Genomic DNA, 72,089 nt, shown 5'->3' on the forward strand with positions numbered 1-72,089 from the left:
TTAATGTCATCCATCAGTTTTCCAGTCCCATCTGTTATACAAGTTATTCGATTTGTCACCCTCCTTGTTTGTACAGTTTTGAAAAAATAGCTTGTGTTATTATCCCCCAAGACTATTGTCTGATCCCTCGACTTCTGCCTTTGGAATCCCTCTTCAGATTTTGCAGCTTACACATAATGTGTAAAAGCTACTTTTTCCGATCTGATTATGTTTGCATTCAAAGGGTCTGTTTGTAACCTTGTTTGCAGCTCATCCAATTCCCGTTTAGATTCCACAACCCTTGTAGTAACATTCCCCACCTTCTCTTTATTCCAATCTATAAGTCTTTGCCTTCACATGTTTTAATTTCTTCATAAAACTATACATCAGATTTCCCATTGCGCCTCTTCCCATGCTTTCTCTACTACTTTCATGAACCCTTCCTCCTTAACCCGAAATTAAAAAACTTGAACCCTTTTCTTTTTGATTCCCTCGCTTAAGCGAGTACACTAGCATGGTGAATGATCGATGTAGCTTTTGGGTTTTGAAATTGACCTCATAGTCACTAAATTCTCGAATCCATTCATCATTTCCCATTACCCTATCCAAACTTCATTGCATATTCTATTTCCTTGCCTATTTGACCATGTCATAAAATTACCTGTATTTTATATCCACCAAACTTAGCGCTCATAGCGATTTCTTTTAATCGACAAAGTGTAGAGGTCTCACATCAGCCCCACCCACTCTTTCTTGAGAATTCAAGATTGAGTTATAATCTCCAAGCAGAATCCATGATTTGTTTATAGTACAGGATAAATCTATAATTTTGTTCCATAAGTTCCTTCTGGTTATTCTATCAGTACTTGCATAGATAATGGTAACCATGAACTCCTTACCAGCCGTAGTTAGTACCTCCATGGTGATGCACTGCTCTTCAACTTGAACATTTGTCACAGAACACCTTTGAGGATCCCAGCATACCCAAATCCTCCCCGATTCACTAAACCCGATAGTTATTCACACTTTGCCACTGGTAACAACACTTATTCACTATTTCTTCCATCCTACTTTGTTTCACTCTTGTCTCAATCAATCCCATAAGACTAATGTCATACTTGCGAATTAAATCCCTAACCTCCACTTGCTTGAATGCTTGGTTCAACCCGCGCATGTTCCAGCATGCTAGATTTATCATTTAAATCTATGTATGTGCGTTAAGGAACCACTTTTGGTACCTTTTTTTCTTTGCCGTCTTTCTTTGCGGCGGATGTGGTGGTCGCCTCATGTCTCCCCTTGAAGTATCGGTTCCTATTGCCGGATTCTTTCATTTTCTCAGCGCCTCTTGGCCAAGCTTTTGGTGCTTTCTTTCATTGCCATCTTATTTGCATCGGTTGTTCCTTTAGCTACTTCAGTTTTCCCCACGAAGCATCATTTTCTATTGCGGTTTCTTTCCTTCTGGCCGACCTCTTGCCCACATGCGTGTTTAGCCTCTGTAAGTGCTGTTTTCCACTCTCTGCCAATTCTGAATTACTCTTTTGCTCTACAGTTCCACTCATTAGTCCCTTCTCCTTACTTTCAGTAATCACTGCATTAGCCTCTGTAATCGATACCTTGTTTCTTGCTCTGCAAGTATGTTTACGACTTGGAGATTCCCATCCTTTTTCGTCGTCAACTAGTAAAACTTCCTGTACATCTTTCTCTTTGGTAACTCCTGCTGTCATACTTCCTTTTTGTTTACCCCTGTCCTCAACCTTCTTATTTTCCTCTTCCACATTCTCTTTCTTCATCGACACTTCTGCCATGCTCTTCTTCAAATTATCTGACATGTTCTTCAGTGAATTCTCTGACATACTCTTTTGTTCTGTGCTGCCCATTTCAGCAATTTTACTTCCTACACTTTCACCTTCTTCTTGTTTCTTGAGCCACACTTGCTTAATATTTATCTCTGTCTGTGGCTTCTTTGGGCAGCTAAGTTCCGTGTGCCCAAATACCTTACACATTCTGCAACACGGAGGCTTCCAGTTATACTCAAAACCAACCTTGTACGCTCTTCTCTGATCTAGGACCACTGGGATGTCTTCTGGATATGAACATTCTGAATCGATTTCAATGCACACCCTTTCATATGAAGTCCTCGCCATGTTCTCTGTAAGCCTATCTCGTAAACATTGGGACTCTATGGCACTTGAAGCCCCCACTTGCAATCCTTTTACAATGAAGCCATTTTTTATTCCACATCTCCATAGGCAATCCTTTTACAATCACCCATATTGGGATTGTTTTTAACTCTCTTGTTTCCGCTTCAACAAATCGTCTCCAAGGCCTAACCACAAACAGCTTTACCCTTGCTTGCGATATGAAACGAACCAAGATCCAAAACTGCTTTCCGATCATCCTCCTTCTCAAACCTGAAGGTATACATGGTATCTCCATAAGGTTTCATCACGAAATTCTTTACCCTCCATGCTCTACTCACAATCTCCTTTACATAATTGTAGTTTTAGTCGTTTCCCCACAAAGCGACCCAATCACCAAGTTTTCAAACTTTTTATTATGCAGCTGAAAATTGAGAGCTTTGGACATGTATTCTTGGCTTACCATTTACAATGGTGGGAGGTACATAACACGACAAAATGGTTCTTCCTTTCCAGCAGCCCCTCTCCCTATCCAAACGGGTTTGAATTTGGCCCTAACTTCGCCCATGTACTTTTTGGTTTTGAATCGCCATTACTCTGTTTCTGCTTCTCAAGGAGTTTCATGGTAATTAGAAAACCCGCCTTAATGGACAAAACCGATCAAATCGGAAATTTCAGGAAAAACCCGCATTCTCAAGTGCTGTTTTTGCACCGCTAACCTCTTGTTTGGACTGAGAATCTTCTCCTTCCTCATGTTCTTTTTCACTTCCTAGGGCGTTATGATCCTTGTTAACATGACTTTCACCTAAACTTTCAGTGGTCAATACAGCTTCCACCCCTACAACCCTCGTTGCTTTAGAGTAACTTTCTACATCGTTCTGAAGCTTCTCCAGAGTTTCTTTTTTGTACTGCACTGTTGACGTTGTGGAGTTTCATGGACAAAAATGGATTATTATGTACTTTATTCTATATGATTGTTCCTTTGTTTCAATGGAAAAGCGCATCGAGTGAGTTAGGGATTGTTGGAAGCAGTTTGCTTTTGTGTACAAGGAATTCTTTTTGGTCTCTCATACTAACAATTTTGAAAATTATTTTTCCTGTTACTCTTAATTTGGAACCCCATATAGAATTATCAAGGGAATGGACTCCAGTGCTGTTGCAGGACTGCAGTAGGATCTGTGCGGTGATCTTCTTGTTTTTGCTGGTCCATAGTCAAATTAGAAATCCACTGTGTCAGTGGGTAAACTAGTTTGTTCAGTAGTAGCGTCTAATGGTTCTGCACACAAAGGGGTAGCTCGCTGGCATTCCTCTGATAAACGTTAGGTCGTTAGCCCTCATTCATTCTGTAGTAGTTAGTAACTTCCTTTGAATGACTCAAACTTTTCAATCTACCAAATGCATAATAACGACTTAACATTGAACTCATTGTGAAGCTCCAACTCAAATAAACTTTGTGCGAGAAAAACCAAGACCAAAATTAAACTTAACAACCTCCCATTAGAAAAGTGACTATCAATTCAACCCAAATTGTATAACGAGTGTCTTCCAAAAGACACAACATAGCTAACATTATTTAGTTCCTTCCAACTCTCATGAAAAAAAACCCCAAGTTTCCACAAGAGACACTAATCTATCACCAATCCAAACTGCAGTTCTTGCTATTCTGATCTAACATCTTTCACTGGCCTGAAACACAGTTGTAATATCAAGATTAGGGACAAAGAACTGCATTAAAGAGATAAATCAATGTGATCCCACAAGGAAAGCAACATAGAATCTGAAGCAAAGACTTTCCAATAAGCAATGAAAATTATTTCCAATACACTATAGACTTATTCACCATCTTAGATGCGGAGTGGACATGCTGACAAATAACTTTGCATATTGCATTAAGTCTTGTGACAAAGAGTTGAACTCCTAGCAGTCAGAAGGATTAATTGTGTAATCTTTCTATAATCTCAAGCCTGTTATTATTTGTGTTTCACCAGTTATACAGCCAGAATTTTCTTCCAGGGGGCAAAATAAACAGTAACGGTAAAAAAATGGTCAACGTTCACTCGTTCAGTTACCTGGTAAAATGGACTGCTTACTTATAATGTCCGATAAAATATTGATAATAATGGTCATTTAACAAGCATTAAAAATCCTATAAGTAGTTCAGCTTGATTAATCTTATCATTCAAAATATGGGGGTATCAACAGCGATCTATGACACTATTGGCTTAAAGAGACCAACATCAGAAAAGTTTCGCTACTCACCATAGGAAGTTCGGCAATTACGTACCTAGCAGGGAAAATAAAAGAAAAAAAGAAGGAAATATATTATAAATATTGCACTTGGAATGGAAAAAAAAAGGTACAGTTTAATAAAATACACATTTATAAAAATTGATTGGTTTGTCATAGTCCATACCATTTATCTTTATTAGCAAACAGTTTAGACAACAACTAAGATGGCAACAACAACTTATAGGATTAAAATAAGAGAAGGTATTAAAATAATAAATGAAACACATTTTTCTAACATGTTACTTCCAAGTAAACATAGTGCTTATAGCTCTAGACACAAAACAAGGCTAAATAATTAGAGTACAGTTGTCTACAAACGTATAAAATAGAGCACCAGACCCTATCTATAACTGCAACTAAGATGAAGTCCTTATTCTCTTGATTTAATTGAAAAACTAGAAGCTTTATAGATGAAAAAAGAAACTAAAATACATGTAGGATAAAGCATCCCACTTGATAGTGAGCAAAGAAAATAGGATGGTAGAAAAGATAAGAGAAAAATACAAACCTTCAGAAATAAAAAAAAGAAAACCAAGCAAAGTCTCTAATTTTAACTATGTTGGGTTGTCTGCTTGAAGCAAAATAATATAAATTTGGAGACAGCCTTCCGTCTCTTGAACAGGTATTATACAAATAAACCTCCGTCTTCCGTCTTTGGACCACAAGCAAGGCATGCCTGGGCTTAGATATAAAGCCTTTTGTTTTGAGTCAAGTTCCTGTGTTTTATGTTATCTGGTCCCCCAAAACTGATGCTCTTCCAGCATTTAATGGAATTCCCAGTTTTCTAGATAAAAGAAAACTCCAATTGCGCTGTGAAATTCAACAATATTTCTCCCCATCACTTCTTCCTTTCTCATTCTCCCATTCTACCTCTCTTTCTTGGCTTAATGTTCAAAGTTGTTTTTTGAAACACACAGAACAGTTAAATAAAAATATTTCATTGACTAATGACTACATGAGTTTATTCTTCTTCTTTTCTTCCATGTTTGTACTCAATGGGAACTAAAGCTTATACGGATTAGGATTAGGAAGCAATTAAGCAAGAGAGTGAAATATGAACTCTCTACAAGTACTTTATTCTTCTTCTTTCGTTTTTCCCTAGAAGTGGATAAGCTACAAGAAGTATTTTTGCGAAGGGTCCTTCCATTCTTAGAATGTATTCATGTAAAAAAAAACTTGCTTGCACATACATACAGACACACATACAGCGCACAAGTACCCAAAAATAAGAGATATCAGAAAAAATCTGCATTATTATTGATTTAATCAACGGTCAAAAATATTTGCTACTCACCGCAGGAAGTTGGCGGATTACGAACCTAGCAGAAAGAAAGGAAAAGAAAAAAGGAAAGATATTACATTTATGCTTGTCTATAGTAGATAAGGAAAAACACATTCGTAATAATGTCCATTTTAACCAATTGCTTTGTAGCAGCCCATTCTACATTGAATTGCATATACGGACCATAACAAATCAGTAACAAGTAATCAAAATCAACAGTTCATTTAATTGACAGCACTACAGCAGTGATCACGAAGTAAAAATATATTGTAAACGTTTTGTGATGAATAATTATTATAATTTGCACGAACACCTCCTCATGTCAATCCCCTTTCTTTAATATATAAATTTCTTCACATTTCAATTCATGTGGTTTACTACATTAGTGTATTTATGATGTATATATTATTACAAAGGGAACACAAGTTTAAAAAAAAAAAAAAAAAAATGAACTGTACAATGCAGCATATAAAAAAAGTCCACACACCAAATGTTGGATGATAAATTGCCAGCAAGCAACAGCCTTCATCACCCATCTTTTCCATTATTCCCTATATATAAATCTCAACCAATTTTATTTCTTATTATATTAATTCTAAAACACAATCTAATAAACCCTAAAAAAAAAAAAAAAAAAAAAAAAAAAGACTCACAAATGAAAGAAATATTAGCGATCTTGACAAGAACGGAAGAAGGTACCCTGAGAAAGCTCACAACAGGAGCGGGCGTTAACAGTGAGGTGTGAAGTAAGTCTAGCTGCAGCAACAACGCTGTGCAACGGCATAAGTGATTGAGCACAACCCAATTCTCCAAATGTCCTGTTTTTTCACAATAATCATTCATTCATTCATACTCAAATATCACATTTTTAAAAATAATGTATAAATAGATAAATAAAAGGATGTACCTTGAAATGGAGAAACGACGGTGTTGTTGTTGACGAAGTGGAGTTGGTATTGGTGGTGGGCGTAATCGAGGGTGTGATTGTGATTGTGATGACCGTAGTGAAGATCTTGCGTTATTCAGTAGTGACCTCGAAAATGACCCGGAACGAAAAGCCATTTTTTTCCCTGTGCGGATTGTGTAAAATGTGTTTTCGAGGTTTAAGCTCGTTTTTTAGGTTCGGTAATGGGCTATAATACATTTGGGCCTTAATCCACGGCCCAATATCAGGCCCAGTTCGTGTAATTCGTAGTCGCAACAATTTATCATGCATTTTTTGCGTGAGTATTAAATCTGTACATCCTAATTTAAAGTTCTAAGAGATTGTTCACTGTGAACTAAGAACTTACAGAAATCATTTCTATGAAGAAGAATTAAACTACAACAGCTATAGCTAAAAGCATTTTCTTACAAGTTAAGGCAGCAATTTTGCAGCTGTGTTGATGCACCGTGATCAGAATATGATATGGAAAAACTTTAATTACATTTTGAAATCCATGACACAAACGGTGTTGTTGGCAAAACAAGCAGCGATTTTGTCACCTTCCTTGTTCCAACAGACTTCAAATATACCACCATCGCCGGTATACGTTTTTACCAGCTTCCCTTCCTTAACTGACCAAATGTGCATGCTTTTATCCAGAGACCCACTTGCCAAGTATTCCCCATTTGGACTAAATGCAACAGAATATACAGGTTCCCTGTATTTACAAATAGAAATATTCAAATGGTTAGAAATTCTATTCCAATTTTTTATTAGCCTAAAGTAAGAAATACCTTCCGGACTTTCAATAAACCCTAAGGTGGGTTCACTGAGTAAATTCTTTCACGAACTTTTATTATTTTATGCACATAACGCACAAGCACAATAATATGGCATTGCCTCTTGATATATACTATGAACATAACAAAAGACAACTAAATGATCGCATCCATCAACTTGTTTTCTTACAGTCTCGAAAAATGCACTCAGAATTCATGGACGTGCAGTTTATTAACACATCAGCATCAGGGCTCCCAACAGATTAACAGAATAAGAAGACAGAAGTACGAAAAAATCTCATAAATAAATGAAGATTATTATGGTTTGTACCTGTGACCAGTAAAAGTGTGGAGAATGCTCCCGGTATCCACATCCCATAGCTTTATGGTTGAATCAAAGGATGCACTGCAAAATGGTAACATCATATGAATAACATAACAAAAACACGAGTCCAAAATACAAGGCAAGAGAGAAAAAATTAGAACAGTATTGCAGAAAACTCTTCAGGTTTTATGCCATCAGAGCGGAACATAGAGGGCTAGTATAGATCCTCACCGCATATGATGTGTCTGTCCTTCAACTCTCTATCATCCTCAAAAGATGGAATAGGCCTAATTATGTCTTGGAATTGCTTGGGGTGTGGAAACCCTAGCAACCAACATCCTTCTGTTCTGATAAACCGAAAACTGACTCGAACCAAACCGATATAAAGTGGGTTCGGGTCTTGTGATTCAGTTTCGGTTCAGTAATGGGTTTGATTTTTAAGTTCCGATTAGATATTGGTTTCGTTCTGGACTTGCCATCCACCAAACCGATATGCACCTGAATTTTAGTAATACTTATGATCACTTTTGTATAGATTTTATAAATTGTGAGGTTGAAATTAATTGATACAATACAAAATTTGATTAAATTCATAGTTCAGTTCGAGTCTGCTCGGTTTCAGTTGGTAATATACCTTATTGGTTTGGTTTATAATTAGGATGAACTATAATATTATTGGTTCGGGTACACCATTATCTTATCGGTTCGGTAATGGAATTTTCCAAATCCGACCAAAACTGGTCCATTGACAGCCCTATCTACACAAGACCAATGTCTTTCAAGGGTAATCCCCCTTGCAATCCCCAAGGTCTCTTTCTCTCCTGCAGAATCTTAAGATTATGAATTTATGACCCAGAAACTGAGTGAATAGCGAGTCGTTCCTAGTATATGGCGACCAATTATAAAAAAAAATAGAAAATTTTTCATCAAAGAAAGATCTTCCTCTGGGGGGATAAAAATATATATTTATGTTGTAAAAATCCATTAAAAAAAACATGAGGATGACTAATATGTCAAGAAATTCTTCTATCCATGATAATTTCAGCCAAGGATGCTACGGGTTTGCTCGGTGAGTGTCTTGAGGGTCACAGGGGTATTCTATCAGATATGTATTTAAATGTATAGAAATAATGTCAGAGTGGGATGGTGGTATTAATTTGGTGGGGTCTTTTGGTAGTGTATGGCGCTTAGCTATTGTGTAATCCTTAGTCTATTCCAATACACACACAAGATGTAGCACAGATTGTTAAATCAAAGTCAATGGAAACATCAGGATTTCAAAGAGTCATCCTGCAGTACCTTGCCAAAACTAATTGTTGATTGGGATTAATTGAACCTGGGCCAGTAGGACTCCATCTAATAGTATATATCTCCTGCAAAATATACAAGCCTTCTGGTGATCAGTGATCCAGAAAGAGAAGTAACCATAGAAAAATGAAATTGTTTATAGAACCTTGACATGCTCCTTCAAATCATGCACATATTTGTCCTGCTTTATACTCCATATCTGCAATACCTTATACTTGTTATTCAAAAATACATTACAAAAAATTCTCATTAATATCCACATGACAGAAGGATATCCAAACAGAACACCACGTCCTTCCTCCCCATTTGGAATGGAATGAATTACCTTTGCAGTCCCATCATCCGAGCAAGAAGCCAACAATGACCCTGTTGGATCCCATTTGATAGCATTGACTTCACCCTGTAATAGCAAAATCAAGATTAGAGTGTCTAACATCAGCAGTCAGAATCACTATCAATTGGGGGGGAAAAAGTACAAACAAACAAAAGAGTAAATCTTTAAATGTATTTCAAAAGTGAAACGCCACGAATAAATGAATTAGAGTTACACTGTTGCAGAGACCACCCAGTAAAAATCAATATTCTGTCTTGGACATCACTACATGTATTTCAAAAGCAAAGTTGAGGATAGATTCCTCAAATTCACTATGCAACTCGCAAACAGCTTCTTGGTATTTACTGGGGTGGTTTCTATGCAACTCGCAAAGAGCTGCTTATTACTCATTCTATACAATACAGTACAATGCCTCATCTATAATATATTAGCTTCAAGTAGGGGTGGTCATCGAGTTGAGCGAGCCGAGTATTGGCATACTCAGATTCGGCTCGTGGGTTTTCGAGTCGAGCTCGAGCCGAGCTCAAACTCAAAGTCGAGCTCCACTTTGCGCTCAAACTCGGCTCGTTTCTAATTACACATAGCTCGAGTGCAGCTCAAGCTCGAGACTCGTAGCTCGTGAACTAGATCTGGAAATAATGGCATAAACTCCATTTTTGAACGAATTAAGTTCAAAAAATCCAAAACACATTACATTTCAGTTTTAGGAAAGTAAGAAGCACATCCAAACTGCAATCAACATACAAATTTACAACGAGCTATATATTACATACCATCACTTTCAAAAAATGAAAGCCAAAAATATAACAAAATCAGTATTCTCATATCTCTATCTTCCAACTTTCTTAGCTGCAATGCCCTTGTTTGGATCAATTGCTTCTACAATAACAGCAAGTCTGCAACACTTTAACTTCTCACTATCACCTTGAGTATCAATGATGGGCAAAAAAAAAAAAAAAAAAAAAAAAAAAAAAAAGTGAAATTTACTCCATGAAAACAAATATGAAAATGAAGGAATTGAAGTTCAATGATGGAGGTGTCAATAAGTTGATTAGCTTTGAGATGGTGGTGTGGGTGTAATGGGGTTTGAGAGCCGCCTGTAAGTTTTGGCCTTTTGGGATAAAATGTGTTTTGACTTTTGACATTAGAGACGTGGCTATTGTTTAGGGCTTTTCCTTGTGGGCTTATGGGTTCATGTGTTTGTGGGCCTGGGTATTTTTCTCTTTTCTCTGTATATATATAAAGAGATAAAAGAAAACTATTTGATGACGTCGACTCGAACTCGAAACGAGCCTAAAACTAAGCTCATATTTGACTCATATTTTTTCATGAGCGAGCACAAGCCGATCCCAAAACGAGCCGAGCACCGAGTTGCTCACAAGCACCGAGCCTGATGACCAGCCCTAGCTTCAAGTTTCACAGGTTTTCACAATCACACTAGCCATTTTGTTACGCCTTTACTATAGAAAGGTAAAAGAGTAAGTAAACTTGATAAATGATAGATATAACTACCAACATATAAATAAGAAGAGACTGGTTTGTTATTTTGAAAAGAAAAAAAAGGCGTATCAAGATTTAAAAAGTCAATATAAATACTTGGGAACTCCCTCAAATATAACACTAACCCTTTCCACACTCTACCAAGAAACTCAAACCCCAGGCATCATTGGAAAAATGAAAGTTTCAGTACTCAATTGTTCATCTGTATATTTTCTAATCAGTGAAACAAATTTCATTCATGATTATCTCCTTAGTAAGCACTAAGGTGGGTGTAACTCCAAGTGCAAAGATAGCGCCACCAAGTACAAAAGAAGTAGAGCCAACCTTTATCCAACCCGAAAATGAGTCCTGTAGACTTAAGTCTTCTCAACCTACCTACTATCACTCCATGCACAAACCCATAGAACCATTTTTAATCATCAATAGATGAAGAGTTTTCTTCCAGGTATAAGGACCAGCAACAAAACATGTAGTACCATCTTTAAAAGGGCTTACTAGGTAATGGCAACTTGCAACAAGCAAGCACAAAAGGTGTCAAAGAGCTAACCGTAAAAGGTATCGCAGATTCTAAAGCTGATCAAAAGTAATCTTAATCTGCTTTGGTGAAAATATACAGTCCCTAAAGAGATGACAAATGCTCTCTTCAGGGGTAATGCATAACTCCACACAATTGCTAAAAGTACAAAGGCTCGCACTCACACTCAACTGACCCCCAAAATAGGTCAATGCTATTTAGACTACCAGCCCATATTAGCAAAAGATTGCTACTACTTTACCAGTAAAAGGTCCCCACAAAGCACCATTTTTTATTACTGAAGTTGGCAAAAGCAAACATGCATGCCGCATAAAGAAACAAATTACTGATGATTAGGTGACACATGTCCCCTAAAACATAATGTAAAGCCAGAGGAAGCCCAATATTGTTCTAGAAGGATGTAAACAGTACTGTATTGCTTCAGGCGGATGAACCACAAGTACATGGCATCCTGAACAGGTCTTAATACGAGTCTCCTGACTGGTAACTCAGGGTCTCTAGAACTCACGAGCCATTAAACTACTACCAGTCACAACAATCACAACTCTAAGCCAAATATAGTAGCTTAAGGAACACATGGAAGTGACCAATCTGTTAAGAATCATCTCTATTCAACGAAAGGTTGCTTATCAACAGCTTATCAAATAAATTTAACAAAAAAAAAGAAAGAGGAACCATTGGTACACTTGCAAGCACAAACCTGGTGCCCTGAAAAGGTTTTGATAGGACGATTTTCACCAATCTTGCAAACATAGATCATTGCATCAGTTGAGCACGTTGCAAAGGAATTATTGTTTCGCCAATCAACATCAAGAGTTGGAGCTGCAAAGTAACATAGAATACACGAAACTGTATTAATCTAAGGTTACTGAATTGACGAGATGTGATCAATTCCTACAAATTTAAGTAAATGTAGGGGAGTTTGGTCACCAAATATTCATTACATGAGTTCAGTGACACCCAACTCGTGGGCAAGAAATAAAATGTGAAATGCACTAGCTACATGTTGTTCTGACTTTTGACTCCCATAGGTAAATATAAATAAAGACATAAATAACACCGAATATATAGTAGGAAAAAGTTTTTTTTTCTTAAATATATATATGCTAATGTGAAATTATTTTATATCCTAATATTTTTCTTATTAGTCCCCGTAGATAGAGATTTATAAAATAATAAAATGCGAAAATGGAGATTAAAACCTATTGAAAGAGTGTGTAAGCTAGAGATTATGACAATGAGAGAAACTAACTGAAAGTATATAATAAGCTTTTATTCTTTTAGTTTTTATCAAGGAAACTACAATGGCATATCCTTTAAATGATATTATGTAAACGATTATGAAAAGAAGCTCGCAGTTTTTCTTACTTGAATCTTTACTTTACATTACTAAAGATGGAAAACTTTGAAAACACACTAATGATGCAATGTGTTTCACCAAAATACATAAACTATAGTCTATAGATAATTAAAAATAAAACAAAACAAAAAATAATGAACCTTAGAAATACTTTAATTGCTATGTTACATTAGACATGCCATATTTTAAAAACAATCCGTGTTGGATACATATCCACGTGTCCATGTCGGACACATTGTATATGATATACCTCAATTTCTGATATTTTGATGTGTCCAACACTTAGTATCCGTGTCGGATACGGATACACCTATCCTTGTCAATGTACTTTAGTCTAATTGCATCAACCTTTGTTTTAGATAGTGTGTTTTCATTTATTAAAGGTCCGAAATTGTAGGAAATAAATGTAATTTTTGCTTGTATCAACATAAGATATATATTAGGAATACTTTAAGAAAGATATGATTTATCATATATATTTGCAAGTTCAAAAAGACACATTTCTTTTCTAATTTTATAATATCATGTGTAAAAAACTGTAGAGATATCAAGCAATACAAATATAGTCACCCACACGCACATAAAAGAAGAAGCAATTATTCGTTACCTGTGTGAAATTCAAATTGTTGTTTCCACTCTCCTGTCCTAACGTCCCACACGATGGCAGTTTTATCCACACTTCCACTAAGAAGATAATCACCTTTCTTGTTCCACTTCAGAGAGAAAACAGGTCCTTTATGTTTGTTTAAAGTACTCTTTAGCTCTCCTAATTAAGAAGAACAATCAAAATTTTAAAAATGTAAGAACAACGTGAGGTCAGTTAAGAACATGGCTATTGATCAGATATAGAATACCCTTAAAATTAAATCCAGTAGCACATTAGACAGAAATATACAGTCTTCACATACCATCTCTACCCCAGATTCTTGCTTGCCCATCATATGAACCCGTAGCAAGATGTGTGCCTTCCCCCTGTATAACACAAACAAAGATAAATATACTTGAGATTGAGGCAAAGCAGTGCATGAATCAGACCTCACAAAAGCAGAACATGAAATGTTGGAAATGATGGAAAATAAATAAATAATGCATATATTGATAGCTCAAGCACTTGAACCAAACCTAGAAGGACAATACTCACATTCCAATCAATTGTTGTGACATCCTTGCTCTTCTCGTTCGTTCTACCCTTGAAATGTTTCAAAACCAGTACGTTTGGAGGTCCATTTTGCACACTGGAACTACAAGCTCCAGGAGCAACAGTCCAAATCCGTGCTGTGGAATCCCCAGACCTAGCGACAAAAGCAACACAAAATAACTTAAAGATTTACTGGCACAAAATACGGAAAAAAAAAATTCGGAGAATAAGTTATGGTAATGTTAGGTGCTACAAACAAAAGACCTGGAACCATGCTAAATGAGATATATAAAAATGGAACAAATGGATGAATCCCAAGTTAAACCTGGATCCATGTGAAGGATAAAAGGTTATAAAACATCTACTTCGCAGAGGAGTTACACAAACGGAATTGTTTCTGTACCAAATAGATTCATAGACGTACTCACCCTGATGCTAAGAGTGACCCTGTAGGACTCCATGCACAAGCAAAAACCTGTAGAAAGAAGTTATAGTAAAAATAAATGAAAGACATCGTACAAGAAGCACACTGGAAGATTAGTGGAATAGAAAGGAATGAAACAAGTGTCATGCATCCTTATCCAAAAAAAAAAACAAATGTCATGCATTACGGAGACTAGTAACAAACCTCAGAAGTATGACCTTCCAATATAGTTACATCAGAATCAGGAATCTGACAAGGTAAAGAGGGCAAGCTTGTACAAATATCCATTGGTTCAGGACCTATGAAGCATAGAAAGTGAGATTTAAGCAATACTGTGACAAACTTTCAGATTAATCCTAACACAGAGCATGTAAGACCATTAGCCTCTTTTGAATGATCTAAGACCATCTGTTGTATTTTTCATCCTATTATTAAAATAAAACAAGCATCTTATTACTATCAAACAGGAAGAACCACAAGCCCACCATTTTGAACAAAATTTTCTTGCTAGTTATTGGATGCATCTTTGAAAGACACATCCTAAAAGGCTAAAGGAGTAGTTAGCACCTCTACGAAAAAGATAGCCTCCCTCTGCGGCTCCGCCAGTCATTACCAAATTGTTTTCTTATTGTTTTTTTTAGTATAACAGCACAGGATTAGAAACATCTAAAACAGCATGAAACCATTCACTCATAAACGACAACCTATGAATACCGTAACATTCTTTTCCCCAATAAAGGTATACCAATCTACTAAGAATATTTGTGCACAAATGAGAGAACGATTATTAGAAGGCGTAAGCTCTGACATCTTAGAATATTGGCGATATCAAATTGCTCAACTAGATTTCGCCTGATATGCCAATTTAGTATATCTATAAATATATCAAACTCTAAAGTTGCAAAATATACGTTGATTTACCTCCACAAACATCACTGTCCTCATGTTTGACATCAACCTTATCTTCGCGATCTCTAATTGGGTCTCTATCAATGGTCTCCTCGTGCTGCTTCTCTTTATCTTTTTCCTTTTCTCGCAGTTTTTCCTTTTCTATTCTCTCCCTATCCCGTTCTTGTTCCCTCTCTTTCTCTTTCTCTTGTCTATCTTTCTCTCTTTCTCTACCACGTTCCCGTTCCCGCTCACGCTCACGTTCCCGTTCCCTTTCTCGGTTACTTTCCTTTTCTTTTTCTTTTTCCTTTTCTTTCTCCTTTTCTTTGTCCTTTTCTCTCTCCTTTTCTTTATCCTTTTCTCTCTCCTTCTCCTTTTCCTTTTGGAGATTCTCTTTCTTCTCTTTTATCATCCGTTGCAATTCATACACATCCTTTGTAATAAGATCCAGAGGTTGAACAAATGCAAAGTCATCATCTACATCTGCATCACCCTGCAATACAAAAAAGCACCGATTAGAACAAAACCCAATGCACAGAGCTCAACATAATAGGAAATTCAAGACAAAGTTAATCAAATAAAGTAAAGAAAACTCACAGTACTCAAGTTTGCTTCTAGCTCAAGATATTGAAGTCCCTTTTGTACAAAGGTAATTAGAGCACCAGGAGGAACTAAATTTCCATCAATGGGACTTTTGTTGATCGCTGCCTCATATCCCAAAGCAAATGCTGCATGTGTAAAACCTGAAAGATGAATAACAGAAAAGCAGATTAACAATATGCAGAACGTGTCAGAACAGAAACAATCACATGAGAATTTAGAGCACGAAAAAACAAAAACTTTTGTTCAACTTAACTCAGGTCTCAGAAACTTAACTTGGTTAGCTACCTAAAATATGAATGAGACCTACTTACGGTTAGTACCCCGGAGAGAAAAATCATTCAACTGGTGTACTGAACTTAACACAGACGCAACAGTAAAAAATGTAACGGTTGAAGGAACATGATCCAAAACTACCCTACCTCAAAATTCAGTAATTTATTTTTCCTACAATGCATAATCTCATATCTTTTTCCCACCCAATATGTAGGTAATAAGTTGTTGCCGAACATAAAAGTTGTGCGACATTGGCTTCCTTCTCAATTTCCGTCAATGAGCATCAAGTAGGTATGGAAACGAGAATTGGTATGACATCTCGGTTGTTGGAAAAGGTATGGAAACTTGGTATAAAGTGTTGCCAAATAATTTATGTTTAAGAAATCTTTTGTCTTGTTTTTGAAGCGGTATCTGGATTAGGAGGGGCTACAAAACATTTGGGTGTCCGCAACAAAAAGAAAGTGTCTGTCACATTTCTATTTGGCCTTCATCTTCCTAGTAAAACAAACCCTAGATAACGAAATTCTTTTCGAAAGCATCTAATTGCCAACCCTAGACAACTTCTAGTATACCTAGAGCACCTATTTAGGTTCATGAGATATATTGTCTATAAGTTAACATCTCCTTGGTCGGGGCAGTATTAGTATGAATTAATCTCAAATCATACACAATCACGAGACAAAAAAAAAAAAAAAAAAAAGTGAAGAGAACCTGATTCTTGAAGGTAGCGAAAGACGAGGTAATTCAATTCAACAGAAGTAATGGAAGCCATTGGTTGTTATAAGTAACAGTAGAAAAATTATCATGGAGTCTTCTCCTTCTTCTTCTTCTTCTTCTTCTTCAAACCCGGTTTGCCCGAGATTTGAGTACTGGCCTCAAAACTGTTTCTATTTTTAATTAATCACCACACTTTTGCTTTCTATGCCTTGTTTTGTCTCTATTTGGAGAGTTGCTTATTGCAAATATAAATAGTTTGCTTAGGTGCTACTCTTCGATGATTGGTTCAGCTTTATGACACGGCCCATAATCAAGTGCTGATTAGCGTTTTTCTATACTTATTGGCCAGTCAAAACCAATGAGGTCAACTAGCAAAAAGTTAAATGAGCAAGCTAATTGGCGAACACGATAGACATTCAAAACAGTTTAATAGCTTTGTACAGATTAGATAACATAGACGTACACAAGCAATTAACTAGTCAATATTGAGACACTAACGCCTACGCCTTCTGCACGACCGAATATCATCTTGATTTTTGACAGAAAAATTAAGCAGAAGCAGCAACAGACACTAACGATTGTGAAGAGGGTCAGACAAGTTGGGAACGCTTCTGCTGCTTGAGAAGAAAACCATATCAGATGGATCAACGGAACCTTCTGCTGCTTGCTGCCTCACTTGGACCCTTAAAGACTGCTCCCTACTAGTGACAACATGAGTCATTCCGCTCTTTTCCCCTATGATCAACACTGAAATGTAGAACAAAACCAACAATTTCTGCAACAACCCAAGTTGTAAAAATGGTTGAAACTGCATGTTCTTAAAAGTTTACAGATCAAACTAGAGAACTAGAGACTAGAGAGTTGCGTATTTGATTTTGAGCTATATTGGTTGATTTTCTAAGGTCCTGGCATGAAGAACAAGAGATTATATAAGAAATTAAGAAGTAGGTGCATAGCCATAAGACTAGTGGTCTAGTGTAATTGAGTGAACCCTATAAACAAGGGACGCAGATCCGTACTCTGCATTTAGTTCCGGAATAATGCGCGCACTTTCCATACACTTTTTTTTGGGCGCTAGCTAATGTCTTTTCTGTGTTGTGTGCTCTCAACTTTGGAAACTGGGAAAAAAATATTCTTTATGGCAATGTCTTAGGTCATATTCAATTTGCAGAAAATGGAATATGAGCTCATCTCAAAACAGACCTTGGTACATCTAACTATCTAAGATTAGTGACCTTTGTACAATTAGGGTCATCCCCAAAAAAAATTATTGGTCATCTCAATTCTCAAAACAGACCTTGGTACATCTAAAATGATTGTGTAACTCTGGACAGACCTTTGTACAACTACGGTCATTCATATGGGGAATTACGGATAAAACACAGGGATGTGATAATATTCACCTCTAAATGGTCGAAAAAAATTTGGCCCAATATAAAAGTGAATATTAATGTGACTAATTTTCCAAATCAAAACGAAAATGAAATTTTCAACCGAGATAGTGGTTGAGTTGTGAACTTCGGACGGAATGTTGGATTCCGTCTGGATTACAAAACTCATAAGACGGAATCCAATATCCCGTCTCGCTATATTTCTTTTTTTCCATACGGAATCAAACATCCCGTCTGGAGTCCTAATGGCTAGTTCACCAACGGTCAAAAAGTTAAAACGGTAAAAAATAAAAACTTTAGTATATATATAACATTTGTTCCATTTCAACTCACACTTCCAACAATCATATTTCTTCTTCTTCAAAATTAGTTATTAAAAAAAAAAAATATCAAATGGCATCTCAAGCATCTCAAACAACTCAAACAAGTGGTAACACTAATGCAAAAGCAAATACTCACTTTAGCATGTCCGAAGATCAAGCTCTATGTCTTGCTTGGATAAGAATTAGTGAAGACTCAATTGTTAGTGTTTTCCAAAATGCAAAAGGATTTTGGAATCGTGCAACAAACGAGTTCAATGAAACACGTGAGTCGGATAGGTCTTCCAATTCAATTTGCGGTAGATGGAAATATATTTCGAAAATAATGAACAAGTTTGTTTGCAATTGTGAATGTGGTGGAGGCTCGAAATGCAAGTGGTACTACAATACAAAGCCGGATAATTACAATTTCGTCAATTTATAAATTTCATTTATGATTATCTTAATCAAATTATTGTTTTTTTTTAGTTGTCCGAGGTAAAGGATGACGTACCAACAACAAGAAAAAGCGTATTTTTCACTTGATCATTGTTATGTTATACTCAAAGATAATCCAAAGTGGAGTAGCATTTTTGAGACAAGATCAAGCCGCCCCACAAAGAGAAAAAGCCGCAAAAGTGATGGTGAAGATTCAACTTCTAATTCACCAATGCAAGTGTTGGTGGAGTTGAATTACAGGGTTCTAAAAAAATTGAGCGTCTTCTTGAATTGAAAAAGCCAAGTCCAAGAGGAACCAAGAAAAATCAGTTGGTATGTTGGAGATTTTTTTACACGTTTAGAAGATACATTTGCAAATGATGCAAATGAAACACAAAAGTGCATAGAACTTAGGGAAATAGAGATTGCACATAGTCAAAGAACTGTGATGGAAAGAGAATAAAAAATCGAGTTCAAATGGAAAAAAACCAGCTTCAAAAGATGCAATATGAAGCTAAAATTTTAGCTACCGATATAAGTATCATCCATCCTGATACCGCTTTTATAATCAAGCAACAACAAGCTGAAATTCGTGCTGAATGGACAAGTAATGGCGCACAGTTATTACAAACAATAAAAATTTAACTACAAATAACTATTGTACCCTCCTCTCCCTATTGAGGTTGAGCTTGAGGTGTGACACTTCCTAACATAGCAGCGTTCTCCAACTCTTGCACACGTCTTTGAAGCTGCAACGTTTGAAGCTGCGAGGTCTAGCACTACAACAGAAAGGGTTTTTTGCAACGCACCCTTTTTGAAAATTGTTGCTTCTGGTCACCTATTTGCATTTACGGGGTTGTTAAAAGTTTTCGATGCTATCGGGTTTTGAGTACATTGATTTATCTGTTATGACACCTCTTGCGTGGCAAATGGTTTTAATTATAATTTTGAGAAAAAAAAAGATGCAATTATTTTATAAGGGCTTTATTATTTACAACGCTATGTCACGGCTAAAGTTAAATTTATTATTTGCGGCGCAGCATTCGATGCAACAAGTTTTTATGAATGCAAATTCTCTATTTGGTATTAGTTTTCTTGCGACCATAGTGGTGTTGCTAACCATAAAGAGTTTTTTATCGGGTTTTTTATTTGTTGACGCTTAACCTTAAAACTGAAAAATTGAAAAACCCGAAAACAAACTTTCCTTTTTACGCAAAAAGAACAAGGGCTTTCTTTTCTCGGGTCTTGTTTTTTTCAATCGCCGCTCCCATACCCACCTGCAGCGCAACGAGTCTAAACCCTCCTCATGTTCATCGACAGCTAACACACAAACAACTCTCTCTCTCTCTAACCCATTTCTTACTTTGATTTTGGGTTTCAGGAAAAGATAATTTTTACTTTTGGTTACTCCTACACAACTGGCCAAGCTTTGATTTTTTAGGTTGGTTCTCTTTATTGGGCTTAGTTTATTTTGAATCTCTTTGGGTTTTTTAAGGTTGACTTGCTTAATTAATTTTATAGGTTGATTAGCAAATGAGATTACGACTAGAGAAAAAAGTTTGAATCTTCAATTTTTCAGGTTGGGTATTCTTTGCTTTAGTATGCCTTCACATTTTAGTTTGTTTCAATTGTTTATAGTAATTTGGTTTCTCTAAATTAAAGTTTTGGTTATGGTGTTGGGTTAATCTAAGCTTCAACTTTTGGTTTGTCTAGCTCCCCCCTCATTTTGTTTCTCATGGGGATTAATTTCATTAATTGACTTTTCTTTATTCTATATTGTTCGCCCATCTAATTCTTATGTAGTTTTGTCTATGACCACGACTTAGCTATATTTCAATTGCACTTAATTACTCATATGGATAGAAATGATGCTACTAAGCCAAATTCACTTTTCAATTTGGGAATGTTAGCAAATATTTCTTAATTGTGTGTTTGGTGATAGTTCTCATAAAATATTCATATTATTGCAGAAAGTTAGTGAGCTATAATAATCGACAAAAGCTCCCAATGAACAATTGTGGTGGTTGTGAACTATCCAATGGGCTAGGATGGAGGCTTGGAGGCTGCATATTGTTCAATGCCGTTTTTCATGGTGCGTAGTTTGTCGGGGCGATAGCAAATTGGTTATGTATAGCATCTGTTTGCTAAGTCCAAAATCTAATTTCTAAGCCTTGCTTCTCTATTTTTTATGAAATTGCTAAGAGTTGAAATTCTTAGCTAAGCAGTAAGATGGTATATTGATTATTTCATTGTATCATACCATGCCGTGTTAGAAGCTATATCTCATTTTATGTTTGACTCTTCATTTATGTGTATGGAGTTGTCCTCTAAGTTGCGAATCTAGAGTTCAAAAATAATATCGCCTCATAGACTTGGGATTGTAATTCACACACTCTGACTTGTGTTCAAATTGGGACATCAGGATGATTAACTATTACATTCTGCTCTAGCTATAAATCTATTACAGATGAGTACTAATGGGTTAATTAAGAGTGTCTTGTAGAATAGTCTAAAATATTGGCTGCAAAGAAATATTAGTTCACCTGAAGGACTCAATGTGTACAATCTCGATGTAGGTTGAGACACCACTTTTCAAAACAAGTTTAAATACCCCTCTAGAGACACCACTTTTCGCTTAGCGAATTTAAATACCCCTCTAGCTTTGAATCATCCGGACAAATAAATCCATATATATTAGATTCGGTAATTTCCTATTTATTGCACTAAACTTCAATACTTCATTATTTGTGTCTTTGTTATTGATTCAAGGCAACTTTTAATGCAACTCTTTCAGAGTGAGGTTTTTATTATTGAAATTGAATTGGATTTACAAACTATGATTTGAGGATTTGAACATAATATATTTTGTATCTGTATGCATGTTTTTGTCCGTTTTGAACACATATAGATATGGACCATCAATCGTCCAAATTTGTGATGGTTCTAACTTCTAAAATTTAGCACACCTAAGATCTGCTCATCCATGTCTTTTTATCCTAGTTCAAAATAGAACTCAATAATCCATATGTACATCTGCTAGTATCAAATACTATACTAAAATTACATGAAGTTAGTTAGCTACCATAAGGCAGAAGCTAGAAGTGGAATGCAATGTAAGTTGTTCAGCCCCCTTCATGCTCGTGAATAAGTTTATAGTTTTAAAGCATAATCTAGCTAGGATAGGTTGTTTGGGTGCCATCACATTAAGTGATAGTTTCATTGTTGGATCCCTTTTTCTTTGGCACTGCATGCTTTCAGGTTGTACAATCTATTTACACTTATCTTGGTGACTGGTATTTTACGTGGATCTTGATCCTTATGGTTTACCTTTTATGTTCATGGACTCTATAGTGCAATCTGTTGTCGATGGAGGCATATTGATGTGCATAGCCACTGATTTGGCGATGTGTGAAATGGGGAGGTTTGCTACTTCCATGTAAGCATATTTTCTTTTCACCTTGAAATACGTTAAGTGTTTGCCAGTTTTTATTTTTCTAATTAATATTAAATTGTGAAATTAGAATTCCTGTAATTGGAAAAAGCTCCCAACGAACAATTGTGGTGGTTGTGAACTATCCAACAAGCTAGGATCTAGGCTTGGATCTTTGTTTGAGTGTCCATCCTTGGAGCAAGTAGCACCCACTTTTACATTTAGCATTATTGCACGAAAATTTTATTTGGTTCTCTCTTCTACTCTCACTTGACCATTTTCCAATATATTCGTTCTTCCTTGAGTAACTTTTTTTGTCATCCTTACCACCCTTTACTCCATGCCTCTCGACCATTTTTCCACCCCTTGGTTCTTCATGGTAAAGTGAAGGATCTTTTCTTTCAATCTCCTCCACGTTCCTTGAGTTCTTAATTGGACACAATTCTTCCGATCATTGACCGAACCGGATACCTTGATTTTACCTTTATCTAAATCATGCCGAACTTTTATGCTTGTCTTTGGACCTCAACGAAGAACCCTTTCCGGACTTTTCGAAAAGAGAACCATTAGAACCATGATGTTTGTCTACTCTTTTCGTTATCATGACCATGCTCCTTACCGGAAGTTCCAATAAGCCGGACACGGTGGTCAAAGGTTTCAAAGATACCATTCATGCAATGATGGTTTCCAACCTCAACGCGATGGTATGTGCTTTGGCTTTGTCAACGGTGTGCAATGGACTTCCCTATCCGATAATCAAATGGACTCCATAGATCCACGATGAACAAAAGGTGAGCTTTCTCCTTCCTCCCGACCCGGAAAGACCGCTCCCACCATCCCCTTCACCATGGAGCATCTTCCGGGCTACCCGTGAATGATAAAACCAACATTTGGTGCATCATCTTTATGAGAATCCTCCCGCCGATGTACCTTTTTCAGAAGTTCTCAAAGGAGATGATGAAACCCGACTCAACAGGGGAAAAGAAAACAAACTTTTGAAGAGCTCGAATTAGGCAACCGTATGCTAAAATTGGATCCACACTATCAAACATCTGTTGAGACACCATGTTTCCACCTTCACATTGTTACGGTTGGTGGTCCTTATCAACATAACTTTTTCCCTCTTCCATATCATCCGCCACAAAATCTCTATTCGGAATCAAGGATCCGGGATGATCTATATCTCTGCCCATACTAATAGCACCCACGCTTTTGCTAGATTCCTTCCCCTCGAATTTGATACCTTGGCCTTCTTTCCCTTCTTGAAAGCATGATCTTGAATCCCCTCCAAAGAAAGTTGACCTCAAGAAGAAGATGAATCTGCAAGAGCCTCGATGGAAAAACTGACTCTCACGATACTCATTTGCTTTCCTTTTTCTTGCGCCCATATCTCTTGTATCCAATTTCCTCGTATCCATGCAACATCCAATGAAACCCGATCTAGGTCTTTCGGCTTCTTAGTAGAACACGGTAGGTTGTCCTTTGTATCTAATTTTGCTTCCTTTGAAGACAAACATTCACCATGTTTCTTCATACTTACCCTTCATAGATGCTTTGATGAAAGACTAGCCGAGGTGGGACTCGAGTTTCCCATTACCACACCATGCATAGGATTCCATTCCTCTTGACATTATTAAAATTTTTCGACTTGAATTTCTTAGAAGCTCTAAGTTCATCTTGGTTGGCGGTCTTTCGTTTTAATTTTTTGAGTTATTAACAACACTGTAGCAATCGTTTACAAAAGTGAAAAACTGCGTGCTCAATAAAAAGGCGGTGGAATTGTTAATAAATTTTAACATCAAAAATGTTACCTCCATCCCGAGCGGTTTGCTCTTATCTTTTTTTTATGTCAAAGATGAGAATCACTAGATTTGCTTGAATGCCGAACTTTTTTAGCGGGGGTTAGAGTTCGAAGGGGATGATTCACATCATTTATGCTTCTACTCTTCATAGATGCCTGTTGACTCTTATTTGTGGAATTAGAGAAATGCATGGGACCCATAAAACTAGTTGAATGAAATTGTCTCTTTCAACCCATGTCGCTTTTCCCACCATCCTTCGCGAGCAAATTGTGGTCTTCTTTGTTTTAAGTCGAGATGATGTGCTTACGCCACAATTACCCCATCTGCGCCATTAGTCCGACTCAGTAAATTTTGACTCTCGGGGGCCGAATATGGTACAATTGCATTCAGAGCTTTTGTTGTCTCTTCCTCATTTGAAACTACCGGTTCATTCAGATCGGTTTGAACACCAAGCTACTCGGTCTTTAAAGAGTAAGCAAAAAAAGCAACATAAATTGTGTTAATCTTTGCTCTGGATCACTCATTGCTAGAGGTATACTAGTCCACTACCATTAGTATAGAAAATAGATTTGCGAAGGAAGGAACTTACGACCAATCAAGCATGCTACACAACCACTTTTTTGTGAGGTCATCGGATTTTTACCAAATGGCGGGATTTTTACCAAATGGCAAGCGGTAAGTTTTTGTAAGCGACTAAAGGTGCGTGTCAACCTTGTCTTTTGTATTCAATTTCTTTTCAAGTTGATTATTATATATTGACTTTGTATTTAATGTTGATCGTCGAGTTAAACGGACAGGGACGAACAGATCCCTCCATATCGAGATCTATAAGCTGAATACATACTAAATAATCAAGGCGAAACCTTAAAAGGAGCGTCTTGGAATCATATGGGTTGTTAAGTGACCTTAATATTTGTTACAAGTAGTGGCTTCCTATTTCGTATATTATATTGATTATTTGTACATAAATTAAGCTTGTTTTGCATGACTTTAATTTATATATGATGTCATGGAGGGTTGTGCATATATGTGAAAGACCGATCCGGGGTATGAGATTGGTTTGGTGCATTGACTACTTGATTTAACGGCATTTGTCGAGATGGTTAAGTAGCGGTTCTAATCAATATCTTTAGTAGTTGGGTTTACGGTTGAGGTTTTAATATGATATATGGAAGTGTTTTATTTGATTTTCAAGTTATGACAGGTTTTAGGTATATGAAATGTTGAAAATCAGAGGAAACTCTGCCAGATTTTTTGTAGAAAAAAAATATATGATGGTTTATCGTTGATTTTAAATTAGTATATTGAATGTGGTATTTTAAGCCTCGTAATATTTATTTAAGATTTTCGTTACAAGAGTGGTTCTCGACATTGAATGAAGTTCATCGAAGAGATGATAAGGTACATGACCTGTAATTCATCATTTGAATTGGTTAGGCACTGCGAGGTATATCCGATGGTTAACAATGGCATACCGATAGTCCACAAAGATGGGCATAGTCGTCGGAAAAAGTTTACTAATGTTTATTAATGTTTCTAATAAATTTACTTAAGTGATTTTTATTGAGTGTATATTAGGTTTATTAATGTTTCTAATAAATTTATTTAAGTGATTTTTTTTTTTTTTAATTTGTTGTGTGCATTGGTCGATTGGTGCCGTAGTAGTAGAATCAAGAAGAAGCTCGAAAGTGGATCTTTGCTCAAATTAGCATGCTATAGACATTATTTCGCGGAATTTTAGTTTTGAATAATTTGTCTAAATTTAGTTGAATGTTGTTAAGATTATGTGAGATGATGTTTTTCAAAAAAATAGTTATGTGATTTCTTTAAGATCTTTTGTATTGATGATTTAGTAATGAAATTCATTTTGTTATGATTTGTGGTGAATTGTTATAGGGTTCTTGTGTTCTATAAAAATTGTTTTGGGAAGGGATTATGTAAATGAAAATGTATAGGTATATGTATGAATTGCACCATTTGTAATGCTAAATCGTCCCAAATAAAGCGTGTGTTTTTTTGGAATTTATATCATTTGCAATAATTTGGTGTAGCTAAAAGATTTGATTCTCTGACGGTAACGACACCTTTTGCCACACTTGGTGTTCGCTAAATTTATGGACGCGTCTGTTGCCTAAAATATCTGACTAAAAATTCAAACTTTTCTCAAGAATGGAAATAGTGTAGCAAAAGGTTGCCTTTTGCGGCGCCTAGTTTGCAAACTAAAGGTATCACTTTTGCAACGCCATCCTAGTTGTTACAAGCTCTCTTTTTGCGCCAAGCGCCGCAAATAGTTTGAAATAAATTTGTAATTAATTTAATTTTCATAAATGAAGTAGCAACGGAATTAGTGTATTAGTAAAGCACCCATAGGCGCATGAACAAACTAGGAACATTTGCCACGCCACTTTTGGCGTTGCATTTGAGTTTTGAGGCGACTTTTTTTTTGCGCCCAACGCCCACGACAGATCTTTTGCCACGCTCAAAGGCACCTTTAGCGATGGGGTATGGCGCTGCTAAAAACATGTTATGTTGTAGTGTAGCCAACGGTAAAGGTACGCTAAAATCGATTGACCCCAGTCATAATCCCACATCCTCTCTATGTCTAAGATAGTGGTCATCCACCCGATACGTAAGAAACTATCAGAGTATCCAAATAGTACCGCAGCAACAAAGTAAAAGAGGAAGGCATGTACATATTATTCGATCGAGTCAATGCCAATATGATAGTCTATCATCGACTTCTCCTTTAGCCTATTCAAGTATCTCGAAGTAAACCAACTTATATTTATAGCTCTTCCCTTAAAGTGTTTAGTCGATAATCTCAATAACCCGTTATTCTCATCATCTTCTAAGCTACCAAATCAAAACTTTCAAAGAAACTCATTGCAGTAGTAAAAACCTCCAAATTTTCATAAAAAAAAACGACATCTCCATAACCAATTATGATACCCGTAAGCATTGTGAAATCAAGAGGGGTAATCCCAAGCTCACCCCATGAAAAATGGAATGTACGTGTGGGTATATTTTCACACTACACCATAACTGAAATTTTGTGACAGAGGCTTTTGAGGCTTTGTGACACCAAATTGGCGTTACAAATTTTGTGACAGCAATTAGGCGTCAGTATTCGGTTTTTAGCGTCACAATAAATCAAAAGGTAATTTTTTTTTAAAAGAAAATTCTGAAAAAATTAGTGACGGCATATAGGCGTGGAAGTTATAAAGATTTTAGCTAATAAAAATTTGAAACCAACACACGTGTTTGCATGTGCAGGCGTCAAACTTGAAAGCCATCGGGTTCAATTCTTCTCGATCTCAACTCTCTGAAAGAGTGGAACGAGAACTATTTCGTAGTTTCTCCTTCTCATATCTTCAAACCCCATTTCTATAGCTCTTGCCATTTCGATGGAGTTTTACTAATTATTTCAACATAAAATAGCTCGATCTATTGAAGAAAACATGCTTTAACCAAGGTAACAAATAATCTGGGTTTCAATTTTTTGATATTGGGGTTTTGTGTAAGCATAAAAGTTCGGTTATGTATTATTAGTTATGTGAACCATTGGCAGTATTCAACGACTCCATCTATTTCCATACATAACACCAAGCCAATTTAAGCTCACCTTTACCTCGCTATCCCCAGAATCAATTGTTGGATGCGAGGTTCACTCCGATACAAATTATAAGTGACCAGCAGAGTCGAGAATCATAATAGTAATAGTTGTTTCTATGTTCAGCTTAATATATTTGGGATACCTTTTACTTGATCTACACTATTTTTTGTTGGATGAAATTTCATTTCTAGCCTGCTGAGAAGTTTCCAAAGATAGTATCTGAAGGTTCTCTATTTGGAAGGTCAGGAACACCATCTGCATTATTTTGTATTCATTTCCTCGTGTTCATTTTGTAGTTGTTCTAAGTAAATGATATTCATGTAAGTATTTCTTCTGTAGGTTTCCCTACTTCTTACCCTGCCTCTGCATATATTGGTGGGTTCTGGCGCCACTTTCATGTCTATTTACCAATATTTGAGATCTTCCATTTTTCGGATTGTAAGAAACTTTGCACTTGAACCATGCATGGAGATAACAGAGAAGGAGACATCTCATTTTAGTCATTGGAGAACGCAGGAATTCAAGAGAAGGGGACAAATAAAAGTTTGTTTAGGAACTGGCCTCTAATGTCAGTAGTTATTTTATATTGTATATTTTCTACTACCTTTTACATGGCCTACCAGAGGCAAGTTGATAAAGTGCAATTTTTATTTTTATTTATTTATTTTTCTTATTACTATTTTTTTTGTTTTGTTATATCCACAATTTTTATAAGATATAAATCCGTTGTATTTGCTGAACTTTCTTTCACAAGTATTTTCTCTGTGGGCTGTCAGTCCATAAACCTTTGGATTAGGCTTTTCGACTAATAAGGTTGGCGTTGTTATCACAATCTTTGGTAAGTTGGATACTTATCATCATAGTTTTAATTCTTATAACTTATAATTAGAAGTGCTTCTGAAATTAGAAAATTCTCCAACCTCTTTTCAGAACCTATTTACTCAATTAGATAAAGTATTGCTTAAGAATTTCTTTGTGAATAGTATCAATAATGTTTACTGCAATAATATATTATATGTACAGATACTCTAAAGTCTAATCTCTTCCTTCAACTTCTACTGGAAAATCAAATTTGTCTGGTTAGAAACGCAATGCTAGCAGTTTGTGATCTAGGAGTATTAAAAAGAAATTCACCAACTTTACTTTGTATATGTACATATAATGCTGTGAAGTAGTTTAATGACTTTGTTTGTTCTTGGGATTAAATTACTAACTTATTCAAGTATAGGTGGGGGCCTTTTAGTCTTTCAAACTTTTCTATATCCATTGATAGAGAGAATTCTCGGTCCAGTCATGGTTTCTCGCGTTGCAGCGGTAGGTGTCAAGATTTTCCATGATTTAAAGTTTATCTTTAAGATTCAGCTCAGATTATTGATTGAATGTGCTCCCTTTAAGTTATACGTGTAGGTTTTATGACTTTATCCGTACCGGTGTTACAAAGTTACCCCTTCATAGCTATGTTATCTGGGTTCAGCTTTTTAATTTTGCTAAATTGTGCATCTATGCTGATGAATGTTTTAACAGTAAGTATGAACTTCATGATGGTCATTTTTTCTCTATTTTCTTTTTGCCTACAAGAAAAAATGAACTTAATGATGGTCTGTTTAATATTGTTTTTCTCTCTTTAACAGATAGTCATTGCCACTAGACTATATGTACTACACAACAATGCGGTGGTAACTTTTCACTCTCATATTTGCATTGATATCTATTGGCTTGTTTGTGCCATTTTCACCAGAACGATTGACATTTATTACCATACGAACAGGACCAGAAGCAAAAAGGAGCTGCAAATGGAATTGATATGACTGAGATGTCTCTCTTCAGAGGTCTTGGACCGGCCATAGGAGGTTTTCTATAAGTACTCTTAAGAAGTATTTTGTTACGACAATGACATGTACTTGCACATGAATACAACAATTTCTCAATATATAACCATTTATATTATCTTCCAGCTTCAAAAACGATGACATTATAGTTTTATTTTCCCTGGCGAGCTGACTACGTTTAGCTGTTCTTGAAGACCAAGTGAAACCCATAGAGCCCTCACAAAAATGGAGTTGTTTTAATATAGGCCAATAGAACAACTTTCTGTTTTGTGCTTCCTGTAGGATGTTTGACCTAGACAAATACAAATTTAGAGTCATCTTCCTAGCTCATACAACATGATGCAACCTCGCTAGTGTAATCCAAGATCATATCAGTGATATCTAAGATCATTCGTTTAACATACCAGTTCTTTCTTATGATATATAATGAGCATTCAAACATGTGACACCATTACATTATTTAAGTCACACCTTAGAATGACTAGTCCAAAGGAAATGGCGGAAGGTTGACCACAGTTTCAATGTCAATCTTGTTTAATGTACTTGTTGCCATCTGTGGAGTTTGTGTGTACAACTATACAATTGTTCTCCCTGATTTCCATATTTCATTCATACCATCATTATTTTGTCTTCAAAGCAAATCCAATATTTCATTGAATATTTAAGGTGATCTGGTAGAATAAAGAAAAATCAAATTCCAATCTTGTTCCTTAATTACTTGTGTCTTTGTTATATGTTGGGTTTCTTGGACACAAAAGCGCTAGGATACTTCTTTCCTCCCAGGTACGCAGCACTAGACTCTGAGTAGATTGTTCTATTCATAACCTATAACAACATTTATGGTAATAGTTACTTGGAACCTCTTGTACATGTTCTCATCATGAAAATAAGGTTGTTGGAATTCTTGAATCATTTATCTTTGCATAATTGTTAGAATTTTTTGGCATGTCTTGTTCCATTTTTCTAGATAATGATGAAATTTATAGCAGTGTAACTGGTACCGATATGTTTGCAGATCATTTCAAGTTGGAAGGGAGAAATTTCTTATTCCCTAGCTTCTCCTTATAAATAGGAAAAGCTCTGAAGTGCCAATGATTGATGTACATTTGGTAGGATTGCTCTCCACTTTAATAAAATTTTCTTTTTAGACGAGTACTTAAACAAGACATTGTGACCTATTACGTGAATTAAGTGATTTATTGTGTTGGAGGTCTATTTGATCATGATATTGTTGTTCAGCCATTGAATCTCAATTTATAATGGAGCCTTATATAGAATCTGTATATTCTGCAGAGGTACTCAGGAAGTGATTTACACGGGGTCACAGCTAAAGTTATAGACATGCTCTACCACTGTATGTGATACTTCCCTTCCATCCCTTTTGTATCATTCCTTCTTGCCCTTTTGTTCTTTATAATGGAATAACTCATCTTTCTGTAAGGTAATCTTGTTGTTTTAAGTGGCCCTTTGGCCATGTTCAGTTATTCATTTACCATTTCCTTGAGCATGCAGGTTGTCTGTCACCTTGGTCCATGCAACTACGAAGTAACAAACAATCGCTTGGTTGGGCATGTGGAGTCTTGAAGCACTCCTGTACAACAGTTTTTGTCTATGTAACATCTAAATTCTCACTATTTACCTTTATTAATGACACCGCACAATTCGTAGGAACAATGTGTAAGTTTAGTGGCACAAGTATGTTATTTTTATTAGAATTGAAGGACTTATTAATTGGCTGAGCATATGATTAATTTATATAGAGTTTGTAAGATATAGGATAGGGGTATGTCTAAAAACTTATTTGATTATGACTGTTGAACAAATTATGTGTTTCTTTAGGCCTATTATATTCTTGACCCCTTTAATCTATTTTGCTCTATTTCGAGAGTGTGTGCTCTACTTTGCGTAAACTCCAAATGTAGAACCCCGTATATTTTGATTAGGAAGTAAACATCTTATGGGCTTTGAGGGGCCTTAAGTTGGTTTTAGTTTAAAGACCCCCATTAGCATAGAATGTTGAGTGATGGACAACCCAACTAATTGGGATTGACTTGATCCTTCAAACCCAATCCGGAGTACAAAACGGATAAGGTAAGAAACCCCTAGACCCATCTCATTATCTATCTTCTTCTTCTAGAAGATAGACCCATTTCAGTTCATTTAGGGGGTGAAAACCATGTGATAACCCCGTCAGTATTAAGACAGGACCAATATTAGGACATGACGAGTTTTGGAGCTTTTGGATGCTATAATATACCTTTTCTTGCTGTAAATCTCAGGCAAATCTCCTCTACTCGTTAGTCCCATTCTTCTTTGTCTTGTAAATTTGTAGTAGTAATTATTTCGTTAATTTTTATACGCTCTTGAGATACTTTGTTGAATTAGATTTCCTTGGTTTAAGTAACATTTTTATTGGTTGAATTATTAACTATCTTAAGTTGTTGTACTGAATTATGAATTCATCATACTATCTTAGGTCCTATTTCTAGGTATGGCAAAATCTACTAGAAAGCAACCAAGAGCAGTTTGGAAAAAGGTTCTGACTATACCAAGAAAGAGATGGAGCGTACTCAGCACATTCTTGAAAAGGTGACATTCCAAATCTTTGTGTTTTTTAAAACTTTCAAGAAACGTTCAACCTCTTGAACAACCCCTAGACTTTAACCTTTTTTTCTTTTTATTGGTACTGTCAATCAACTCTGCCAATGCAGATCAGTTCACTCTCAACACTATGCGGTCAAGCTTATGTGGCACAACAATACCAAAAGCTTGGGAATTATATGTACAAAGCTGTTATCTATCTCTTTTCTTGAGCCGACGCATTATGGTATACGCGTACAATAATGAGGAGGAGGTGGCAGATTATGTCATAGCAATGGTTCTTTTAGTTTGTATCTAAGTTATTATGAATAGCCTACAAGGAACTCTTTCAGGTTAGATACAAGTCCTAGAGTTTAGTGTTTAACCATCTTTTCTTTTTCCAAGAAAGTTTTGAATTGACGGGACCTGTGTAATGTGCAAGTATTGCTAGAGGAACTAGCTGGTAGCATATGGGTGCCTATGTCAACCTCCGAGCATTTTTTCTGTTATTGTGCACAAGAATATCAGCCACAATTCCTTGACCGAGCCAATTGGCGCTATATGTTCACTAGTTTGCAGAATACAAAACAAATGTATGATGATTTTTTTTGTATTACTTTTTGCTCATAGATAAACTTGATTACTTAATATGTGATCTTGAGTTGTAGTCGAGTGATTACATTAATTGAAATGGTATGTTGGTAGATTTTTTGATATATTTTTTGTGTTACATGCTTTGTCAAATTTTGGTGTTTGGGGTTTTTGTGGTTGTATTTATGCAGGTGATTTAAGGGGGAGAAAAAAGAAAAACAGGATGGCAACCAAAAACGAAAGTTATTTTTTTTCAATTAAATAATATTTTGTGACGCCTGTCAGGCGTCACTAATTGCAAAGGGCTGTCATAAATAACTGAACGCCAACAAGCCGTCACAAATATTTGTAACGCTAGAATGCCGTCACAAACCAAAAGTGACACCACAGTGCTGTTACAAATTGTGACGCCATAGTGTTGTCACAAAAAAAAGTGACACAAAATTTTTGTCACCAAAATGGCGTCACAAAAAATAATTGTGACGCCAAATAGCTGTCACAAATTTGCTGTTTTGGTGTAGTGTCACCACCGCTTAACTATCCCAAACAATGATACTTAATCATTTTGTTCCAAATTTGAATTTAAAAAGTCCTCAAATGGTGTGGTGGCTATAATGTTGGTAACCGTGACAAAATTATGATCCGTTTTTTATTTCAAACAACGCTACCATGACACAACATTTGAAAGTGCAAAACGCACTTTCCATAGGTGTATTACCTACATTCATATTACACGCAATACAACAAACTATTCAATACGATATAATTTCAACTCAAATTTTTTAACATGATGTAACAAATTCAAACTAATTACACAACAACAAACTTGACATAAACTAATATAAATAATAATAATTAACATAAAAAAAAAATTAAAACTTACTTGAGACTTCGCCACTCTAATTTGCTACGTGTTGGACCGATGTTGACGTTAATGGTGGGTGTTCGTCGATTTCACAATGCGGTGGAAAGTTAAACCCAAGTTCAATTTCGTCATCCTCGCCCACATTTTAAGTTCTTGATGACTGTCAATACCCTCCACTCTCAACCACTCGTGGCAGACTCACGTGTCCAGACTACAACAGGTCGTGCATACGACCTAAGGTCAGGTCGTCCAAATGACCTAGGAAACATAACCGTTGCAAGCTGGTCAACAACATCATTAATGACAAATCATTACTTCGTAACGGAAGGAGTAAAATCAATCATCAAGACAGCACAAAAGGGGGATCTACGCTTATAAAAGGAGGCGTCTTCTCCATTCTCAAGGGGAGGCTGCCATTGTCTTCATCTCCCACTCAATCACTCAACATGAACTACGTCTGACTTGATTCCAGTTCATCAGAGAACTGGATACGTAGGCAACTCAGAGCACCGACCTGAGTTCAGTCAAACATCTTATACAAATTCTATTCTCCGAGATTGTAAGGTCATGCCTAAACTGTACCTCCACAATGACGATCTTTTTTGCCCTTTTTTTTTTGATATTTTGTAACTTCCAAACCATCTACTATATTTTTCATGTGGTGAGGTTGGTGGGGAATTGGGGAGCGGGGAGAAGTCATTAAGAATTGAAGAAATTGAATTTTTTTTGGCAATGACAACAAAAAAATCGTAATGGAGGCGCTGGAAGAAAGTGAAAGTGGGCTGTTTCGCGTCTGTTATATTTGACTCACAAGACGGGATGTTTCATTCCGTTTCGTTATAAAATACCAGACGGGATGTTACATTCCGTTTTGGGCAAAATATCAGACCGATCAAAATGTCTCTAGACGGAATCCAACATCTCGTCGAGATTAATTTTCATCTTTGCATTGGATAGCCTCATCTTACTTTTCACCAAAACGGTGGAAAAGAGAATAAATAGAACTGACGTGGAAGTGAATAAGAGTGGCTTGCATTGGGAATGCTCTTATAGGCTATAGCCAACTACCGAAGTAGTCACTTAACCCAGTCAGATTATTTAACTGTAGTGATGATTATCCAATAATTTAAGTTAAATGTATGCCCAAGGGTCATAGAAATTGTGCTGATAACTTGGAAATATGAAAATCATATGTGCATAATTTAGATTATTTTTAAGCCTCGGAGAAAATGAATATGAACAGCAAGTTATCAATAATGAGAGTAGTAGATCGACATGCTTAGCACTGCATCATCACTTAACTTGGAGAAAGCTAATGTACAATGTCTTTGTATCAGAACTGAAGGAAGAACAAGATCGACTGCTTAGCGCTGCATCATCAGCTAACTTGGAAAGCTAATGTGTACAATATACTGTCTTATCTATTAGAAAGAAATATAAGGCTCGCTCAACCCTGAACAGGTTTACGCATTTAAGAATAGGTCTTGTAATACAACTAACAACATTTACTTGTTCACAAGGACTGAACAAATCTTATATTCTTATTCCTCCATGAAGTACGACTAGGACGACACCTATTTACACCAATATTGTAATACATTTATTTCCCCGGAATTAGAGGCAAATCAACCTCGTCACACCAATCAACACACCTTGTCTCAAAGTGATTACTCTTCACATCATTAGGCCAATAACTTAACCAAACCTTACCTCCTAATCTCCACTTCAGTACACTCCCTTCCATCTCTTTACTCATTCTCCAACTCACCCAATCTCCATACTCATCCCCAGCCAACACAAGCCCACCTGATTTATTAAAAACTCTACTCCCACCAGAGTACCTCTTTCTCAAACCACTTTTTGGATTTCCACCATCCATAGGCTTCCACGTGGCTACCTCCATGCCACTTGCATCATCATGTAGAATAGCTTCAAAAACCACAGCATTTCCCTCAGCATCCTGCTCCCACTTCCAATTCCTGGATCTTCTCTTTGCTGATGTCATTGCGGTAGCTTTGATAAGTGGAACTTTTAATTTTCCAAAACTACCCCTGACAATCTTTTGTGTTTCCACTTCTTTTTCTGGGTTTTCTGTAGACCTACTCAAGCTCAACCCACCCACATAAGTGGACCCAACTTCAGGCCCAATCCAAATTTGGATTCTCGATGGGAAGTAAGTCTCGTCAACATACTCCCCATCCTCGTTCTTGTTGAATCCCAACTTGACGACATGGACGCGTAAATTATCAACGCGTGCATTTACTTGAATAAAACTTTCGCAAAAGCTAACCGAATACTCCAATTGGATCACAGTCTCAAGCTGTTGATGCGCCAAGGCGTAACGTAACACGGACTCTTTTGCTTCAAGAGCCCGGTATTTATCCAAAGCATTGGACCGGGTTTGGGTCATAGATAGAATTGGAGCATACCCTTTTAAGATCCATAACCCAAATGATTCCATAGCATAAGAAAAGCCATTAGATAGAAGTGTTGGAGTTAATAACTGTAGTCCTACACCCATGTCTCTTAACATGCAACATTTTGCTAGCATATACCCAAGCGTGCGCATAAAACACAACTCTGCATCAACTCCAATAGAAATTAAGAAATTCCTTACCACGTGTCGGCAAGATAAAAGATTAAAGTTTTGAGCTAGTAATGTACTGAAGTAAAGCTGACCAACCTCGAAATGCGAGTCACAAACGCATAACCAAAACAGCCTACACAAAAAAATCAAGTTAAAGAAATGGGAAAACGACTCAGGCGAGTGAGAATCAACAATCCAACAAATCGGTTCAGGTTTGAGTTTCTGCAATTGTGAACGTGGACAAATGCTGTCGTGGGTATTAGGAGCACGAGAAATGATTTCTTGAAGAAGTTGCATGAGAAGTGGAAGAAATGGTTTAGTAGAAGAAAGAGGACACGTGTCAGAAACCCAAAGTGTCTTGCATGGTGAGTTGAAGTTAAAGCCATGTAACAAGATTGAAAAGGTGACTAGAGTTTCAGTGTTGGAACCAGAAGTGCGTTCTGCTTTGAGGAGAATCGATTTCTCGTCGTGTTGCGATGGAGTGAGTTGGTAAGTGAGTTGTGAGTTTGACTCGGGCCAATCAGCTGAGTTAGGAAGGTCAGATATCCATGACCAGATATCCATGGTTCGTTGTAAACTTGCAATTGCGTTGGGCTTATTATGTGGGGTTTATTGGATTATTTGAAGAAGATACGAGTGGTGGAAACGTAAGCTAAGGTGGAGAGGAGATTGGCCAGTGATGTGTGAAGTGAAATTGGTGGTTGTAAGTGGGCCTCGTCTTGATTTAAATGGGCCTAATTAATGCTTACAAAGATTGGCTTTATGGATGTATCAAGTATCTCCAATTGGGGGTGTAAAATTACACCTCCATGTAAGTGCTATTAGGATTTTATAGCTCTAATTGCATACTATTCTATAGCTTATAAATATTCATACTCCATACTCTCCAATAGAAAAGTGTAAAAAAAATGAATTTTAAACTTGGACGGACGCCATTTAAAGTGATGTCTCTCTTTTATTTAAACTGGGACGTCAATTTTAGAAAGAGACGTGACTTAAAGTGACATGGATTTTTTTTTGTTCGAACGTTGGTTAAAACGTTGCTCAAACTATTTATCAACTGATAGCGAGATGAGGAATTTCTCACCTCCTCTATCAACTAATATATAGTCTATTATCTACGGTATACCACTCTCATTGGAAAGAGTTTTTTGACACTTCGAATGTAAATTTTACACTTTATACGGTTTACACCCCTTATTAGAAATGCCCTAAAAAACCATTAATATTAACTAGGGGAAAATGCTCCCAATAATAAGCTACATCATCACCCATTTTTTCTCAAATCATGACACGTCAATTTTTGGGGGCAAAAAACCATAGTCACAAATTTGGAATTTGAGATTAATTCATCAAGGATGAAATTGTTAATTCATATAAATTCGTTAAAAAAATCGGGAAAACCATAAATAATTAAAACATAAAATAGTATGTGTAATTATGCATCATGTCAGGGTTACTTCAAACATATATCAAATTCAAAATTTGCAAATATATATGTAAAGTCTTGTTAAATATATCTTATGATATCCTACAAATATTTGCAATTCAAAAAACAAAATATTAAAATAAATGAATAGAAAGTTATCCATTATAATAAAAAAAAATCACTAAAAATCGATAAACATCGAGAATTAGGAGACTTTTACCTTTTATATTTATTTTTTACTGTTTATTCATTTAGAAATTCGGTAACTAGTAAATTCGGAGACTTTTTACATTTTTTTTGAAAAAATCAGAGATTTTTGTAACTATGGGCAAAAAACAATCATTCAGCAAAACAAAAGCAAAAACACGCCTTTTTTTTTTTTTCCAATCCAACCTTCTTAACCTGAAAAAACAAACAAACACCGTCACCCATTTGGGAAGATTGCAACTAAAAAAACCCCCAAAACTCTCGAGAGCAAAACCACCCAGTAAGTTCTCCCTCCATTCTTCCAAAATAAAATGGCAACAAAACTATTCGTCAAACCTACCAAACCTTATAACCAAAAAAGAAAAAAGAAAAGCATTCAATTCTGATTTGTGATAATGAATATCAATTAGAAGGATAAACAATTATAAGGAGGCCTAGGACCCAACAACAACAAAAGAAATAATGAATATTAGGTATGTGCGTTTGCTATCGAGAAATTTGAAACCTTTATTTTTCTAATATACAACAATCGATTTGTTTCTTCTTCATCTGTTTTTAAATCTTTTTAGTGGTATGGATGACTACATTTGTTATGCAATTTCGCATTCGAGGCGCGTTTTGTCTCTTCTTTTATGTCTTTGAATACACCTTTCTTAATAGTTAGCGATCCTCATACTTTTATTTAACTAATATTACATTAGGCGGGAAAAAAAAATGGAGAAAGAAAAATCCCTTAACTTAAATTATCTAAGATTGTCACTGGTTTGAACTTTGACTTCCACTAGCATTATGCATGAGGGAATTGCTATGTCTTCCAAAATTTACCGTTTCGACTAACCAAAATGTTGATTAAAAAACAAGCAGGATCATCATCCCTTTAATGTCATTTTAGTTTCCACTTTTAGGTTATTGTTTTCATTGATATCGAAAGCGAAATATATCTTGCTTTTTCAGTCTCAAGTCTCAAGTGTAAAGGAATGAGGAGTGTAGTGGTGGTATATATCACAGTGTTGTATGAATGATTATTTAAAGTGCTTTATTGTATATGACATTAAACCAGCTACTGTGATAGGTAATGACAACACTTTTATTTCCAGTCTTACCTTATTCTAATATTTTAATTAGTTATGTCTAACATGTAATATACATATTTCAAATTCTTCAAATTGTACATGAACTAAGAACAAAGAATAAGATTTTCCACAGTGAGGCAGAAGAGGTATACCAACAAAAAAAAAAGGCACAAGAGGTATGAGGCTATCCGATTGTTTATTTTTCTTAATTAAATATCTACTTCTCCATATTCGTGGGACTCTTTTGTTTAGAGATGATAGATAGTTCTACATATTATGAAAGCTAAGGAACATGAAATGTGTTCTTTGTGATTCTCAGGTACGTCACTGAACGAACACAACTTCTATTGTGAAAGCTAATGAATCATCGAGGTTAAACTTAAGTTAGAAATGGGGTGTATATTTTTTTTTCACCAGATAATCATCGTTGGAAGGCAGCAAACCTACTTTTGACATCCTTCAACAAATCTCTTTGCACATTGGACACTATATTGACACTATATCAACAGACTTAATGATTAGTCCTCCATTTGCTTCTCAGACACTACCAACAATTGTGGTTTTTCTTCTTATGTAAGAGTATAGAAGAAATCGCTCAAGAGTGTATACATCGTGTTTACCTAGTTGTGTAGATGATGTTGGCATGTATATCCCACTTTGTAACAAAGATGATATTGTTGTTTTGTTTTTGCTAAAAACCTGTTGATGTTCATTCAAATATTGATATATCTATATATATCATGATCTAGATTTATTACTTTGAAGTTCATTCTAGGTTTAGGTGGAATGGAAGTAGAGTGAAGTCCATTTGAAAACTCTAAACACATTTTCTATTTGTTATATATAATAGTGCAATTTGAAGACACAATTACAATTTTTTCTCCAGTTGATAAGAATATTGGTAGTATTCTTGCAGACGAAATACTAGTACAACAATTTTTTTTTTCCTTGTTATGATGCATGTGCTTAGAATGTGTTTGATTTTTTGCCTTGCATTCTTTTCATCTTTTCACTTGCAAAAATTTATTGATATTTTCAATCTTTTGACATACGTCTTCCCAAATAAAAAATTTCTTATTTTACTAACACGTGCAACGCACGTGCCCATTTACTAGTTAAAATAAATAGTGTTACATTGTGTTTCTTAAAAGTATCTTAGACTCTCATTCATCTTTTTGCAATTGCAGGAACACACTTTTATGACGCTTTTGGGTTTTGCATGTACTGCCACACACACTCCTATATATAGGTACAAACTTATGTTCATCTATAACTCTTTTGACTTCGTCTTGCATAATTTTGCCTAATTTTTTTTTAAATGATGCACACACACACACATGGTTGCGATCTCTATATCATTAAAAAAAATGATCTTAGAAATGGTTAATTTCTTGGTTATCAGAAATATATTCAAGTCCAACTAATGCATTTGATTCACATGTGCCAGATGCACTAACAAAATAGAGTACTCATTCTCATTTCTGATTGAATTAACCGACCCACATGCTATCATACATTTTTTAATTTTATTTTCTTATTGGTTTTTAGCTTGCCCCACATGTCATCAAATTTAATAAAAAAGTTTATATTATGATGCAGTATTTTTGGATGCTCTCAATGGATACACGTCACAATGAGGACACGTCAACTTTCATTTTTAGAGAAAGCCCTTTTGGGGGAAAAAAATCAAAAGATTCGCACATTTTTGTATTGTTAGCGTAGATAATCAATTCAATAAAAAACTTCAATAATTGTGGAAGAAATTAAGAAATGAAGGTTGCTTATAGAAGATAACTACTATCAATTTTTGGATTGTGCACAGACAAGCAGTATTTAGGCCATTCCGATCAGTTTATGATGTGTGTCCCATTTTGGTACACTCAATCAAAAATTCATTTTCATGAGACATAATTGATGTACTTTTGGTTATTAGTAAAATGTTCATTATATATCTAACTCAACCTTTATATGTGTTGAAGATAGTGTTCGTGATTCCGAACGAAACCTTAGAATTCTGCTCAATATTTCGGTTTTTCAAAAAACAGGAATTCAAAATATAGAGTCGAAATATTGATTATTTTGAAATCAATCCAAATTCCGAATATGATAGAGGTTGAAATTTGATGAATTTTGGTTTTTGGATTTGTCGGAATTCCGAAATCCCGAACTATGGTTAAAGTCAATCAACTCAAGTGCCCTCTCAGCTTTCTTAATATGTAGAAACATTTTAGTTATTTGTTTTTTCACATATACTTGAATTTGTAACAAATGTGTCTTTCTTATTATACTTTATGAGAAGAAATTATTTTTCGCTGTGTAAGTTATCACCTCAATTAAAATCATGAAACGATATCAAACGGATTAAATTAAAATCAAAAGGACACCATGATAATTAGGAAAGCTCACTATACAATTCTGTAGCGAAACAACGAACAATTGATGAGAATGACTTCATAGTCTATACGAAAATAGTCTTGACAACTAAAATAATTAAAAGACTCAAACTAAAAATAATAACACAATACACTTTAACAATAGGTTTGAGCAAATCAACTATTAATGTAGCAAGCTAGCCACAAGCTGGTATATTGGCTAGTGTGAACAAGTAATTGGGGGTGAGAGCCCAATTTTCAAAAAACATTCACCCTAAGTCCACTTAAATTTTAATTTCGCTCTAAGTTTTCACTATATAAATTTAAATTTTCATATGTAAAATACTATGTAAATTTATATTTTCATATGAAAAATTTACATAGTTAAAGAAAACTATATATTTAAATTTTCATATGATGACGTCAACTCGGTTTGTCATTGAGCTGAAATTATTAACGTAAATGTGTCCCTAAGCCGAAATTATAAGTTAAAAATTATGACGTATAATGACGTCAACCCGGATTTGAACTTATGGCGAAATTAAAATTGAAGTTGACTTACAGTGAAATTATTATTGGTTTTGTCCTTGGGCCATAATCTCTGTATTGTGAAGAGATAGACTTTACAACTTTACTCAAAAAATTGTATAATCATCACAATAAAAATGATAGTGAGCCATAAGTCTAATCCTGAATTGTTCGAACGAGGAATAGATAGTCGCTACTATGCGAGCTATATTTGAAGGAGAAACACAAAGCTATTTTTGCATTTTTTTGGTAATGGTAGATGTTTACAAAAAAGGGATCTCACTTCATTATCAATCAAAAGAAATGTATCCACAAAAATCACGTCTTTAGAGGACTAGCTGAAAGTCTGAAATATGTTTCACAGACGTCGATCGTTACAGTCGTAAACACGACTTTATGTGTCCACTGATAATAGGATATTCGACTTTGCAAAGAGATTGGAACTTTTTAAGAGCACAACGGAAAAGTACACAAAGACTGGACCATTTTACACCATTTTACACCACCACTACACTCTTATATATTCAACCAAAATTATAGATAGTTTCCAATGGGCAAAATTAACAAATGGGTATTCGAAAACACGTGCGGTCGGTTGTAGTGACGTTTGAGAGAATGATGAATTAAAACGTCACTTACAGTTTTTTCCGAAACACTGCAATTGAATGAAACACTCCTTCTTCCTCTCAACTCCATTCTTATTCTCAGAGATGCGGAGCACTCGTATTCTCTATAACGTAGCATTGTACCCCAACAATGTGTGATTGGACGGTGTGATGACTTGTGAGAGAACAGCCACACTAACACAAATCCCTCTTCATAGATGTCAGTCACCTACCCAAGCTTCTCTTCACTCTCTTCATAGATGATTACACTTCTTGTGCAACACAGAAAACATACTTTATGTTGCTCACTTAGAAAAAGGGAAATAAACATTTTGCAACATCTTATGTTTGTTTAATGGGGATTTGTATTTCAACTTCTTTTCCATTATTTCGTCGTACGTAATCTTCTTGATACTCATGGGATCATGGCTTCATGGGTAACGCCTGCTTTTGGAGCTCGTACCTTGTGGAATTATAAGGCTGGCTGTCGCTCTCAAATCTCAACAATGTCAATTGGGAACGTAGGTGTCTGAACTTACATGGGACGTTATTTAAAGTAACGTATGAGTTGTAACTTATACCGCCATTTTAAGTGGGCGTTCGAAATTATTTTAGTTTGGACGTTAGTTCAAGTGACCTCCTAGATGTTTATTAATTAATAGCCAGAATTTGATGGAGAATTTTCTACTCCATCTATTAACTATTAGTTTATTAGCTGGGATTTATATCTCCATTGAAATCAAATTTTTGACATTTAGAATGTAAACTTTACACTTTATGCAATTTACACCCCAATTGGAGATGCCCTAAGCCATGCAAAACTGTAAATGTTAAAACCCCCAAAAAGTGGTTACCTTGGCGTTTTGTAGTGGATTGGAACTTTGAAAGTTCTCTGACTACACGTCTACACGACAAAAGTGTACAATTCAATTGCTTGGATAGAAGTCTTTGCAGTGTCTTTTGCGCTCTTTGAAGCACTTCTACTCTCCTTATCTTGATACACAGTGTATTGCAGCCTTGCTAGCCACAGAAGTATTGATCAGTGGTTAGATAAGTGCTGCAGGAAAATATACTGGATCATTGAAAGCTATGCTTTGAGTTCATAAGACTAATATGTTGTTTTTTTTTTGTTACGTTGGACTTCTTTTGTTAGATACATTATCACTACAAATGCCTAATAGTACTATCTCACCACTGGTTTTTTGAACTCAACTCTATGGGGGATTAGCTATAGCTAATAGCAGCCTAAGCATTTGGAACAAGTATTTTCCCTGTTAAATATATAAATATAACGAAGGTAATAAAGGTCTCTTTAGATCTAAAGGGCAACGGAGATTGAAAAGATGATAAAGAAGAGAGATGTGTTAGAAAAATGAATTGGCACAAATCCATTAAAATATGAATGAGTAGTTTGTCTCCCAAGTTACTCCACTTGAGATGAAATGAGTTTTTCTTGAAACAATACGTAAAGTGAGAAAAACCTTTTCAAAACGATGACTTTGTTTCAAACAAATGCATTATGCCGAAAAGGTCGCGACCTTTCGAAATGTCAAGACCTGGTCAAAAACAAATCATCATGCCGAAAAGGTGTGACCTTCAAAATAGGTAACCGGTTTGAAACAAGACTTTATGCCGAAATGGTGTGTCTTTTCGAAACATGTGACTTTTCAAAGAGTTACTTACTTTTTCCCAAGAGTCACTGTGTTGTTTTGAAGAGGCACCACTCACCTATAAATATTGGATAAATTTGGAGAGAAAGACACACCAGATCACACAGAGTTCTGATCTTTCTCTTCTCCCTCGTTCTTAGTCAAATACTATGTTGTGTTATTTGAGTCATAGAATTGAAGTGCTAGCTTTTTATAGAAGGAAATCCGTTCTATCTTGGAAGACAGTTTCCCATCAACCTTCAAGCACCGTGAGGGGGAAAATCTGTCTTAAGGACATAGTGAATCGTCACTAGGCTCGGATTTAATCATTGGTAAATTAAGTTCATTAGTTGAACTAAAATGTTTGTTTGTTTGTTGAACTAAAGGTTTGTTCATGATATATTTGTTATATCAATTTGATTTTATTGTTTACTTAACAATAAGTATATTTTTGGAATAAGTTTCCTACAAACTTAAGACATATTTCTTTTTCTTTTTCTTCTTTACCGAATATAATTTGTTTTTGTTTTCTTTTCTTTTTTGGTTTAAGGGAATAACAAAGTGTAGTTGTATTTCAGAATATGGCAACACCACCAGTTACTCCTGCTGTTACTATTCCTACTGCTGCTTTCCATTTTGTTCCTCATGGGGAGAAGCCTGAAAAGTTCAATGGAACTGATTTCAAGTGCTGGCAACAGAGGATGCTTTTCTATCTGACCACCCTTAACTTGGCAAGGTTTCTATGGTAAGGCTCCTGATGTAAGCCCTGATGAAATCGACAAGGAGAAGGTTTTGGCCAAGGATGCTTGGTTTCATGCTGATTTTTTGTGTAGAAATTATGTCCTTAGTGGGTTGGCTGACTCATTATACAATGTGTATAGTGTGTTCAAGACTGCAAAGGAACTTTGGGATTCGTTGGACAAGAAATACAAGAGTGAAGATGCTGGCATGAATAAATTCATAGTTGACAGATTTCTTGATTTCAAAATGACGGATAGTAAGACCGTCATAAGCCAAGTCTAAGAACTTCAAGTAATCCTCCATGATGTCATTGCTAAAGGAATGACCCTAGGAGAATCTTTCTAAGTGGTTACTATGATTGAGAAATTACCACCATCTTGAAAGGATTTTAAGAACTATCTTAAGCATAAATGCAAAAATATGAATCTTGAAGAAGTGATTGTCCATCTAAAGATAGAGGAAGATAACCGCCTATCTGAGAAGAAGGGCAAGGATCCCATGGTGGCAAAGGCCAATGTTGTGAAATGATCAAGTGCTAAGGAAAAGAGGAAGCGCCAAGACAAAGCTCAAGACGAAGACAGTAGTACGCCTACTAAGTTCAAGGGCAAGTGCTACAACTGTGGGAAGGTTGGACATAAGGCAAGTGAATGTCGCAAGCTTAAGAAGTACAATACACTTACAAGACAAAATATTTGTATAGTTTGATAATTGGTAAAGAGTAAGTACAATTAAGTTGTATATTCCTAACAAGATGCACATACTGACATACATTCACTCACAAAAAAAAATTAAAATTAACCGAATTTATCATATGAAATATTTGTCCCGTTTTTCCTATATGCTCATTGTCATCGACAAAAGACAAATCGATCAATTCGCACACAAGTGACAAGCCTTACTTATATTATATTATCTCCTTGAATAAACTGCAGAATGACATACTTGCTTATGTAAGTTTCTCTATAAGTGATAGTGCATCCACACAGTGCACGTTTCCTAACAGCCGAAATCCACCTCGAGGCACGCATTGATGTGCATCTCAATTCTTGGTATAGGCCTCTTGTAAATTGTCATGTTGATTAGGGGCTCTATCGATTCTTGGATGCGGCTGTTTTGAAACCTCTATATAAAGACTGTAACAAAACGTAGTAGCATTCAATTCATGTTGGTTGCTTTACTTCACTATGGAGCTTCTCTACTACTTCTTGCCCACCTTGTTCATTCTCTTAATTGTTAAGCTGTTAGTACAAACAAAGAAGAACCTCCCACCAAGCCCATTTGCTATTCCAATTCTAGGCCATCTTCATCTCTTCAAGCTGCCCCTCAATCGAACCTTGCAGGCTCTAACTAACCAGTATGGTCCAATCCTATTCCTCAGATTCGGTTCACGCCCTGTCTTAGTCATCTCCTCCCAATCCCTCGCAGAAGAGTGTTTCACCAAGAACGATATCATATTTGCAAACCGACCTCATACAATCACTGGTGACCGTCTTAGCTACAATTACACCATCTTTACATGGTCCTCCTATGGTCACCATTGGCGTAACATGCGCCGCATTACTACCATAGAAATTTTCTCCTCAAAGAGTCTACAAATGTCTTATGCCATACGTAAAGAGGAAATACATTGTCTTGTTAAGAATTTATATCAAAGTTCTAATTGTGGATTACAGCATTTTGATTTGAAATTCCAGTTTTCTAAGTTAATGTTTAACACTGTGATGAGGATGGTAGCTGGTAAACGATTTTTCGAGGATTTCATGGACTTGGATGAACAAAAGCAGGTTCACGTTCATCTTAAAGCGATTTTTGCTCCTTTTATGTTTTTGAATATGGAAGATTTCTTGCCTATTATAAAGTGGATTGGGCTCAACGGTAGGGAGAACAATATGATTAAGGTGCAAAAAAAGAGAGACTCATTTTTGCAAGATATGATTAATGAGTATCGGCAAAAGATCAACTCTTCTTCTACATCAGTAGCAGAAGAAAAGAACAAGACAACCATAATTGGTGCTCTCTTATCCATCCAAGAAGCAGAGCCAGAGTATTACTCGGATGAAATCATCAAAGGAATTATATTGGTAAGTAATTTTCCTCCCAATTTACATTAAAGATATATCTATGATAGAGGGTAACATCCTAGAGAGATAAGGTTGAACACTAACATTCCAAAACTGACGCACATCATCCAAACTCTAGTATACACAAGTTTATAGAGACATCTCTACCTTTTCAATCTATTCGGCTGATAAGAAAGGGTATTGGATTTTTTGTTTGATTTGCACACAAGGATTTGATTTATTAATCGATCTAGATTCTAGAGGGAAAAAATGTTACAATTACGATGGACGTGACAATTACAACCAAGTTTTTATTATTCAAACCTATAGGTCATGAGAGGATTTTTTTATTCTACAAACAAAATCTGGTCTAATGTCACTCCAAAAGGATATTGGATGACTACGTAAATACTGAAAGTGAATCAACCAAAACAACTACCAGACCACGAAACAGTAAATTATCCACTAAGCTGTCTTTATAGATATATTTCACCTCTACATATCCCCATTCTGATCCACCTCATTGCTTGATTTGCTTCAAATCCTACCTATTAGTGGAGTAGAGCGCCATTTCAACCTCCAAATGCTTCTAGCTCTCGTGACTTGCCTTTCTTTTTTTTCCCAGTAAAGACAGTCATAGTTTTCAACTGCGGCGCTGAACATATAGTAGGATTTTGCGATTCAGTATATTAACCTTTCTACAAGGACTCAATCATACTACTTGAACTTTTTTTAATATGACAACTAATAAGATTTTTGTACTATATGCCTAATCGCTAACCGCTAACATAGTGGTTCTCATAATATGTAGTCAATGTTCACTGCTGGTACAGACACAACAACCTTAACCATGGAGTGGGCAATGTCACTTTTACTCAACCATCCAAATATACTACATAAAGCGCTTTCGGAGATTGACAGCCAGGTCCAGGGCCGCCTACTAGATGACTCCGATCTTGCCAAACTTCCATACCTCCACTGTATTATCAATGAGACACTAAGATTATATCCAGCAGCGCCACTTTTACTACCCCATATTTCATCAGAAGAGTGCACAGTTGGAGGATACAGCATACCACGTGGAACAATCTTACTAGCGAATGCTTGGGCCATTCAAAGGGATCCCAATATGTGGGTAGAGCCTAAAACGTTCATGCCCGAGAGATTTGAAGGTGTACAAGGTGAAAAGGAAATGGGCTTCAAATTCCTTCCATTTGGAGTTGGTAGAAGAGGGTGCCCTGGAGCTGCTTTAGCTATGCGCGTTGTGGCATTGGCTTTGGGCACATTCATTCAGTGCTTCGAGTGGGAAAGAGTTGGGGGAGATCAAGTAGACATGAATGAAAACAACACTGGCGTTACTATGCCCAAGGCAAATCCCTTGATTGCTACATGTAAACCACGCCCGGGTGTGGTGAGTGCCCTGTCTCAAATTTGAAGTGTGGAAGAGTACTAAAGTTGTACAAGTTCATATCGTATGCTATCTTCTTGGCGCTTTAGTCATCTTTATAAGAAATCTATAGATTTAGATTCGAACTTCCAAGTACTATCTCATCTCAAAGCAAATATTGAGTAACAGTTTACTTCTTCATGCAAATAAAGCAGAGAGGCTCGGGATTGTTGAAATACATGCCATGTGGAATTGTACATCAGGGTGGATGACTCTTAGGAGGGTAGCCTAACACTCTTCATTGCTACAATTAATATCAAAATTCATACGAGTACAGTAAACGAACGAGTAATATTTCTTCATATTCAGTTTGATGGTGGAATTGGGATAATCCAAACAGGTGGAGAGTAAGGGACGTAGCCTTTGTAATGTGGGCGAATACGTACTCTCATTCTCCATATCAAACACTCCCATATCACGACCACCAGGGATACCAATTTCATGATATCCACAGGTGTAATCGTCACTGTAATAGATGCATTACCGATGGTCCAACATAGGCAGAAGCTATTATAGAGATCGAAGTATTAAACCCCAAAAACAGAGAATAATCCCCTAAACTCTTCAACACATCCCACTTCCTATTAGACATACATATCTAATTTGTAAACTTCGAATTTGCTTGCTGTATATACTATGAGTTCATCTCCAACAGGATCATCATCATCGAACTCAGCCACAAATATGATAACAAGTAAGAGCTCTCCCGCCCATTCGACCAAATTCTTCTTCTGTTGGTAATCGGCCTTTTGAAATCGATCTGTGAGAACATAAGCTTTTGGAGGACTTAAATCACTACCAATGTCGCACACCATAACCACGCAATGGAATTAAAACTGTCCCTTAAAGAAGATGATATCTTGAATATAGTGTGCCGGAGTTTCGACTGTTAGAAAAATGATTTGCTCAAATCCATTTAAATATGAATGAGTAGTTTGTCTCCCAAGTTACCCCACTTAAGATGAAATGGGTTTTTTCTTGAAACAATACGTAATGTGAGAAAAACCTTTTCAAAATGATGCATTTGTTTGAAACAAGTGTATTATGCAAAAAGGTCGCGACCCTTCGAAATGTGCTTTGGTTTGAAGCAAGTGCATCATGCCGAAAAAGGTGCAACCTTCGAAATAGGCACCGGGTTGAAATAGTGCTATATATCGAAATGGTGTGTCCTTTTGAAACATGTGACTTTTCAAAGAGTTGCTTACTTTTTCCCAAGAGTCATTTGTGTTGTTTGAAAAGGCACCACTCACCTATAAATAGTGGATGAATTTGGGAGAAAAAACACACCGATCACACGAGTTCGATCTTTATCTTCTCCCTACATTCTTAGTCAAATACTATGTTGTGTTTCATTTGAGTCTATAGAATTGAAGTGCTAGCTTTCATAGAAGGAAATCCGTTCTATCTTGGAAGATAGTTTCCCATCAACCTTCAAGCAACCGTGAGAGGGGAAAATCTGTCTTAAGGACATAGTGTATCTACACTAGGCTCGGATTTAATTAAGAAGTACAAGACACTTACAAGACAAAAGGTTTGTATAGTTTGGTAATTGGTAAAGAGTAAGTACAATTAAGTTGTATATTCCTAACAACTTAAAGGCATTCCTTTTTTTTTCTTCTTTGCCAACATAATTTGTTTTACATTTTCTTTTCTTTTTGGTTTAAGGAAATAACGAAGGTGTGTTTCTATTTTAGAATAGAAATGACAACACCACCAGGTTCTCCTATTCATGTTGTTCCTATTTCATTTGTTAGACCTACTAGTTCGTTGAATGGTATGAATATTTTGGTCCCCGATGACGACCTTATGTTCGTAGAAGTGGAACTCAATAACTACGGGTCTATACTAGCAATGGTAGATACTGGTTCAACTCTCCCATGGAAGATAGAAATACTATGGTGGATAGAAATACTCGAATGGCGACTACGGATGGCGACCATTGCAATTGCTATGCCATTCGACTATGGATAATCTTCCATGTTCACAATACTCGAATGTTTCTATGGAAGATAGAAATACTACGGGTTCAGTCACCAATGTTCAGTCACCTGGTCTAGCAATTGCCAACTCTCCCCAGTAATGATGGATGATAGCCATAGCAATGCAATCTCTACTTGGACTTGAAGATAAAACTACTTTATGTAATAAAGTATCCCTACGATTTTCGAAAGATTATATCCATACTCGAATGGCGACTGAACATGGAAGATCGAATTGAACTTTGGCAAAAGGGTTTAACAAATGAAGAGGTCTATCGTTATGTGAAGCGATTAGCCAAGTACATGTAGACCCAACACACCACACTTCATGAACTTCTGGGATGTTTAGTTCGTAAACATTTTGTTCACCAAGACTGTTGTGAGATGCTAGGAGAATTATAACAACATCATAGTACTAAAGGTCTTCATGTATTTGATAAATGAGAAGTTTAATGGAGGCTAGAGAATTAGGGTTCTTATAATACCTGTTACAGTACACTAAGTTACATATAAATTAGTCTAACATACTAAAATAGGAAACACTAAACATGGTCCATTCCGACAGACCGAACTGATAGGCGCACGCGTATAACTACCACATAGATGATAGGCACACGCCTGTATACTTCAACACCCCCCTTCAAGCTGGAGCATAGATATCACTCATGCCCAACTTGCTCCAAAGACGAGTAGATATTGGACGAAACAGTGGCTTTGTGAAGATGTCTGCCAACTGATTATTGGAAGCGACATGAGGAGTTTGTATCTCCTTAGTTTCAACTTTGTGCCGGACATAATGACAATCCACCTCGATGTACTTTGTCCTCTCATGAAATACTGGGTTGGAGGCAATATGAATGCCTGCCTGATTATCACAATAGAGTGGTATAGGCAACTGAACTGAGAAACCCAACTCATGTAACATATTGCGTATCTACATTAATTCACCAGTACTTTGAGCCATAGCCCTATACTCGGCCTCTACACTGGACTTGGCAACAACTGTTTGCTTTTTGCTCTTCTAAGTGACCAAATTAGCTCCCAAAAGGTACAATACCCAGTAGTAGATCTTCTGTCAGAAATTGAACCTGCATAATCAGCATCGGCATATCCAACAACATCAAAATTACCATTTGAACGATAGACAAGTCCACGTCCTGGAGAACCTTTCAAGTATTGCACAATGCGAATAACAACCTGAAAATGAGGAACTCTGGGCATATGCATAAACTGAGATACTACACTGACATCAAAAGAAATATCTGGACGAGTGATAGTGGCATAGATTAGTTTGCCCACTAATCGACGATATCCCTCAACATCCGCATACAACTCTCCTATATCTGACTGGAGTTTGTTGTTCGGATCCATAGGAGTCTCCACTAGTCGTGCTCCTAGATTACCAGTCTCACTGAGTAGATCCAGTACATACTTGTGCTATGAAAGATGAATTTCACCAGGATACCTTGCGACTTCAATGCCTAAGAAGTACTTCATTTCTCTAAGGTCTTTGGTTTGAAATTCTTTGAGAGATTAATTTTGAGACGAGCAATGCCTTGTTTGTCAAAACCAAGGCCGAAAATATCGGTCGATTTATCGAAAAATCGTCGATATATATTGTTTTTTCCACAGCAATCCGACTTCAAAAAATCTGATATTTCGACTCCAAAAATTTAATCATTTTTAAACTTTACCGATATATATCTTTATATCTACGACATATTCGATATAATTGATATATATTTTTCTGATTTTTTCTCCGATAATATGTATTAAAATTGCGATTTAAACGATAGTTTTCGGATATATTTCGGCGAATTAAACGATATATATCCGAAAAAATGAAATGTGCATAATAAAGTTTACTTGGTTATGACGTTCTGTCATTTCTGTGTACATTCAAATTGAATAAAGTGATAAACTATTCTCTCACATTCAATAAAGTGATAAAGTGATAAACTATCATTCAATTCTCTGCAGTCTGTACATTCTGTGTTTGCTAAAGTGGCTAATAGCCTAATACTGTGCACATGTGAATGATCACCTATGAATCCCATGATGACTCCACCCATTGTAACATTATCAAGTGAAATGAATATAACTATATAAGTATATAACTCAAGAACTACCAACTGAAATGAATCATCTCAAATTTCGCCCAATCCATTGAAAGATAGCAGCCACTTCATTTCATAATTCATATTACCTTGGTTCCCATTAGTCATTATCACAGAATGGTTACTGAGGCTCACATCACTCCCATAATTTATTACTTGGTTTTTTGATATGTCTTCAAGTCTTCTCACTAGTTGTGTGACTTTATTGTATCTGTGAGAGTCTTACAGACTTATCATAGGCGGAAATGGTGTTTTTGGGCCTCCTGGACAACAGACTTATCTGTTTTATCATATGAGAACTACTTCTCAGGTATGTATTTGGTAAAAGGGAAAAAAAAATTGGAGACTAACTTTGTAGTTGTAGCTCAGTTATGTTCTTCCATATCTAGTTATGCATAGGGATTATTTAGAGTCTGATTGCTTATTATTATTATTGTTATAAATGAAGATAATCTAAATGGAGGTTATGGAGCTAGTATATTAAGTCGGATTATTAAGGGTTGATCATGAAGCTAATTAAAATAAGATTTCTACTTTCCTTGGTCGGATTGAAAATACTAGATCATGGGATAAAATTATAAGATGGGGATGACCAAAAAAATAGGCATTTACAATATAGAAATCCAAAAATTCGGTTATAAGTGGGGATATAAATATATATATATATATATATATATATATATATATATATATATATATATATATATATATATATGATTATTATTCAAACGTGTCCATGACGCATCTGTGTCGCGTGTCGGTGTCCGTGCTTGATTAGTGTTGATTGCTTTCACCGGAATAGATCTGATTAATGTAGACTAACCATGTTTTACTTTTATGTCATACATATTTTTTTAAATGCATGTCTTACATTTTGATTAATTAGTTATATTTGTCTACCTACAGATTCTAGGTTATATATTTGTCTAAGATCAAAATGGTTAGGACACCAGATATTGGTTGGTCACATGGTACACCATTGGATAGCACCAAGATGAAGTTTAGATGTAATTATTGTCAACTTGAGTTTCAAAGTGGTGGGGTTAGTCGACTTAAACAACACTTATCTGGGGTTGGTAACAACATAACAAAGTGTCTTCAAGTCCCTGGAGAAGTAAGAGTTGCAATGCGAGATCTAGTAAAGGAAGGAATAGACAGAAGAGTTAAAAGACGGCAGCTGGAGACTCAAGTCCAAGACATAATGTGTGCAAATTTTGACGATGATTCCAACGATTCTGTCGAGGAAGAAGAAGAAGCAAGAGCATACTCAAGTAGGGGTCAGGAGTTTCAGGGTATGCAACGTGCACGAAGAAACTCTGTAGCTGACCAATGGGAAGAGGGTCAGCTAGGAAGGGAAGGTAGTGAAGCTAGAAATTTTCGGCATCAACCTACTTTTGTCTCAGGAGGTGGTTTTGGAGGTGGTTCTGGATCACGCAATAAAGGAAAGAGTTTCATGGGCTTTCGGAGGTCCAAATCCATGAGACAACAAACAATTGATCCATACACTGTTAGACAGTCGGGACATGATCAGCCTAGTGTCAAGAACATGGGTAAAATGAAGACATGGAGGGAGAAGTTGGGTAGACGCTTAAGTACATGGTTCAATTTTGTTGGAGTACCTCCACATGCATTAACGTCGAACAATCCTGTATTACTAACCAACGATTGATTTTATCACGACGTGTCCTACTGGAGTGAAAGGACCAACTGCTCAAGAGATAATGGTAAAATATTTAAAGATGGAAAGTGATGATATCGACCAATTCAGTAGTGAAGTGGCAGAGAAGTCTCCAACTTGTGGATGCACCATCATGTGTGATGGTTGGTCTGGGACAAGAAAGATGTCCCTCGTTAACTTTATGGTTTATTGTGATGGAGAAACAATTTTTCGGAAGTCTTTTGATGTCACCATTGATCCGAAAGATCACATAACCATATATAATTTAATGAAAGAGGTTGTGGATGAGATAGGTGCACCAAATGTGGTGCAGATAGTAACTGATCAAGGTTCTGCTTACAAAAAGGCTGGAAAATTGTTAATGAAGACACCAGGATACACTTTATTTTGGGCACCGTGTGCTTGTCATAGACTTGATGTTAAAAGATATTGCCAAACAAGAAAGGGTGGCCGGGTGTATCAGTAAGGCTCATGCGGTTACAAAGTTTATTTATAATGCATCTAGGGTCTTAGCATTAATGAGGTTGTCATATGGTGGTGATATAGTTAAACTTGCAGCAACTAGATTTGCCACAAACTACTTGGCTCTCAGAAGTCTCCAGCAGAAAAAGATATTACTCAGGCAAATGTTCGTGTGTCAAAGATATCTCGACACCCCATCGGCTAAGACTGTAGAAGCTATGATGATTGTGGAGCAAGTCGCTCAAGAACACTTTTGGAATGATGTTAACTATGTTTTACAAATTCTTGAGCCCCTGTACAAATGCCTAAGGTTGTTAGATGGTGACAAAAAAGCAACAATGCCATATGTTCATAAAGCTTTTGATGTAGTGAGGGAGAAAATCTCTGAAATCCCTGGATGTGGTTGGGCCCTTGATATTGTCAACAAAAGATGGACAAAACAATTATTGCATGTGCTACACACAGCTGGTGAGTTTAATTGATTCAATTTAAATTAATTAAATTATTACTATTTCAAATATTCCTAAAAGAGTTTTTTTTTTTTTTTTTTTTTTTTTTTTTTTTTTTTTTTTTTTTTTTTTAGCAATGTATCTGAACCCAGAGTACCAGTACACATTAAACCTCGGATTCTCTCAACCTCACATTGATGCAGTTACGGCAGTAAAAAGTGTTATTTGATGATGGTGAAAAGCAGGCTAAAACATTGCATTAGGTAAAAATAAGAATATTGATATTCTCAAGTTAGAATTTAAATTTTACATTCACTAACACTTTGGTCTATTAGATGATTTTGTTTCAGGATCACACTGGGGAATTTGGCACACCTGCAGCGCGGGCTGGAATGACAATTTCAGAACCTGGTAAGTAATTAAGATTTGCTTGGCATACTCTCAAATCTCAATCACACTAATGCTTGGACCATAACTAGTTAAGATTTGCTTTTTCGGTTTAAATAATACAGCTGAATGGTGGGAGTTGTATGGTGGTGACACAAAAGAGCTAAGGGAGTTGGCGATAAAAGTCCTATCTCAAACCGCTTCATCATCTGGGTGTGAGCACAACTGGAGCACAATCGGCCTAATTCACACGAAGCTTAGGAACCATATTGGTGCGCCAAAATTGATGATGTTGGTGAAAGTTCACTATAATTTATGTTTAAAGCTAAGGCGTGCACAAAATGCAGAGAATGACCAAATTATTGACCTCACTCAAGTATTTATGGATAGTGAACAAGTTGATCCCTTGGCTGACTAGGTTATTGATAAAAATCTTTTAGCGCCAGTGTTAGATACGGAATCAGGTAGGCCTTACCCATATGTTGAAGATCTCATCGACAGAGTAATTGAAGAAGGTGGTGATGCACAACCTAGTTTTAGTTTGGGTCCTGAATTCGACACACCTATCTTTTCAGAAGATAATTTACCTGAAAATATATCCGATGATGATGAGACACAAAACCCTGATTCTGTTGATGATGACGACGACGATGATAGTGGTGGTGATGGTGACAACATTGGTGGTGGTGGAGGTGGAGTTAATTTAAACGTTGAATTGCATGACGGGACTGATGAAGAAACTCCACTTGACCCATATGTATATGAGGTTGCATCCAGAAACAACCGTGATAGAGAAGTTCTTAATGACAGTTCCCAAAGAATGTACGAGCAAGGGCGTGGAAATGTTGGTCAAAGAAGACATGGAGGACACATTAGACGAGCTGATGTTGATATTGATTCAGTTTCATCTAATTTTGAAGTAATGAGTATAAGTTCAGGGACACACAACCAATCAAGAGAGAATGATGGTTCTAGTGGCATGTTCAGTCAACCTGCGAGTAGTGGGTCATATGGTTCCGATTTTGGACAAGCGCCACAACCTCAAACTATTAGTGGTCCTCCTTCATATGGATACTGGATGGGGGTTCATGAACAACCTTATGGCCCACCACAACCTGAAGCAACATTTGGACAAGTCTATCCAAGTTATGTACCTGTTGGAACTGCACCTGGATATGTTGCGTGGCGCCCAACATATATTTGCACCAATACTCCTCGAATTGGAATCATGTTACAATTTCCACCAGAAAAATATGAGGGGCACGTTCAACAATTTCTTGACGGTGGGTTTAACTTTGTATATACTTGGTACAGTATTGTGAAGTAGTTAGGATTCAAGAAGAGGGTATGCGAGCTGAGCAGCCACGTCACTCATTTATGTATTGATGCAATCTATTTCTCATATGTTTTGTAATTTCTCATATGTATTGATGCAATCATTATCTCTGTATCTCGTTTTTCAACAATTTCACTTTATGGGCCAAATCATTACAAAAAAGTCAGGAATACATACAGCTGTAGTGAGTTGTCAAAAGATTACACAATTTAAGTTCCGATATTTCCGATATTCCGACTTATTATGATATTTTCTGATATTTTCCGATATATTCATATATCAGGCCTTGTCACCAAAAACCGCAAAAACGATTTATCTCTCTGACATATCGATATATCCGATATATATCTTTTTTTGGCCCCTCGATATATCCTACTATCCCGAAAAATTGGGCCTTGGTTAAAACCAGTAACAACAATATCATCAATATACACCACTAAGATAATAATGCCTTGCTCGATCTTCCTATAAAATATAGAGTGATCATAGTCACATCGAGTCATGCCATTAGCCATTACTACCTGACTGAATTTTGCAAACCAGGCTCTAGGAGATTGCTTGAGCCCATATAGAGACTTCTGTAGCCGACATACTTGCCCCCCTTGAACAACAAAACCAGGAGGCTGCGCCATATAAATTTCTTCCTGTAGGTCACCATGCAAAAATGCATTTTTCACATCTAACTGGTATAGAGGCAAGTTGTGATTGACTGCAAGAGAGATAACAATACGCACAGAGTCTAACTTCGCAACATGAGAAAAAGTCTCAGAGTAATCAATACCATATGTCTGAGTGAAACCTTTAGCAACTAACCTAGCTTTTAAACAAGATACAGTGCCATCTAGAATGTGTTTGACTGTGAAAACCCACTTACAAGCAACCACTGTCTTCCCAGGAGGAAGAGGAGTAAGCACCCAAGTCTGATTAGAGTACAATGCACTCAACTCCTCCTCCATAGCTTGCCTCCAGCCAGGATGAGATAAAATGTCTCTATAATTAGTAGGTACAGAGACAGAGAGCAACGAGATAGCAAATGCCTTGATAGGCGGTCGTAAATGATCATGAGTAGGGGTGTAATACGGGGAAGGCCGGGTCAACCGCGGGTCAAATAGTGATGGGGCGGGGCGGGGAGGGTCTAGGGGATACAAATCCAGTGGTCCCCGATGGGGCGGGGCGGGGCGGGTTGAAGTGTCATGTCTTAGTACCATACCATCACCTAGCCTTGTTGGGTGGAAACTACGGGCGGGTTTTGGGGCGTCATCCGTGTCGGTGGAAATTATCATTTGAACCCAATTTCACCCAAAAAAAACTTTCTAATTCTGCAAGTAATATATTTCCAATTCACAACATAGAGAAAAAAATTGAATCAATCAATAAAAAATAAACAAATATAAAAAAACTTGAACTTGAACCCAAAACCATATCTGCAAATTTGAAACTTCTTTCTCGTGATTTACCATTTGTAAATTGATTATTTTCCATAGCATGATAAAATGAAGATGTGAGTGAGGATCTATGGTACAAAACAATAAAATATAAACTAAAAGAATTTGAAATTAATACAAGGATGAATGATTCATCTTCTCCAAAATTCGAAAGTTGAATTTGAACTTTTGATATTTGCCAAATGTTCAAACTTGAATATTTGAAATTGATGTTGAACTCATAAGTTTGTGTTCATATCTCCCAAATTCCTACAAAAGTTAAAACAAAATATAAACAAAATACAAAAATATTAGAGTTAGAGTCTTGAAATTGTGCGGGTCAATGGCTTTTGACACGGTGTGGGTCGGGCGGTTTGATAGGTCAGATTTGAGCATAAAACCTACACCCATAGCCCGACCGTGTAAAAACGGTGGCGGGGCGGGGGCGGTCTATTTTCTGGTCGGTACGGGTTTGGGTGGCGGGTGAAGACCGGGTACCCTACCGGATGATGGGTCAACGATTTTTTTTTACACTCCTAATCATGAGAGGTAAACAGAGAAATAGAATACTGAGCATATCGACGAGGAAGACATGTGCTACTAGGAGGGCATCCAACTTTCCGGAGAGCAATAGGAATGTTAAGTGCAGAAGGAGGAGCAGGAGGATCAGTAGACAAAGGCACAGGAGGTGGGGGCAGAGGTAAGCAAGGTGGTGAGGGCACATGATCCAGTTGGGCTACATCGAGTAGGCGCGCCCTCAGTTTGTGTTGCAGTAATAGGCGCGCACCCATCAGGTATATGTGCTGAACTTGTGTGCTCTTCTAGTATTGGGCCTGGAAAGTCAACAGTGCACTCGTCCAGTACTGAAGTAGGAGATGGCAGTAGGCGCACGCCCTCAGTTTGTGCTTCAGGAATAGGCGCGCGCCCATCAGGCACATATTCTGAAGTTGTGTGCTCTTCCAGTACTAGAGCAGGAGAATGCAAAACTTCCTCGAAAGGTTCTTTAGACACTTGTCCCTTGAGAGAATAATATGATACATCTTCAAAGAAGGTTACATCAGCACAAACATAAAACTTTCGAAGGTGGGGATTGTAACACTTATAACTCTTCTGTGTACGAGAATACCCAAGAAAGACACATTTAATAGCATGAGGGTCTAATTTGTCACGACCAAGTTGAAGATTATGAACAAAAAAAACACACCCATCCAAACACCCTAAGAGTAAGAGAAAATGATGGTTGACTAGGAAAGAGAACAGACATAGGAGTTTTTTCACCTAACACTGAAGAAGGCATACGATTAATCCAATATGTGGCAGTAAGGACTGCCTCCACCCAATCAAACTTTGGAAGATTGCTTTGAAATATTAGGCTACGGGCAACTTCAAGAAGAGGACGATTCCTTCTATCGGCAACCCCATTTTTTTGTGGGGTGTCAACACATGAGGTTTGATGAGTAATACCGTTATCAGCAAAGAAACATTTAAACCGAGCAGAATCATAATCCCTGGCATTATCACTCCTAAAGACTTTCAACTTTATAGAGTATTGATTAGTGATTTCAGCATAAAATTTCTGGAAAACAGGAAAGACTTGAGAACGATTCTCCATTATATAAACCCAACAAACACGAGAGAAATTATCAATATAAGTAATAAAATACTTGGCTCCCAAGAGGCCAGTGGTTCTACATGGACCCCAAACATCGAAATGAACTAATTGGAAAGGACCACTTGAACAATTATTTAAACTAGTTTTGTAAGTAGCACGATGATGTTTAGCTAACTCACAAACTTCACACTAAAAATATTGGACACTTGCAGGAATGCTAGGGACTAGACAACGTAGATTTTTCAGAGGTAGATGACCAAGCCGCCTATGCCATAGAGAAGCAGAGACAGAGACCATTGTCACCAAATTCGGCGTTTTTTTTTTGAAAAAAACGCGTTTAAAACCCGTTTAATTGACAAGGTGTCTTGTTCCAATTTAAAACCCAGATTTTTCAAAATATCGCGTTTTAATCGTTTTAAACTTAAAAAACGTTTAAAACCCGAGATTTTGAAAATCTCCCTTTTAAAACTTTATTAAAACGATTTTTTTTTTTTTATTTTTATTATTTTTTTATTATTTTTATCTAAAAGAAAGTGTGAGAAGAAAAATGGGTTTTGGAGTTTACCTTTTTAAGAGTGAGTGTTAGATTGACTTATTGAGGCAATTTTATTTTGCTTTGGACTATTAATACTTGGAAATTTTAAAGTTATTCACTTATTTGTAGTACTTGATTATGCAATTATGGTTGGTAATTAGTAGTATTTTATTTAGGGGTCGTGTTTTGGTACTGAATCTAAAACTTTTAGTATTTGGATGAGTAATTGATAATTTGATTCTTTCATGTATTTGAATTTTCTTTCATTTGTATTATTACTAGTTAATGCCCGTGCTTTCGGCATGGATTCTATAAAAAAACATCATTGATAATGTGATTTAAAATTCCACATGCATTTACTATTTATTGTGATGGGAAAAAAAAATGATAAGTGGGTAGCTCGATGAAAATAGGAGTGTCGAAGAATAGGAAATTCCCCTATAGAGCCGAAAAATAAAATTGATAAGTAGGCAACTCGATGAAAATAGGAGTGTCGAAGAATAGGAAATTCCCCTATAGTGTCGAAGAAATCCCACGAAAAAAAAGACATAAAAATAAAAAATAAAAATAATAAACAATACATTTTGCGAAATAACTATGTTGGCAATTTACAAATGAAAAACATATGAATTGACCATCAATAATAATATTCCTAAAGTTTAACCATGCCTTCACTTTCTTTGGTAACTAATATTACTAGTGGGCTGCTTCACCAAACAAATATTCAACAAAAATGAACTACAACGTTTAACGCATGAACTTATTGTTCAAGTTAGAAATTGTCTAAAGGCATTGTAAGCTATAATATACTCGAGCTATGACCTGCAACCCTAAAAATTCAAAACTAACAATACCACAGTCACTCAACCAACACCAATGTAAAAATCCCATCAAATCACTTAGAATTGGAGTAGAGGTCTTAGCTAGTACACCCTCTTCGTTGCAAGAGTGAATGGAAGTTATGAAACCTTTTTCACCCCAAAAAAGGAGGCACCATGAGAAGAAGTCTGAGAGCAAATTGTACATAGTGACCTGAAAACACAATCCAACGTACACTTACCCTTTGCTTTCAAAGTGTTATTTTCAATAGTACAATAGGAATTCCAGTGAGGACTTTGACCACCAAGTCCATACAATCTTTCACAACACTCTATGCAAGTATGACTTGCGCCTTGAATCTGGAACATCGTATCATTAGTGATCAGTGTTTGGCATGTTTGGTTGTATATGTATAAATAAAAAGGCCTACAACTAAATCAGAACAAAGAAAAACCAATTGAATGCACATAAACTCAGGAGGTTGAGGGGTCTAGATCACCAACGTCATATTCACTGAAGCAGTCGGTATTGCATATATATGCCACAAAAGCTATCCACCAAGTGCATATTTCATTTCAAAAGCTATGCGGGTTGGCATTAGTACTACCTTTAGTGAACTTGAAGCACCAAACAATTTAACTTATACCATCTTGCAACCTGAAATAAGACTCTGCAAAGTTTCTATCAAACATAAAAGGTGTATAACACTTTTTTTAAAACACAAACTCAAAAGTCAAAATAATGACTAATACAATATCAGCAAATACAATTTTAATTTACTACAACAAAAAAAGTACATTTAGTTCAGATAGTGCTAGCTTTGGGAAGTATTGAGTATCCTATTGGAAAGTCATGTATACGTAACAAAGTCTAATAATGTTGCTATTATGCATATGGATTAAGGGAACATCGATCAGGATAAAGATGTAACTATAGACTGTACCTAAACATTTAATTTACTCCTTTAGAAACTCAAAAATATATACTTAACGTGGATGCTTAAGTTTAAAAAGCAGAAGGGCCACTTTTCGGTGACTCAAATGCAAATATATAGGCCGTGAAAATAAACTGATTCCAAATCATTGTTTTCTATAATACTAAGTTAGTAATTTTGTGTGTGTGTATTCAAGTGAGTATTTTTCACTCTAGGATTGAAGAAATGCATTCGTCTCCCCATTAAAACAGAGCACTTGATCAACTTAAAAGGCTCCCTTGGAGCATCTATGGGGCTCTTAGAATATGGAAAAACTTAAATAATATTCATCTTTTTCCGCTTAAAAGCGAAGCCTAAAAGTTATCCGGCTTGACAAAAAGAAGATTTGAGGTGTAGAACCGACAGACAATCGTAAATAACTATTTATATTCGATTTCCTAAAGATGTTGTGGAACCAAGACATCCTAAGCCATTAGGTACTGTGGAAATCTAAACGTCTTGAGTACAACTAACATTCCATCAAGTTATATTCCATAGTAAGAAACTTTGTGGAACCAAAATAACAAAAAATATATTTAGAGATGAGCTGTAAAAATCTAAATATGAATAATCCCCATGAAAATATTTATCTGATGAGTATTAATCATATAATATCAATTATCTATTTAGTCCGATGAACTTTTCAACTGAGAAATTAATAAAATTGAGGAATAAAACCAATAAACATTTTCTTGAAAGCAGAAAGCACTTATTTTACAATGAATCAATAGTGGTAATACATTTTTCTTATTCAAGATTAAAGAACCTTCAAAGAAATGCATCACACTTAAGGGAATTAGCGCAACAATGCTACTCTTAAGAATCGATTGATCAAAGCAACACTTACATGATCTTACAATTTCCTTTTAACTTAAAAGTGATTTTAGAATGTGTATATATATATATATATATATATATATATATATATATATATATATATAAAGTAATTCTCTAAAAAGTAGCTACTTAAGTTAACTTAAAATAAGTACGTACGTAAAATTTCACCTAAAAAATAAATTCAAACCTAATTTTTTGTGGTTATGAAGCACTCACCATAGTGATTATCTTCCCAAAATTTCAACTTATTTGAAAACCTCGAACATAGATAAAAATTGTTGTCATATTTAAAAAGAAATCTAACGGTCCAGAAATGTTGATTTTTTGTAATTGTTTTTTGCCAATGTTAGAGGTTTCCAAATGAGCTGAAATTTTGTAGAGATGATATTAACATTGAGTATATCATATGTACAAAAAAATAGGTTTAAATTCATTTTGTAGGTGAAGTTTTACTTACGTACTTATTTTAAATTAACTTAAGTAGCTACTTTAAAATATCAACACTACTAATATTTTAAAGATACTAAAGAACACATTTTTGCTTCACCTTTTATATTGACTATGATAACTTGTCGACCCAATCACCAAAGTTGATGCCTTTGATGCAATTAGGGAACTATCTATTATAATAAAACACAATGGCAGGACAAAGAGAGGTCGGGATCTGGTGGGGATCTGAGTTAGATGTGCATGGGGATCTGAAGAGAGACACGTGTATGGCTTATATCATTTTGAAACCGTTTCTAATTCTCAATGGCATTTAAAAAGATTTATTTAATGAATTAAATGTTGTAAATTCAATGCATGCATGCATTGGTTGTACATTGGATTCTTAATATTATCAATTTAATTTCATTGGCCCTTATTAATTGATGAGAGAATGGATTCTTAATATTATCAAATTAATTTCATTGGCCCTTATTAATTGATGAGAGAATTCTTTTAATGCAAATTCAATGCAATGCATGCATTGGTTGTACATTGGATTCTTAATATTATCAATTTTTCAATTACTAAAAAAATAATGGACATAAATCAATTTGCTCTTCTTTCCCATATGGCTCTTTCCTATTTATTGCATTTAAAACAAAGTTAACGACTAATTTATGAGTTTTCTTTCTCAAATATATATACTGACTTCCGAATCTAATTTGAATGGGCTTGGGCTTCAACCACACTACACTCTAGCACGATATATTAAATTGAGAGAGCGAACGATCCAACTTCATCTTCCAGTAATAGTATAGTCTAGCGCTCCCACCTTTCAAGCTCTCAAAGAAACGGCATGAGTTAATTTCACAACGACTAATTTCACATCCTCATAAAAATGCCTATCCTCAATGACTAATTTCACAGATACTGTAACTCCTCTCTCTCATTTGGCCTTCCCAAATAACCAATCTTGTTGCTATTAAAACAAAGAATGATTTTTCCCTTACGTTGCTCCTCTACTCTCAGTATAAAACCTGGATCGTTCGCCCTCTCACAATTCGCTAAACTCTCGCTCCAGTTTCGGCATTGTTCAAAGAGGTGCTTTTCTATTATTAATGTCTATTTCTTTGCATCACCATCCATCTTTTCTAATTGTTCATTTAACAATTCATGTTCTCTGTTTGTTTCTCGCTCTATATTTTCGGCCTCGGCTAACCGAACTCTTACTGCCAGGATTCCAACAGGTTCTTTACATGATTCAATTTGCTTTCCCTTTAATTAGTTTTCGCTTTCAGAACCTTACGTAATTTGCTATTGCGTGCTATATTTTTTTACTGAAATTGGTCTACGTTACTGTAGCCACAATAATATGATGCATGTGACATTTACAGCATTTTATGTTGATTGCCCATGTGTTCTGAATTCCAATTGAGGTAACTAAATATGTAGCAAAACATTTTGACAGTTTAGTCGTTTATGTGTGGCTCAGTTTGGGTTAAGGTGTTTACAGTTTAGTTGTTTATGCGTGGCTCAGTTTGGGTTAAGGTGTTTGTCAGATATGTTAAGCGCTGCTGCCGATATCTAAAATCGTAACCAATACCGTTTGTCAGATATGTTAAGCGCTGCTGCCGATATCTAAAATCGTAACCAATACCGTTTTCATATCTTGCGGTATGTTTAGTGCTGCCCTAACACACACTGATGTTTTCATGGTAGTTTTCATATCTTGCGGTATGTTTAGTGCTGCGATGCGTTTAGGTTTTCATGGTAGTTTAATATATTTTTGAGTTGTACCACAAGACGTTGAAATAAAACTGAAGAACCAAAATGCATCCATCAAAAAGGGAACACAAGACGTCAAAATAAAACTGAAGAACCAAAATGCAGCCATCCGAAATGGAAAGAAGTAAAAGTAATCCAAAAATCAGATGTTGGCGTCTTTATTATACAGTTTGTAGAGGGTGTACAATGTATAGTTCTTCAAAATAAAATTGAAGAACCAAAATGCAGCCATCAGAAAGGGAAAGAAGTAAAAGTAATACAAAAATCAGATGTTGGCGTCTTTATTATACAGTTTGTATAGGGTGTACAGTGCACAGTTCAGAGGATACATCATTTGAGGTTTTGAACGTTGAAAAAATCTTTTCGCTAACGGCGACTCCAGTTTCGCACTCGAGTTTACTTGCTTTCTGCTGAAAATGGTTGCCTATTTTTTAGTATGTTTAAACTTGCCACGATTACTCTGTTTCGATCAGTTGGTCAGCTGGTCTTGGGTAATTCAGTTGGTTCAGTTACAGAATTCACGGCTCAATTAGTTTAGCCCTGTCTCGAGTCTTGAACAGCAGCTAGCACTAAATTTCACCATTTTTTTTTTAATTCTAAAATGTTTTCCTCTTCTAATCTTAGCGTCACAGTATTAATATATATATTTCCAATCTTGGGTATTTGGGATTCGAGATTGGTCATTGGTTAAGGGAAAGAAGTAAAAGTAATACAAAAATCAGATGTTGGCGTCTTTATTATACATTTTGTAGAGGGTGTACAGTGTATAGTTCTCCAAAATAAAACTGAAGAACCAAAATGCAGCCATCAGAAAGGTGAAGAAGTAAAAGTAATACAAAAATCAGATGTTAGCGTCTTTATTATACAGTTTGTAGAGGGTGTATAGCGTACAATTCAGAGGATACACCATTTGAGCTTTTGAACGTTGGAAAAATCTTTTCGTTAACGGCGACTTTGATTTCGCACTCGGGTTTACTTGCTTTCTACGGAAAATGGTTGCCTGTTTTTTAGAATGTTTAAACTTGCCACAGTTACTCTGTTTTTCGGATCACCGGTCACCGGTCTTGGGTAATTCGGTTGGTCGGGGTTAAAGAATTCGCGGCTCGATTAGTTTAGCCCTGTTTTTTAGAATGTTTAAACTTGGGTATTTGGGATTGGTTAAGGGGTTAGAGTGGTCATTGGTTAAGGGGAAGAAGTTAAAGTAATTCAAAAATCAGATGTTGGCGTCTTTATTATACGGTTTGTAGAGGGTGTACAGTGTATAGTTCTCCAAAATAAAACTGAAGAACCAAAATGCAGCCATTAGAAACGGAAAGAAGTAAAAGTAATACAAAGATCAAATGTTGGCGTCTTTATTATACAGTTTGTAGAGGGTGTACAGTGTACAGTTCAGAGGATACATCATTTGAGGTCTTGAACGTTGGAAAAAATCTTTTCGTTAACGGCGACTTCAATTTCGCACTCGGGTTTACTTGCTATCTGCGGAAAATGGTTGCCTATTTTTTAGAATGTTTAAACTTGCCACAATTACTCTGTTTCGATCAGCTGGTCAGCTGGTCTTGGGTAATTCAATTGGTTTAGTTACAGAATTCACGGCTCGATTAGTTTAGCCCTGTCTCGAGTCTTGAACAGGAGCTAGCACTAAATTTCACCATTTTTATTTTTTATTATTCTAAAATGTTTTCCTCTTCTAATCTTAGCGTCACAGTATTAATATATTTCCAATCTTGGGTATTTGGGATTCGAGATTGGTCATTGGACATTTTTGCATGTGTTATTTGTTTTCTTCACTACGTTACCAAAAATATTCTGCACTTAGTAAAAAAAGTCGTGGTTTTTTGTTTGAATGTGGCAACCTACACTTTTTTAATGCGGGTAGTTGAAGATATAACACCTACACTTTTTTTTAATGCGGTCCAGCAGTTTCCAGCACAGTGTGCCACCATATAATCCCAAGCAACCTCTAGAGGCACAGCTCCACCTGGAAGTTCAACATTCGATAACAAGGTCAGACTTTCATGTTGCCATCTTATCTCTTATAACTTCTAGAGTGATTTAAGGGCCTGTCATTGTAGGTTGACTTATTAATTTCGTTTGATACATTTTAGATGCAACATATTTTCCCAAACTTTGTGCACCAAACTATTGTTTATTTAAGGTCCTTATTTAAGGTCCTTTTAGGAGCCAGTTGTATATATATATATATATATATATATATATATATATATATATATATATATATATATATACTCTGGCTCCTAAAGACTTAAATAAGACCTTAAATAAAATACCAAGTCTAAAAACCCACAACTTCACCTACAAAATGATTTAAACCCTAATCTTTTTTGTGCATATGATCTGCTAACCATAAAGAACATCTCTACAAAAATTCAACTCGTTTGATATCCTCTAACTTAGATAAAATTGTTTTCCACTTTTGAATATATATATATATAAAGGTCGAAATGTCTAGTTTTTGCATTCATCTTTTGCCGGTGTTAAAATTGTCAAACGAGTTGAATTTTTGTAGAGATGTTCTTTATAGTTAGCAGATCATATGCACAAAAGATTAGGGTTTAAATCATTTTGTAGGTGAAGTTGCGGGTGTTTTAGACTTGGTACTTATTTAAGGTCCTTATTTAAGGTCCTTTTAGGAGCCGGGCTGTATATATATATATATATATATATATATATATATATATATATATGAGCCTACAGCCTACTGCTTAGCTATCATTAACGGACTTTTAAATGATTAAGTCTTAAGAAAAAGCAATGTAGGCCTTCTATTTAGCCTTTTGTTATTCTTGTGTAGGTTTTAATTATAAAAATCAATGCATTTATTACAATAATCTAGGAAGCACTAATAGGCTATTTTGCCCCATTGAGAAATCAATTAGGGGGAAGCAGGAGCAATATAATCTTGGATGAAGTTATTAAGGTCTCGTGAATCTTTCTTATGGATGTCCACCGGTATGCCGCATTTGCCTTACCAACTCAAAGGATATGGCTTTTTGCTGCGGACATCAGGTAAAATCTCGAACCCCTTGGTGCTGTTTTTGTCCTTTTTTCATTATTGTCTTCATTCTGGAGCATCGAAAGGTTTATCATTGATGCGAGTGTTCCTCTTGTAAATTCATCTCTTCTTGATATAGTTGCTTTTATCCAGTCTTTGAGGTTTTGCGTCCATAAATATGTCTCTTCTAGAAGCTTGATCAAGGTGCAATCACATTCTTAAAGAACGAGACAAAGTATAGCAGTACAGATAAGTATATCTTTTATTTAGGCATGAATACTATTACTGGTAGTGTTTCCTGGCTCCTAAACATTCCCAACGCAGTTGTTCATTCGCCAGTAATGCTCAGACAAATAATTCCTGTAGGAGAACTCCATCTTCTCCCTGGTATGTATTCTTCATCGACTGATTTTGGATTTCATTTAGGGTTCTAAGAATATACCATAAGTTGCTAATCCCTCAAATATACTCATATTACTTTCTCCAACAGGTTGCTCACATGTATAGCCCTACAATGTATTGTTTCCTGCTATACCTGCTCACATGTATTGGATGGTGTTACATATGCAATTGAGAAGGTCTGTTTACGTTATGGTCGGAATCTGATCGATTGAAGAGCGGTTGTGATGGCTTCTAACACGACTCTAATAACTTTACTTGGGGTATACAAGACAGATTTGATCTTCTAACCCGGTGAATGGCTATCAATTTGCTAAAACTGCAAGATATAGTTACTCTGGATATGAAAAAGAAACTTTTGTACAAAGACTTCATTTTATAAGCAAATGAAAAGTTCTTGAGTTTTGTTGTAACAGATTGATCTAGCTTGACTGCCTAGGAGGCTTTGCCAATGTAATGTGTTTAATCTTTTCTATTTATTTATGTTTATAATCTCTTAATTTAGTTTCGTTATTTAAATTGGATTTGCTCTTTATCGATTTTCCAAAGTTGGCCTCAAATGGTTCGCTAGCTCATGATTGATTTCATAAGTTGTTTGTTGGTCATTTCCAAATAACATATGTCGTATATGCTAATGTTTGCAAATCATATCGACACAGGCAATTTCTTTCACGAGAGTAAATTCCCACATAGGCCACACATTTGAAAATACAAGACTAATGCCACAACTAATATAATAAGCACATCATTTTTTGTTCAATTCTCAGCAAATTAATTTATTTCTTTTTTCTTAATAAGCTAGGTGCATTTGATGTTGAATACATAATCATTGGATCTGCCAACATAAATTGAGGCTATCATAACAGCGACATAGACTGTGTATTGTTCTTCTTTTTTGTTCTTTTTGAATTTTGAAAGATTTTGTTCTGCTACTTTTGTACCACCCCAATGTGTGTGGGTGTGTTTCTGTATGTTTTTGTATTTGCCTCCTATCAATAGTGAGTTAAATGTTAGTGATTCAAATTGCTTAATCCAAACCTTTTATCGCCTTTGTCGCTTCTTATTCCAAACTTGCCAGCGAAGTACTACTATCAAACATGAAATTTGATTTTTTTGGGTATATGTTCTCACTAATTACTCATGTGATTTCCTTGAATAAATTGAGCGCCAACTTTTAGTAAGTCAATTCTGTTTTCAATTAATACATACTAAGCAAATGCATTCAATATAATTAACGCCGAATATCAAACCGTGCCATACGGCACGGGCTATACCTAGTATTCAAAATAAATATAAATGAGTGTGTGTATATTTGGTAGAATCATCCTTGAATAGTTGAATGATTTAGACGAAATTGAATCATCCGTGATGAATATCGGGTTCGCTGTCTTTGTTGTGACGTCCATTGCTCCCATCAATTCCCCAGCAGCCTTGTAACCATTCCAATATGGAAGTCAAGAAATTCCAGAAATCAGTAGTTTGAAGAGATACAAAAATAGTCAAAATAAAAAGAAGACTAATAATTAATTTGCTAAGAAAAATACTTGCATGAGTTTGTGGAAAACCTTTGATGGTAAAAAACAATAGAAATGAGGCATTTGGGTTTAAAAACTCATCATCTGTTTTATGAGAGAGAGAAGAAAATGGTTGTGCCTGTTCATGTCTTCACAAGTCTTGGGCAAATAAGAACTGATGAAGAGCTACTCTTGATTGCAAAAAGAGAGTATTAAATTACAAATAAAGAGGGGGTTAACGTAAGCGCATGCCCTGGTCATTCAATAAGATTTTACTAGTCTAGCATTTGGACGTATAAAAAGAAATTTAAATCGGCACACGTAAAAATTTAATTGTGCTTAAAGTTTGCAATTAATCATTTCTAGAGAAAACAAAGGTTTTTTTTTTTTTTTTTTTTTTTTTTTTTTTTTATTTATTTTTTATTTATTTTACAATTAAGAATCCAATTAATTTTTAATCCAACTCATGGGCTATTATAGTGGTTAAATCGGCACACGTAAAAATTTAATTGTGTTTAAAGTTTGCAATTAATCATTTCTAGAGAAAACAAAGGTTTTTTTTTTTTTTTTTTTTTTTTTTTTTTTTTTTTTTTTTTTAAATTTCACAATTAAGAATCTAATTAATTTCTAATCTAACTCATGGGCTTATCATGTTGTTTGTGGGCTAGATTAATCTTGGTACACCTATTATTTTCTTTTGTGTATGTGGTTATTTGTAGAGATGTTATTTTGAATTGGTACTACATGTTTGGATGTGGAATTTATAAGCCGAGAAATCGTCAACAACACATTTTATTATTGTCACTAATATTTTTAATTTCAACGGAATGTGCAAAACATGCTTACTTAACAATTTAATTCAAAACCTCAAATGTCAAAATGTTTTGCTACATATTTAATTACCTCAGTTGGAATTCAGAACTTAGCATTTCAAGATTCGACTACCGCATTAAAAAAGTGTAGGTTGCCACATTCAAACAAAAAACCACGACTTTTTTTTACTAAGGTATAGAATATTTTTGGTAACGTAGTGAAGAAAACAAATAACACATGCAAAAATGTCCAATGACCAATCTCGAATCCCAAATACCCAAGATTGGAAATATATTAATACTATGACGCTAAGATTAGAAGAGGAAAACATTTTGGAATAATAATAAAAAAAAAATGGTGAAATTTAGTGCTAGCTGATGTTCAAGACTCGAGACAGGGCTAAACTAATCGAGCCGTGAATTCTTTAACTGAACCAACTGAATTACCCAAGACCAGCTGACTAGCTGATCGAAACAGAGTAATTGTGGCAAGTTTAAACATTCTAAAAAATAGGCAACCATTTTCCGCAGAAAGCAAGTAAACCCGAGTGCAAAATTGAAGTCGGCGTTAACGAAAAGATTTTTTCCAACGTTCAAAACCTCAAATGATGTATCCTCTGAGCTATACACTGTACACCCTCTACAAACTGTATAATAAAGACGCCAACATCTGATCTTTGTATTACTTTTACTTCTTTCCCTTTCTAATGGCTGCATTTTGGTTCTTCAGTTTTATTTTGGAGAACTATACACTGTACACCCTCTACAAACTATATAATAAAGACGCCAACATCTGATTTTTGAATTACTTTAACTTCTTCCCCTTAACCAATGACCACTCTAACCCCTTAATCAATCCCAAATACCCAAGTTTAAACATGCTAAAAAATAGGGCTAAACTAATCGAGCCGCAAATTCTTTAACTGAACCAACTGAATTACCCAAGACCAGCTGACCAGCTGATCGAAACAAAGTAATTGTGGCAAGTTTAAACATTCTAAAAAACAGGCAACCATTTTCCGCAGAAAGCAAGTAAACCCGAGTGCGAAATCAAAGTCGCCGTTAACGAAAATATTTTTCCAATGTTCAAAACCTCAAATGGTGTATCCTCTGAACTGTACACTGCACACCCTCTACAAACTGTATAATAAAGACGCCAACATCTGCATTTTTGTATTACTTTTACTTCTTTC

General features: G+C 35.9%; 4 protein-coding genes and 2 long non-coding RNA genes across 12 annotated transcripts; 3 read left to right on the forward strand and 3 right to left on the reverse strand.

Moving 5' to 3' along the window:
- Window positions 1-3,594: 3,594 nt before the first annotated feature.
- LOC147491930 (uncharacterized) lies at window positions 3,595-6,789 on the reverse strand. 7 transcript variants are annotated; one of them, XR_015198092.1, is made up of 6 exons: window positions 6,596-6,789; window positions 6,388-6,506; window positions 6,176-6,239; window positions 5,701-5,725; window positions 4,377-4,401; window positions 3,595-3,803 (listed from the first exon to the last, which is right to left on the reverse strand). XR_015198092.1 is itself a non-coding variant. In XM_086565077.1 (5 exons), the coding sequence occupies exons 1-3, from the start codon at window positions 6,748-6,750 to the stop codon at window positions 5,718-5,720; spliced, it is 282 nt and encodes a 93-aa protein (XP_086421203.1). In that variant the 5' UTR covers window positions 6,751-6,789; the 3' UTR covers window positions 3,595-3,803; window positions 4,377-4,401; window positions 5,701-5,717. The 7 variants fall into 7 exon arrangements, 4 of the variants coding, with proteins under 4 accessions (XP_086421203.1, XP_086421204.1, XP_086421202.1 ...); XR_015198093.1 differs by lacking the exon at window positions 5,701-5,725; XR_015198094.1 differs by lacking the exon at window positions 4,377-4,401.
- Window positions 6,790-6,976: 187 nt separating this feature from the next.
- On the reverse strand, window positions 6,977-16,983 carry HOS15 (WD-40 repeat family protein). The gene is made up of 14 exons (XM_086565071.1): window positions 16,792-16,983; window positions 15,802-15,947; window positions 15,238-15,697; window positions 14,521-14,615; window positions 14,321-14,367; window positions 13,896-14,046; window positions 13,663-13,726; window positions 13,362-13,520; window positions 12,095-12,216; window positions 9,351-9,425; window positions 9,171-9,224; window positions 9,017-9,090; window positions 7,724-7,798; window positions 6,977-7,331 (listed from the first exon to the last, which is right to left on the reverse strand). The coding sequence occupies exons 1-14, from the start codon at window positions 16,850-16,852 to the stop codon at window positions 7,112-7,114; spliced, it is 1,803 nt and encodes a 600-aa protein (XP_086421197.1). The 5' UTR covers window positions 16,853-16,983; the 3' UTR covers window positions 6,977-7,111.
- Window positions 16,984-20,072: 3,089 nt separating this feature from the next.
- Window positions 20,073-20,985, forward strand: LOC147491932 (uncharacterized). The gene is made up of 3 exons (XR_015200376.1): window positions 20,073-20,366; window positions 20,447-20,504; window positions 20,896-20,985. It is a non-coding gene; the product is annotated as an uncharacterized LOC147491932 (long non-coding RNA).
- Window positions 20,986-34,865: 13,880 nt separating this feature from the next.
- Window positions 34,866-37,004, reverse strand: LOC147491933 (uncharacterized). Its single transcript, XM_086567978.1, has one exon. It carries the CDS (start codon window positions 36,784-36,786, stop codon window positions 35,236-35,238), a length of 1,551 nt encoding a protein of 516 aa, XP_086424104.1. The 5' UTR covers window positions 36,787-37,004; the 3' UTR covers window positions 34,866-35,235.
- An 8,790-nt stretch (window positions 37,005-45,794) lies between these two features.
- LOC147491934 (cytochrome P450 81Q32-like) lies at window positions 45,795-48,509 on the forward strand. Its single transcript, XM_086563889.1, has 2 exons — window positions 45,795-46,907; window positions 47,698-48,509. Exons 1-2 carry the CDS (start codon window positions 46,011-46,013, stop codon window positions 48,319-48,321), a joined length of 1,521 nt encoding a protein of 506 aa, XP_086420015.1. The 5' UTR covers window positions 45,795-46,010; the 3' UTR covers window positions 48,322-48,509.
- A 19,551-nt stretch (window positions 48,510-68,060) lies between these two features.
- LOC147491935 (uncharacterized) lies at window positions 68,061-69,049 on the forward strand. Its single transcript, XR_015197375.1, has 3 exons — window positions 68,061-68,185; window positions 68,325-68,558; window positions 68,662-69,049. It is a non-coding gene; the product is annotated as an uncharacterized LOC147491935 (long non-coding RNA).
- Window positions 69,050-72,089: the final 3,040 nt, after the last annotated feature.

Source organism: Coptis chinensis, chromosome 6, assembly GCF_015680905.1.
Source record: "Coptis chinensis isolate HL-2020 chromosome 6, ASM1568090v1, whole genome shotgun sequence".
NCBI classification, from domain to species: Eukaryota; Viridiplantae; Streptophyta; class Magnoliopsida; order Ranunculales; family Ranunculaceae; genus Coptis; species Coptis chinensis.

What these genes read in the sequence shown, in the direction of transcription:
- LOC147491933 (XM_086567978.1), bottom strand. Translation starts at nt 36,786, where the DNA reads ATGGATATCTGGTCATGGATATCTGACCTTCCTAACTCAGCTGATTGG.
- LOC147491934 (XM_086563889.1), top strand. Translation starts at nt 46,011, where the DNA reads ATGGAGCTTCTCTACTACTTCTTGCCCACCTTGTTCATTCTCTTAATT. An exon ending in TCATCAAAGGAATTATATTG is followed by an intron (nt 46,908 to 47,697) that starts GTAAGTAATTTT and finishes CATAATATGTAG; the next exon opens with TCAATGTTCACTGCTGGTAC.
- HOS15 (XM_086565071.1), bottom strand. Translation starts at nt 16,852, where the DNA reads ATGGCTTCCATTACTTCTGTTGAATTGAATTACCTCGTCTTTCGCTAC. An exon ending in TAGAAGCAAACTTGAGTACT is followed by an intron (nt 15,698 to 15,801) that starts GTGAGTTTTCTT and finishes TTTGTATTGCAG; the next exon opens with GGTGATGCAGATGTAGATGA. An exon ending in GGGTCACTCTTAGCATCAGG is followed by an intron (nt 14,047 to 14,320) that starts GTGAGTACGTCT and finishes TTTTGTCGCTAG; the next exon opens with GTCTGGGGATTCCACAGCAC.
- LOC147491930 (XM_086565076.1), bottom strand. Translation starts at nt 6,750, where the DNA reads ATGGCTTTTCGTTCCGGGTCATTTTCGAGGTCACTACTGAATAACGCA. An exon ending in CGTCGTTTCTCCATTTCAAG is followed by an intron (nt 6,507 to 6,595) that starts GTACATCCTTTT and finishes GTGAAAAAACAG; the next exon opens with GACATTTGGAGAATTGGGTT. An exon ending in CTGTTGTGAGCTTTCTCAGG is followed by an intron (nt 6,240 to 6,387) that starts GTACCTTCTTCC and finishes ATTTATATATAG; the next exon opens with GGAATAATGGAAAAGATGGG.